The 72,089-nt window shown below is 44.3% G+C and overlaps 3 protein-coding genes across 3 annotated transcripts; 1 reads left to right on the top strand and 2 right to left on the bottom strand.

Moving 5' to 3' along the window:
* Positions 1 to 36,903: 36,903 nt before the first annotated feature.
* On the top strand, positions 36,904 to 38,790 carry LOC108153724 (potential E3 ubiquitin-protein ligase ariadne-1). Its single transcript, XM_017283852.2, has one exon. It carries the CDS (start codon positions 37,174 to 37,176, stop codon positions 38,758 to 38,760), a length of 1,587 nt encoding a protein of 528 aa, XP_017139341.1. The 5' UTR covers positions 36,904 to 37,173; the 3' UTR covers positions 38,761 to 38,790.
* Positions 38,791 to 54,873: 16,083 nt separating this feature from the next.
* On the bottom strand, positions 54,874 to 56,538 carry LOC108165319. The gene has a single exon (XM_017301353.1). It carries the CDS (start codon positions 56,536 to 56,538, stop codon positions 54,874 to 54,876), a length of 1,665 nt encoding a protein of 554 aa, XP_017156842.1.
* Positions 56,539 to 57,679: 1,141 nt separating this feature from the next.
* On the bottom strand, positions 57,680 to 59,371 carry LOC108165320. Its single transcript, XM_017301354.1, has one exon. The coding sequence runs from the start codon at positions 59,369 to 59,371 to the stop codon at positions 57,680 to 57,682; it is 1,692 nt and encodes a 563-aa protein (XP_017156843.1).
* Positions 59,372 to 72,089: the final 12,718 nt, after the last annotated feature.

Genomic DNA, 72,089 nt, shown 5'->3' with positions numbered 1-72,089 from the left:
CCAATAATTGATTGCCTAACCGATTGGCTCCACCGGCAGCCGCATCCAGGGGCAGCTTCAGAGCGAAATGCGCAAGTAACAGCAGGCAGCAGGCATCATGCAGCAGGTGGAAGCAGGCGACTCCCCCCCCCCCCACTGCCATCCTTATGGGTATCATCAATAGCACAGATGAGATTTTGCTGGCCCCGCACCGGTGCCCGCCCCGAAATGTTTGCGTATTAAATTTGCATGGAAATCTGTCTATATTGACCGAGAATGGGCCAATGCAAATGTTTGCCAGGCCAAATGAATGGACAGTGTACACTGTTCATGCAACATGCTGCAAGGGATACAGAGAGAGGGAGAGGGAGACAGATCTCGGGGGCATTGCACCCCAGCTGATGGGCCGTTGGGCCGATGGGCCGATGGGCAATGCTCTTTGGGCATTTTTAATACGCGTTTGCTGCCGTTCGACGTTCGACGTTCGACGTTTGCCATTCGACGTTTGCATTTGCCAAATGTTATCAGTGTGTGTGGAATGGCTTCGACAACATCATCGTCATCCAGCACCAGTCCAATGGCCTCTGGCTCTGCCTCTGCCTCCGCCTATGCCTCCTCCTGTGCCTCTGCCTCCGCCCATGCCTCCTCCTCTGCCTCCGCCTATGCCTCCTCCTCTGCCTCTGTCTCTCTCTCTGCTGTTATCGATGCGTTTTGCTATCAGCGGCACATACGGCCGTACAGTTGTGTGGCAGGCCCCAGGGCGTGTCTGTGCCTTTGCACTTAGAACGGGACCTGGCGCGGGCGCGGGCGCGTGGGTGGGGCAAAAGCAAACACTTTACTTGAGCAACATTTGTTGCAAGCTTACTTTTCGTTTCTTTTTCCCCCCCCTGCTGTCGGCAAACAGTAGTGACACACGAGAGAGCCGTTTGGCCAGTCGTCATCAAGCGTCAGACATTGCACAAACAGTTGCCAAATTGATTATTTGCCTGCTGCAAATTAAAATTAAGTCATTAAGTCTGTCAAATGGACAGCCGTCGAGGCATTATCGGAAAATATAAATTACGCCTGGCCTTGCATTTTGCAGCTGCCTCCCAAACAATAGAATCCGACGACAGATAGATGCAAGATGACTTCCTCATTGACCCCACAATTTGAACCCCCAACACGTGCTTATCAATTGCCTGACCGCCTCTCCCTCCCCCCCCCCCCCCCCCCCCCCCCCCCCCCCCCCCCCCCCCCTCTCTCTCTCTCTGTGTGTGTGTGTGTGGCAGTGACACATTTAAGAAAAACAAAATGCATTCAACATTTATTCATTTTTTGTTGTTGTTTTAATTTTCTATATATTTTAATTGATGACTTAATGGACTGCAAAGACTCGAAACAATTGCAATGCCAATCATTATAATAAAATCAACAATGAGGCAGCCAGCAGTCCCCCCCCCTCCCCCCCCCCCTCTGGCAATCAGCCACTGATAAGCGCACTCTTGATAGCCGAAGGAAAGGCGCTCAGAGATCCACAGAAATGCAACGCAAGGGAAGGATTTTATTCTGGTTTTGGGTTACAGGGAGGACCATGGAACTTAGACTTGAGCCTACGCCAAGGGAAACCCCCATTAGATCATCGATGGAGCGCTCCTTTTTCGTGGGTTTTCCGCCCCCTTTTCCCCTATTTATTCCCCGATTTTTACCTCTATTTTCATGGGGTTTGAATGACTTCCAGAGAGCCTCCTTTTTCGGATTGCCCCTCCATTATAATCCCCAATATATTCCTCTATTTTCATGGTTTTTGAATGCCTTCTAGAGACCCTCCTTTTCCCCCTTTATATCCCCGATTTATTCCTCCATTTCCATGCTTTTTAGAGAGCCTTCATTTCGGTTTGCTCCTCCATTAGAATCCCTTATTTATTCCACCATTTCCATGGTTTTTGTATGCCTTCTAGAGAACTTCCTTTTCCGATTTCTCCTCCCTTAGAATCCCCAATATATTCCTCTATTTTCATGGTTTTTGTATGCCTTCTAGAGAGCCTTCTTTTCCTCCATTATATACCCGATTTATTCCTCCAATTGCATTGTTTTTGAATGCTTTTTAGAGAGCCTTCTTTTCCCCAGTATATTCCTCTATTTTCATGGGTTTTAAATGCTTTCTAGAGACCCTCCTTTTCCCCCATTATATCCCCGATTTATTCCTCTATTTCCATGGTTTTTGTATGCCTTCTAGAGAGCCTTCTTTTCCTCCATTATATACCCGATTTATTCCTCCAATTGCATGGTTTTTAAATGCTTTCTAGAGAGCCTTCTTTTCCCCTATTTATGCCTCCATTTCCATGGTTTTTGGATGCATTCTAGAGAACTTCCTTTTCCGATTGCTCCTCCATTAGAATCCCCAATATTTTCCTCTATTTTCATGGTTTTTGTATACCTTCTAGAGAGCCTTCTTTTCCTCCATTATATACCCGATTTATTCCTCCAATTGCATGGTTTTTGAATGCTTTCTAGAGAGCCTTCTTTTCCCCAATATATTCCTCTATTTTCATGGGTTTCAAATGCTTTCTAGAGAGCCTCGTTTTCCCCTATTTATTCCTCCATTTCCATGGTTTTTGAATGCTTTTTGAGAGCCTTCTTTTCGGATTGCTCCTCCTTTAGAATCCCCAATATATTCCTCTATTTCCCTGGATTTTAAATGCCTTCTAGAGGACCTGCTTTTCCGCCCTTAGTGTCCCTAATATATTCCCCGATTTCCCTTCAATTTGTAGCATTTTTGGATGGCTTTTCCATTGAATGTTTGGCCTTTATTTGTTCCATGTTTTCTTTGATTTCTTTCTTTCCATCAAAACCGAAAGTAACCAGCACTCCACATGGTGTGGCATGCTGCCCACCATCTCCCCCCCCTCTCTCTGGCTGGGGTTTCCAAGGAAAATTTGTTCGAAATTTAGCGTGAAAAACCACAGGCAAATATGCATGCAATGAGCAATTAAATTGTGCGTATGCAGGAGCTTCATATTTATAAGGCCCCTCCCCCCTTCAGGGGCTGAACAAGGAAAACATGGAGCCCAGTCGTACGATGAGTGATGAACAGACGGACTGGACTCCGCACCGGAACTGTGGGGGGGGAGGGGGAGGGGGAGTGGACCCTGGACATCCGCCCCGACCCCTTTTCCAGGAAGAGGCAGAGGTGCAAGGGTGAAATTCAATTACATGTTTGTGGCATGCCGCAATGCTCAGTAATGCAGTTAATATTGACAGCAGCTCTGGGCGGAGAGAGCGATAGAGAGAGAGAGAGAGAGAATGTCTCCCTCGGTCTCCCTCGTTCCGACCAAACACACGGTCTGCTGCATCTAATTCAATTTTGCGAAAACCCCAAAATTCTGTTGACGCAACTGCGTTGATGCCCCGCCCCCCACCCCCGTCCGGTGAAAGGGTTGCCCCTGGGCCAGGATCAGTGGCTGCCACACACACAGCAGATTACAGGGGGGGGAGGGGGACTGGAAGGAGCAACAAAGTGTTTATAAGTTTTTGGTTGTTGTTTCTGTGTCTGTCAAGGGGAGAGGGGGGTGGAGGGGGGTGCTCCGTGTGTCCCGTGTCCATGCTGTGGTCCGAAATGGAATTTTGTTAGCTAATTGAATTTCGAGTTGCAACTCATTTGCCCATGCGGTCGGGGCGCGGGGTGCGCGGGGTGGGGGGTGGCACAGCACATTGATTGCCGTGCGGCTGTTGTTGTTGGTTTGGCTTTTGGCCATTTAATTGCTGTTTTAATTTTGGCCAAAACAACATCAGAAACAGCAGCCGTAGGCCATAAGAAATCGCCTTTTTTTTTTTTTTGGGGACAAAGAGTTTTTTGTGCGTTGTTTTTCCTATCGAGAAAATACAACAACAAAAACCAAAAAAAAAAAAAAACATTCGGATAATGTTGATTAATGCAACAAAAACGCCCACAGGGCAAAAAAAAAAAACAGAAACCAAAAAAAAGTTCAAGTCGAATTTTGGGAGAATCGAAGGAATAAACACCCCGTGACACAGGAAATTCCGATTAAAAGACATTCTGTTTGGCCGACGATTTGCGGCTTAAGGTTTAAAGGTTTAATTTTTAAAGAAGGTCGGCATGTTCTTTATGTTTTCGAAGGAAAAGGCGATCTATTATGCACATTATTCCACAACAACAGGGACCGCAAAATGTGCCTAAATAAATTATTCTGATGGAAGTACGAGGCATGCTACGGCACCAAAATATATATTTTAATTTATTTAATTTTTAGAAATATAAAAAAAAAACAAAAACATCTGTTTCCCAATTTTTATTGAAAAAATAAAAAACAACAATTATATCTGTTTTTTTTTTTTTTTTTTTTTTTTAATAAAGGGAAAATAACAGCTCTTTTTTTTATTATTTCCATTTTTTTTTAGTTAGTAAAGGCTTTGTACTTGATTATAAAATAAAACTATTTATATTGCTATTTAATTATTTCAATAAAAATTAAATTTAAGAATTATACATATATTATTTTTATTTTATTTTATTTAAAAAAAACATTTAAAATTAAAACAAAACTCAACATATTCAAAATATAAGAAATAATAAAAAAATACATATGTACATATGTATGTATATAGTATATTATAAGCTCACTGCCAACCAATGGATCACTCGCCTTGCGATTCAAAACCTTTTTGTTATAATATATATAAAATAATATAATAATAATAATTATAATATACATAATAAATATAATATACTATAGCAGGGACCGTAACAATTATAATTTGTATAGAAAAAAATAAGAAATAAGATTTATTTGTCGAATTTATTGTTTTAAATTTTTTTTAATTATTAAAATTAATTTAAATGATAAAAATTGAAACTATAGTGTATGTAAATAAATTAAATAAATATAAAATATATAATATAAGACATTTTTTCTGGATATATTTCTGTATTTCAGAACCTTTCAGTTTTCTGCTGTTTTAAATGCTTTTCCATCGCGATTTTCATAAAAAATTCTTTGCGACAAATTAATCAATTTTCTATAAGATTGGCTAATTTTTATAAGCCTGCATTATTTTTAACCATTTTTTTTAACGATTAATGGTCTTTGCAAGTAAATATTTATTTTTAAATCCAAAAATTGAGTAAAAAAATCTATAAAATATATGCATAAATCTTAGCCTATAATCTATAAATATACTCAAGTAAATTCTGTGGCCCAAGGACAGATAACCAAATAATTATATATATTGTATATATAAATATAAGTAAACGGAAACTTGATGGATTTCAGAGGAAGTTTCAGCCAGAGGCGATAGCTTTCTGATTGGTACGTGTTTTTTTCTGTATATATCCGCTCACAGGCCGGATTTCTTAGAAACTTGCAGATTTCCCTCTCAAGACTTACATATTCGTAATGCATCTACCATTCAGCCAAAGGGTATCGCGTATTGTATTTTGTGGTGGATCTTTTGGGGGTAGGGCCATGGTTTAGTCATTAGGTGGAAACGAATGGAAACGAAGAAACTACGCAGCAAAGTGGCGCCCCGTCCAGTGCGTCCCGTTCGTTCCTTTGCTAACTGAAAAAAGAGACAGAGAGAGGGAGAGAGTATTAATTGCTGAGTCGAGAGAGAGGCCAGAGCAGGCAATGCGTGAGATGAGAGAGAGAGAGAATGAAGATCAAGCGATAAGACTGCAGCGAAAAACAAATGCAAGAACCGGTCGCCCCGTTATCTCTCTCTAAACATCCATGGATTCCGATTCCGATTTCGATTCCCCCCAAAAGCAGGAAATCTTCGCCCAAAGAAAACTACCAAAACTTAATCCTAGGAAGCACAAAAGCTAAAACGAAAATAGGGATAAAAAAAAATGAAAGAAAAAAATATAAAAGCAGGGGGAAAAAAATGAGAAAAAAAAATTGATTTAAATACGCGTGACATGCGCCTGACTTTTGCACTCTGCGCGCACGCTGTCCGCGTTAAACAAAAAAAAAAAAAAAAACTTGAATAAAAAAAAATGAATAATAAAATAGGGAAAACCGCAAGCAACTGCCAGCGGGACCTCCCTCCCTCCCGCTGCTGCTGCTGCTGCTGCTGCCACGCCCCCTTTTGTGCCAGTACGCTCCTACACACTCCCCACACGCCCCTGAGCTTAGCAGAGCTTTGGTTTTTTTGGGCACAAACCACAACAACCCCACACACTGGTGCTGTGTGCCCCGCATCGTGTGATTATTGCGGAGTTTTTATTTTCTTATATTTTATATATATATTGTTTATTGTTTTTTTTTTTTTGCCTCGGCAACAGCCGCATGATTCATGCTGTGATTTCCTGCACAAAACAAAAATCGCGCTTGCCTTCAGACGCGGGATTCAGCCGCAGCCTCAGCCTCAGCCTCAGACTCGGAGGCAGCCACAGATTTAGCTTTGGCTTTGGCCAAACAGCAAACAACAAACAACAAACAACAAAATTGACGTGACTATGACATGACGCGTTGATATACCCTGCCGACGAGGGAGGGTATTCCGATCACGAAGAGATCTTGGAAAGTACAAAAAAAAAACTCCACATCGAAGGAGTTGGGGGACTTGTGGGACTCTGGTATATATTTTTGGTAGACTGTGAGGCATAGATCCATAGAAACCCACCAAACGATGCCTTGGGGATTGGATTTTCTTGTGAAATCGTTCTTAAAAGGCTTTAAGATCTTCAAAGGGGTATTACGACTCTTTTGGCGATCTTTAACTCCAGCAAAAACATCATAATTCACTCCAAAAAGTCCTCCCATTGTTTTTCCCACATCCATCAATGGTATATTTCATTAAATCCCAAATATAGCCACCAAAAATAAACGATTTCCATAGAGAAACCCACCAAACGATGCCTTGGGGATTGGTTTTTCATGTAAAGATCTTCAAAGGGTTATTACCACTCGACCTTAAAGTCCTCCTCCTGCTTCTCCCATATATCTCCCATCAGATTCTCCAGATCTAGTGAGTAGTGTATCACAGATGGTCGTTGTGCCCCCTAGTCTCTGATGTTTGCCCGCTTGGGCATTATTATTTGCAATTGCCATAGCCGTTTGGAGCTGTGGAGCTGAAGCCTGGCTGGCTTTGCCCCTCGTTCTAGTTGCTATTGCTGCTGCTGATTGCCATTGTCTGCCGAAAAAGCAGGCTCCAACAACAACAAAATAAGGAAAAATAAATGTATAAAAATGTCCAGCAATCGTTCGCTCCACGTCCACGTCTCCAGCTCCAGCTCTGCCTCTGCCTCTATCCCCAGCTCTGCCTCTGCCTCTATCCCCAGCTCTGCCTCTGCCTCGATCCCCAGCTCTGCCTCTGCCTCTGCCTCTGCCTCTATCCCCAGCTCTGCCTCCCTCTCCAGCTCTACCTCTGCCTCTGTCTCTGCCTCTGTCTCTGTTGATTGTGTTGCTGCTGCTCGCTTTGATTGAAGCCTTTCACTCCATGCAAGGCAATTGTCGTTGCTGTGATTGTGATTGTTGCCTGTTGCCCGTTGCCCGTTGCCTGTTTTCTTGCTTTTTGTTTTTGTAGTTTTATTATTGAAATTACTAGCAAAAGCAGCGGCAGAAAATGCCACCAGCATCAGTCACTTCTTTTCGGCCACTAAACATAACTTAATGTCTATGAAACAATTAACAAACAACAACAACAGACTTGAAATTGATGTCAATATAAATGGCATAGCCTTCCACTATAGTATTTCCACTCTTTCCCATTGATCCGATCCGATCCGATCCGATGCGATCCCATCCGATGCGATCCGTCCGTTGAAGAGCGGTATTGATGACGCTGATTGCTGACTTGGCCGACACGTTGCTGGTCTTTGACGTTGCTGTTGCTGTTGCAGAAATGATTGCAACAGCAGGAAAAACCTTTCATAAAAACAATGCCAAATGCTGACAACGAATCAATGTAAGTACCAGACTCCGAGAGTACCAACTCCAAGTCGAGTCTCCGGCAACGAAAACAGAAACAACAACAGCAAAAAAAAGCCAACCGACGGCACATTAAACATGCATCCTGTCTGTTGTTGGCCCAAGGTTGCCTCTTGCCTGTTGCCTGTTGCCTGTTCGAGTCGTATCTGAGGCACAGTCGCCTTGGCTCTATGGGATGTTGCTGCCACCAACGCCGACGCGAAGAAGCAGGTGTTACCAACAATTACTTTGCACACGGCTGTGGCTCTGTGGCTCTGTGGCTCTGTGGCTCTGCGGCTCTCTGGCTGCTCCCTCGCTGAAGATGAAGACAAAACACAGGAACAACAAAAACTAGTTGCCGCTGCTGCCGCCAGTTGTTGTTTACAACTAGACAATGTACTACCCCAAACCCTGCCCCAAACTCCAACAGCAGCAACCTCTCTGTCTCCCTCTCTGTCTCTCTCTGGCGGATGCTGGCGCATATTAAGCGCAAACTATTAAAAATAAATCATGACACAGTATCAAGATCAACGACGGACTCGAGTCTCGAGACTCTGGGGCTCTGGGGATGTTGCATGGCAGAAACAAGCGCCGTGCGGCGGCTTTTTGCATGCTGACCGACCATTGGATTGGCGACCAGGTTGGCCAATAATGTCATTGCTGCCGCTGCAAGACAGCAGTGGACTATGTGGAGCAGTTGTTAAAAGGACAAACAAAGGGACAAATGATGGCTGCTGCTCCCTGCCACTGCAACATGTGGCAGCCCACAGATAGTTCAACCGAGATTAAGGCCCGAAGGAAGCAAGGAAGCAAACCCCATCAGATCTGATAGATGCAACTGTTTGTGGCACGGATATTAGTGTCACATTGAACAGTTTTTGGCTGGTAGCAACATTCTGTTGCATATCCGGCTGCAGGAATCAACGTTTACTTATTGCCACAGCCGTTGCCGCCGCCGTTGCCCCTGCCACATGCAACAAGCAAGAACACAAAAAGAATTTATGGTTTCCCTATTACGGCTTTGACATGTATTGGTAGAATTATTTTTAGATTTATTGATTACGCGTCGCGTCGTTCGTCGGTCGTCGGTCGTCGCGAGGCCAGAGCCAGAGCCAGAGCCACTCCTGCCACTGCCACTGCCACTGCCTTTGTTGCTGCTGCTGCTGCCTGTAATCGCTTTGGCTCTATTAAAAACAACAAAACGTTTATGCCCCCACTCCCCCCACTCCCTGCCTGTGGTGCCTTGTGGCGCTCTCTCGGACGGATGTGTGGGCAAAAGACTGGACTTTGCTGCTGCTTCACGCAGATGCGTGGCTCGCTACTGTTGCTGCCACTTACATATGCCTCCCGACTGCCTCCCGACTGCCTGACAGGCGTTTAATATAAGGAAAATGCTGATCGGGGAGGCGCCCTAATGGGGTCTCCGTCTCCGTCCGTCTCCATCTCCGTCTCTGGGCAAAAACCGGCTACGCCAAAAGATACTCTCGCATTAGCGCTGGCGTTTCTGTCTCTCTGTCTGTCCTTTGCAAACATTTTACGATCTCAATTAAATGTCAAATGGAAATGCCAGCAAAAATTGCTATTTATGCGACGAACAGCAACATGCCCCCCCCCCCCCCCCCTCCGTGCCACCCCTCCTTGCCCCACTGCAAAACGAATCAACGATAATTTCTAGGGAAATAAAATCAAATAGAAATCCAAAACAGAAACAGAAACAGCAACAAGCAACAGATAGACCTGCTGCTTGGAGTGGTCTTCGGCTCTCTGCCTCTCTCTCTGTGGCAAGCCGCCGCCACGTTTAATATCACATTTTGATCATGACAATTTCTTTGCCATGTTTATGCAACGTTGCCTGCATTCAATTGACAATCTCAGAGAGAGGCGGCCAGAGATCAGGCGGCCAGGGGCTGCCCAGTGCAACCGACGACCGCCGACCGACGACCAACGACCGGCGGCTGTGAAATTCGATATTTATGCAGCAGGTTTTTTTTTGTTTTTGTTGTTTTTGTTGTTGTTTTGTGCAGCATTTTATGCTTATCAAAATTGTTCAAGAGTCCGTATTAAGTTTCACGCACAGCCCAAACGGGGGCTCTAGATGCGGGCTCCAAAAAAAAGAAAAAGAAATCGAAAAACCGAGGGGCAAAAAAAAAACAGTGCACCAAATGCAGGACAATTAAACGATTGGCGGGGGCCCCAGAAGGAGGGGCATGCACAAGCCTTGAAATGTTTGCCGGGGCACGATACGCGGTGCACATCTCTTTCTATGAAAACAAAGGCCAGGGCTGCCGCTGCCGCTGCCGTTGCTGCCGCTTCTGTTGCCGCTTCTGGGGTGTGTCCAGGCCGACACAATGTTTACTTTACAATTCAATTGAAAGTTATTCAACTCACGAACTACTTAAGACTCCACAGCGACTGCAAAAAGCAAGCGGGCAAATGCAGCAGCAAAAAGAAGCGACAATGCGACGCTGGGAAAGCGACTGCCACTGGCACTGCCACTGCCACTGCAGCATTAACGGGCATATTGCACACGTACAACACAAGCAACAGCAGCAACAGCAGCAACAGTTGCCGTTGCAGTAGCAACATTTGTTGGTTGTAAGGTTAAGGCAGTTCCCGACTCCAGGCAGTAGTTGTATCTGCATCTGTATCTGTATCTGTGTGTTTTGATCATTTGTACGACAAATATTGTGGGCCAATCGAAGATAAAACCGCTACGGGAATGCCCTTATTACCACCAGAAAGACGCTGAAAGAAAAAAGGCCGTAACAAGGTTTTTATTGATAAAAAATATGGAAAAACATTATAATAAAAATTTTAAATTCATTTTAGGTGTTAATTTGTATATACAAATTTATATTTAAAAATTATTTTTTAATTTATTATTATTTATTACTATTTTATTTTATTATTTTATTTTTTTATTATTTATTATTTTAATTTAAATTATTTTGTAATTTATTATTATTTATCATTATTTTATTTATTTATTTATTTTATTTATTATTTTATTTTTTATTATTTATTTTTGTATTTATTAATTTCATTTAAATTATTTTTTAATTAATTTATTTATTTGTTTTATTTATTATTTTCTTTTTTATTATTTTATTTATTATTTATTATTTTAATTTAAATTATTTTTTAATTATTATTATATGTTATTATTTTATTTATTTATATTTATATTATTTATTATTTCATTTATTTATATTTATTTATTATTTTATGTATTTATTTTTCTTTATTTTTTTATTTATTTATTTAGTTATTATTTTATTTATTTATATTTATTTATTTAATTTTGTATTATTTATTATTTTAATTTAAAAAAAACTATATTAATTTTTTCTTAATTATTGTCTAAAAAAATTATAATCCTTACGGTCCCTGGGCAAGATACAAGATAGTTTTGTATATTTTGGGGCACTTTAGAGCCCCTTCAAGCCCCAGCAGAGGCCAGTAAGGGTATTCGTGTAGGGAAAATCGATTCAAGGGTTCAAATAGGGTCTGCCACATGTCCATAGATACAGATACAGATACAGATACAGATACACTACTATATGGCCCGGTCTGATCTTTTGCCTGGCTTTTGCCCGTTTGTTGCCTGTCCATCAGATGCATACGAAATGTACTGTGAAAAGCCAGCAAGGAAATGCAGAGCCAAAAGGAATTTAGTTGCAACAGCGGCAGCAACAAATGGCCGACTCAAGTTTACAGTTTTCCAGAGACAGAGGAAAATGTCATTGTATGATAATGAGTCCAAGAGAGTCTGCAGAGATGGAGCTGCCGCTTGAATGAATGATAAAATATACTTTAAATGGTCGTCGCTTCTGTCTCCGTCTCCGTCTCTGACTCCAGCTAGCGGTTGTTTCTCTGGCTGTTTTGTTAACTGGTTCACATCATTTGCAGACTCCACTCTACCCCTGCCCCGTGCCCCGCTTGGCTGCTTTGGAGTTTGTCAAACGTTTCTTTCGGGGTCTCTCTGGGGTTCAACCAATGACGTGCCTCTCCTAGCCGCCAGACGCGTGTTGCGCATGGCCAAGAGGCTTTGAACTTTTGAACCCAGCACCCCTCCACCCCCCTCCTTGTAGATTGCAGTCTCTTGACAGGAAACGAGGCGAATGATTGGTCTCTCTTTCCCATAGATCATAAATTAAGTATTCCTGCCTTTTTTTTTTTTTTTTTGGAGGCATTTAATGGGATTTGTACATCAAAGACGCGGCGGCAGTACCTCCCTCCCCCCCTCCCTCTGGCCAAGGGATACATAAATTATAATGAAATATTCTAATTTGCGGGAACTTTTTCGGTTTTTCTTCCTGCACTTTTGCTTAATTTTTCATTATTTTTTTTTTATGGACGAAGAAAAGCCATGAAAAGTGGCAGAAAAGTAGTGAAAATTACTAGAGGGGTTGGGCAGGGGGCAGGGGGTAGTGGGGGGGATTAAGGCATAGGCTTAAAAGAGTGCCAGTCGGTGGCCCAGGGGCTGGTTTTGTATGAAAATTGAATTCTAAACAGGTCTCTCTCTCTCTCTCTCGCGCCGTCCGAACGCCAACGCCAACGCCCGACTGCCTTCCCTCTCTGCCTGCCCCCCTCCCTCCATCCATTGCCCCCTTGTGCGGTGAAGCACGCACAGGCACGGAGGCACAGAGGCACGGAGGCACTGGCACACAGTAGAGTACACTTTTTGGCGTCCGTCGGATAAAAGTAGCAGCGTGACCAAATCAGATAAGAAAGTTGACACATTTTCACCATATATTTTGACATTTGACATTCCGCATTAGACGCGGGCCGTTGGTCAGCAGCAAACAGCCCCTGCCTCAGCCACAGCCCCTGCCTCCTGCCCCTCGTACTCATGGCATGACTTTGTTTTGTGGGATTTCGCATGTTCTGCAGGGCCCTGGTTGAGGGTTGGGCTCTCCCTCTCCCTTTCCCCCTCTTGACTGGTGGTCGTTCGCACTGCATTGACCCTAGGTCGCCCTCGCCCCCCTCCCCCCCTGAAAGGTTACTGAACCTGCAATTAAAACAACAGCCAGCGAAAGGCTACAAACGCCTACAACAAGAAGCTGGTGGGTCTCTTGGGGTGAGCAGGGGGGCGGGGGAGGGGGGGGGGGCCTTTCAATTATTGTCTTGTCTGTGGAAGGCATGTTTTATTTTATGAAAGTGTTGAGAGCTGATAGATCATAAATTTTAGTCGAAAATTTCAGCTGGATTTTGGGTCATGTTTGGAAACGTTGGAGTACCCTGTTTTTGGGGGGTATACAGGGCAGGGGAGAGAGGTTTTTCCTAATTAGAAAAGTGCCCAAAACATAGACCATAATCATGGCCATTGTAGAAGGGAATTTCGTGGACTTTTGAGGGAGATAAAAGACATTTTAAGCAATGTTTTCGTTGGAAAACCGTGGTAGATTCAAAGGTGGATCGGCAGAGATCTAGGGGTAATCTAGAGCCTCGAGCTATCAGAGACTGGCTAATGGTTGGTCCCTCCGCCCACGAAGGGCTTCCTATGACAAATTCCGGGGGATATACGAGGGTGGACTGATCAGTTCTTGGCCCACAAAAGACCCAGCAATGCTGCAACTTCTTGAAGCCATCCGAAAACTACGTTTTCTCGGGGTCGTTGGTGGCGATGGCCTCCTCATTCGACTTCTCAGACCGCCCTCGTCTCGGAGTACATCCCATGTGCGGATATCTCTTTGAGGAGCAGTTCATTTCCTTCCCTCATTAATCATCGCCGCCCCACAAAGCAGTGGAGGAGGAGTGCTGGTGGCTCTCCCTCTCTAACGATAGGCCTCCCCCTTCGATCGGCACCCCCCCCTCCCCTCTCCCCAACAGATAAGGCACTCCAAAAAGGGGGTCAGATCATCAGGCGCGCCAGAGGGTGGGAAGGTCAAACATTTGAGTGGGTGCCTAATTGCTGCCACAGAAAGCCTACTTGCAGCAGCAACTACTGGTGCCTGCCCCATGTGGCACTAATTTGTAAATTGCCGACTGTAATCGCCCGGCATTCCGTTAGGGGGGGGGGGGGGGGGGGGGAGACTTCGGCTTCGGGGACCCATTAAGGCTTATTAATTTTCGTCTCTTTGAAAGATCTTCCAATTCTCGGGCATAAAATTGAAAGATTTATATGCTCAAGGGAGGGGGCGAGTGCGGAGGGGGGAGGAGGGTGTGTGTAGCCACGCATAACCAGACTGGGGGGGCGGGGGGTCTCCGAAATTATGGTATTGCAAAATACAGGGCGGGCCTGGAAAGGGGGGCACAACCCACGTTGCAACCGGAGGGGGCCGGGCCTTTCCCATCATTCATGTCTCGCGTGTGTGTGTGTGTGTGTGTGTGGCAAACGGAAGTGCGTATGTTGCATGTTTCATTAGAAATTCAAAAGCCAAAACGCACCTTTGCCACGGGCCCCCGTCCGTTCATTGACTTTGCTGGGTGCCAGAGGGTGGGGAGTATGGGGGGGGGGGGGGGGGGGGGGGGGGGGGGGGGGGGAAGCTAGTTCTTTCTGTTTGCAAGCCCCACAAATTACATGGCTAAATATTTGCCCGGCACCACTTTTGGGGCGGGGCAATGCCGCAATCAGAAATCGGAGACCGACTGCCCGAATACCGAAAAAAAATCAGTTAAGTGGCAAAGTGGCAAGTATCTGCTGTTGCTACTTTTCTATCATTTTCGTCGATACAGAAACAGAGAGAGAGAGAAAAAAACAAAACGGAGGAAAAACAGCAGAAACAAAGGCACACAAAGAGTTACTGCTAATTGCATATTTGTCTAGAGTCCAGAGCGGGAGAGAGGGCAGTGGGGTGGGGCAGGGGGGGGTGGCATGCAACAGTTGCACTGACACTAAGTAGCGAGCGAGCGGCAGGCTCGGCGGCGGCATGGAACGCGTGGAAATTGCAAAAACTAATTAGAGCCTTTTGCTGTTGAGGCTAGAAATTGCTGGTTTCGAGTACGCAGTGGCAGGGGCAGTGGCAGGGGCAGTGGCAGGGGCAGTGGCAGCAACAGCAGCAGTGGCAACAACTTACCAGTTGCCGCAAAATGTTGCACGTTGAATAATTGCACTTCCGCTTGATAATGCATTGTTGGATTTTATAAATATTTGCGGCATGAAGAGACGGAGAGACAGAGATACAGATACAGATACAGATGGAGCTGGAGATACAGATACACCTGAAAACAGGTGAAATTTTTGCCGGCTTAGGAGCCCCATTTATGTTCGCCGACAAACCAGAGTCCTTCAGACATTCACTCGAGAGCCACGAGGGAGGGAAAAGGGTTTTCCGTAGAAATGCCAACAAATTGAAACTCAATAAAAACACACATTTCCATAGACTTATGTGCCGATATTTGTTGCTCAATTTATTGGAACATACATAGCTATTTTGAACAATTTTTTTTAACTTTGAGCCCAAAATGTATTTTAAAACAAAAAAAAGATATATACATACATAATAAATATATAAAATAAATTCAAAATAAGCAAAAAAATAAATAAATAAATAAATATATAATAAAAGAAATAAAAATAAGCAAAACAAGAAATAAATATAAAAAATAAATAAAAATAAATTTAAAAAAATATATACAATCAATAAATAAAAAAATTAATACATTAAATAAATAAAATAAAAAAGCAAAATTTAAAAAAAAAATAAAAATATGTACAAATAAAAAATTTATATATTAAACATAATATAATATAAAAATAAATAGCAATAAGCAAAAATAAAAATAAAAAATATAAAAATATATATATAAAAATAAGCAAAAATAAATATAATAAATAAAAAAAAAAAAAAAAATTAGAACAATAAATAAATAAAATAAATAAATATAAGCAAAAATAGAAATAAATATAAATATAATACATGAAAAAAAATAATAAATGAAAATAAATAAAAATAAATAAAAATAAATATATAAAATATATCAAAAGTAAGCAAAAGTGCGCCTTTTTGGTATTTTTTTTGTATGTTTATAGTCATGTTTTCCTGAACTATTTTTTCATATAAGAAACACGATTCCTGCTAAAATTTGTTCCCCAAATTCCCTCTTAAAAGCCAAGGAAACAGAAAAGTAATTTTCGGGTAAAACAAAAAAGGACACCCTTGGAAAATCGTACGTTCACGTCGAATACTTAATTCAATTTAAAAAAAATACCAAAAAACACAACATTTACTGTGTAAATAATCGAAGGAAACCCACAGAAATCCTCTTTTGAAATAAATTAAGCTCTTTAAAATATTCTGTACCGTTTCGCAGAACTTTCCAATAGATTAAGCCAGAGTCTACTTCTAGAAGAAGTCCACGTTTTTGCTATCGAATCGCCTTAAAAAAAACCTAGGGAATATTTGTATTTTCTACTAATTTTTGTACCGTTGGGACACTCGGAAATCCGCATATTTAAACGGGCAAAATCAAACGAAATTAAATTAAAATTTCATCCTTAATCGTATTCGATGGTATATGATATAATGATCTATAAAGATGGAGGTTTGCTGTGGATAAACCCTTCCTGTTTCGTCTCCAAACCTCTCCAGACAACCCCAGTAATCCCCCCCTTCAGGACAGGGTCATAATCCATCTTCCATCGACCGTCTTCTAATCCCCTTTGGATGGCAACCTGAACTCTTAATTTCTCATTTGGCACACGACGGTCGCCCTGCCCCACCCGTTCCCTGCCGCTGCACGTACCATCTTCACACCGCTGTCCATAATTATAGGAGCCCCCCCCCGGGCACCCCCCCACCCACCACCCAGTCAAACTATAATTATAACGCCATTTGGCTTTCAGTTGCAGTTTGTTTGCAACAGGGTGCCCCCTGCCCCCTGCCCCCTGCACCGTGCTCCCTGCACCGTGCTCCCTGCACCGTGCCTCCGCGTCCATCAGTCATGCGTCTTTGATTGCCTTTGGATATCGCATTTGCCTTTGCCTTCGCCTTCGCCTTGCAACTCGTCGACAGCTAAGTACGCAGCCCCATTGGTGCCATGCCACGCCCACAAAACACAAAGAGGGAAACAGAGATACATATAGCTGCATAATTATAGCACGCGTCTAATTATTCAGAACGGAGCGGGGAGTAGGTAGAAAATGGTTGGAAAATCAAAGAAAAAGATACTGAAAATTACGAGTACGAAATCTGGGCAAAAAAAAACGTATTTTTTCTTGCAAGAATAGGCCGAATTTTGTATTCTACAGAGGGAAACCCCAATGGGCTCTTAGTCTGAAAAAAGAAGGGGCCAAAAGATCTCATAAATTTGTTAAAAAAGGATTTAAAAATAAAGACCTAGCCAGGAAACTCGTGGAAGGCCACAGAAAATAGGCAACAAAATAGACCACTACATTGTTTCTTTGAGGAAAAAAGACCCAAAGGATCGCCAAAGGCTTTTGCAGCAGAGATTGGACAGGAAGTGAGGCCCCCAACGATCCTTAGATGGCTACCAAAAGCCAACCTGATGTACAAAAAAGTCTGTTAAAGACCATTTCCATGATGTCGAATGGAACAAATGGCAAAATGGGTTCAAGCTCCATTCTAAAGTATCCCCTGATTAGCCCTATATTTGGTGCTATTCGTTTTCCAAATGGCAGAGGTTTTAGCGGCGTTCAATTCAGACTCCGATTCTAGCAAAAATTTAGGCATTATTCGCACTATATTGAGGCGACTACCCGATAAATATGGTGCACAGATGTCTCTTTTTGATTGGTTATCATTTTACGCAAAAATTATGGGTGGTTTTTTTTGTAATTTAATTTAATTTAATTATGGTTTAATTAAAGTTAAAAAATATATCGTTTAACAATAATTAGCAATTTTTTTTTGCTATTTTCTTTAGATAGTTCAAGATGTTAAAGAGACTTTGGGGAGCAATTTGTATCAAGAATTAAACTTTTTAAGGGAGACAATAGTACAGTAGAACTGCTCTATGACAAACTTCAGTACAACGAAGGTTTCTGTATAACGAATTTATTTCCAGAAGAGGGCAAGCTAGAGGAATATTTATTCAAGGGGAATAGAATATAATATTGAACTAATATTCCTCAAAAATTAATAGAATTAGAATAGAATATAAAATTAGTTTTTGCAGAATATTAATTCCATATTCTATTCCATTCCCTTTGAGATTCGTTATATAAAATTTCAAAACTACATAAATAAATTTAAAAAAAAAAACACATAAAAAATTAAATTTGTATCTATCAAATTTAACGAGTTTATATTAAATTAGTAAATTAATTATGTTAAGTTTCAGCAAAGTTAATAAATCGGTACAAAAATATATATGGAAATTTTTTTATATTATTATTGTATAAACATTATATTATTTTATATTAATTAATTATTATTATTATATATTTATCATTATTTTATATTTATTATTATTATTATTATATTATATATATGTATTATTATGGAAATGGCATTTTATTATTTAATTATTTTATTAATTATTTATTTATTATTATTATATATTTATTATTATTATTTTATATTATTATTATATATTTATTATTATTATTTTATATTATTATTATATATTATTATTAAATTATATTTATTATTATTTTTCTTGACAATTTCTTGTTTCTAATACCCACACTGAAAAAAACAAAAGCCAGTCTCGTTTTGCCTGCTGGAACACCTGGCCCTCGAGCACCTTTCGATCCAGGGAAAACTGTCTACTGGGTATCATGGTGTTGCGGTACGTGGAATGCAAATTCGTCCGCATGCCTTACTGACTGACTTGCCTTGACGGCTTTGTGCAGCCGGGCCGGGCCATGCCACGCCTTTTTGTGCCACTAAAGTGGTGATATTTTGTAGATGGTTTTCCGTGCGCGAGTCTTTCGTTTTGGGATCGTCAACGTCGAGTCTCTCCGCGGACGACAGAGTGTCTAATGGCAAACGACACGTACGTGCCAATAACCATTTGTATCTATTTGTCAGGCTCTGCGTTTTGGTCGCTCCGAGTCGCTCGGCGAGGTCTGGCAGGTCTGCAGGTCTGCAGGTCTGCGTCTTTGATTTAATTAACGTTACATTGACCAATTTTGGATGCAACATGGGGCAACCAAAACGGTTTTGCACCACTCAGAAGAGCCACAGCCACAGCCAGAGAGAGAGAAAGAGGAAGCACGAGACACCGATAGAGTCGCGGGAGAGTGGCAGTCATTACCATCATTAAGGCAATATCATTTTCAGGCTCTGGTCGGGCCCGTTCCGAGAAACGCATTAGAGCCCGCGCTCCAATATGGTCTAATAATTCATGCCACATAATATAATTATGGTGCGGTACGTAGCAGGCAGCCAGACCAGGCCAGGCCAGGCCAGACGGTATGGCACGGCCATGACCACAGTCCCACAGTCCCACAGTCCCGCAGTGCCTGCCTCATGTTGCTACTGTCCGAGCTGTGCTGCTTGTTGCATCCACAAATATGATTGATATCTGAAAAGAGCTGATGGCAACGTGGCTGTGGCTCCACGACTCAAAGATCTATCTGTAGCTGGGGCTGGGACTGTGCCTGTATCTGTATCTCTATCTGTGCTGCCTTGCCGCATTCATCTTCACTTAGTTATGTCAGTCAGTTAAGGCAAGCGACGTAAAATGGAGCACATGTCTCAAAACGATGATGAAATGCGCACATTTTCTAGGAATTTAAGCCAGCGAGCCCCCCCCGCTCCCCGCTCCACGGTCCGTTCGCGCAATTGGAGAGACTGCTGCTGGCGTATTGGGGGCCTCATTCCGTTTGCCCAAGTTGGTCATTCTGGCCATAATGAGTCCAGAGAGCCAAACAGCCATAGAGCCGCAGAGCCGTAGAGCCACAGAGCCGCAGAGCCACAGATGTGGCAGCACCATCGGTTGCTGCAACTGTCAGCTGTTGACAGCCGTGGCATGTCAACAAATGCTAAAATGCTAAACATGCAGCAAAGAGGAGGCATTGATTAAAATTTCTTGGGCTTTCCGCCACCGCCACCGCCACCGCCTCTGCCGCATAATTAGAGATCAATCGATAGATCTACCCATGTATATCTTTTGCTGCCTCATTTGTCAGCATTTGTATCTTCTTTTTTGTGCGCTGCAGTTTGATGAACTCCAAGCTGCCGCAGGGGGCAAGCGGGGGGAGGGCATATGCAACCACTGATTGAATGCCCCCCCCATTTTGGCATCCATCCGCTGCCCGTTCGATGGCCATTAATATCCGCTCTAAGTGATGCGAATTACAGTAATTTCTGGCCAGGCCTAGACCCCCCCCCTCACTCTCTCTCTCTCAACCTCTCTCTCTGTGGCTTTGGGGTCCGGCCGTGGCTTTTTGGGGCGTTTTGCAGTAGCCGTGTTCCGTAATTGAAACCTCTTTAGTGTGGCTAAATGCAACGGCAACGGCAACGGGCACGGCAACGGCTGCAACATCCTCTCTTGGCCCCATGCTTGCTGCCCCAATGGCTAATATTCAAAGTGCACTTTTTGCATAGTTCTTGGCACGTTTTCTTGCCTCTTGTTGCTGCGGTTCCGTGGTGTTGCCACGGCTGCTGCTGCTGCTGTTGCTGTTTGGCCCGAAGGCTGCTGCCACATATTTGTAAAGCATTTTGTGTGGCCTGCAAAAGCCTGCAACAGCTTGATCTGCCATGAATTATGCATAGCCAGATAGTAGCAGCTGGAGTTGCAGTTGCAGTTGCATGTGGCAGCATGTGATGGGCGGGGGAGGGGGGAGGAGGGAGTGTGGGTGCCACAGCACAGCAGGGAGTCACAGTCCAAGCAGATGGAGGAGTAGTAGTTTTCGATTTGTGGTGCGATTTATGGTGCGGCAGATCCAGGCGGCAGCAGAGGCAATGCCTACCCAATCACGATTATAATATATTTGCAAAAACCCATTGGAGGCGCCTCAAACACACAGATCCATCTGCATATGCATTCATCCATCCATAGATGGATCGAACGATCGTTTAGGGGGTGTTTTGCACCGTTATGTTTATGCAATTACTCCGTTATGCCGGTGTACAAGTCGGTAGGTGGGAAGGAAGGAAGGAAGTCGGATCAGGGGGCTTATCGCGGAACCAACAAAAGAAGAGCTACCCTTTGGGCCAAAGCTACCCTTTCTCCTCACTTTCGGAGTCGAGGCACACGTGCCGCAACCCAAAGACACCCCCAAAACCAAAAATATACAACTTTCCAAAAGAAATTCGAAATATTTTAGTGCAAAACCCAAAGCATAGTCCCAATACCCGCCGAAAAAGGGTACAAAAGAAGCTCTCGGGCTGGAGAAAAAAACTGTAGAATTAATAGAGCGTGTTAACCGTTGTGCAAATTATAAACATAATTAATATGGTATAGGCCAGGCGCACACACATGGCCCAGAGGCCTCGCCATGGCTCTCGCGCTGGGAGATTAGTTTTTAGCGATAAGTACGACTACGAGTGGTGTTTGCCTTTGGCTTGCGGTTGTTGTTGGTTGTTGGTTGTTGCCTCTGGTTTTTGGGCTTGTTGGCTGATTGATTTGCGTTTTGTTTGCACTTTGGACATGGCCCCAACGTTTGGACATCAATTAGAAATGCCTGCCAGATACAATTATGCAGATGAGTGCCGACAGCAGGAGAGCAGGGGAGCAGGAGAGCAGGGGAGCAGGAGAGCAGGAGAGCAGGAGAGCAGGGGAGCTGTGGCTGAAAGGATGATGAGCCAGCGATTGATTGGCTTTTGCCATTTGCCAGAATGTTAGATGGATATTCATTTGGTTTTATTGACGAAGATTGAGGGTCCGAATGGTCCCAAAAAACCAGTTGTTAGTGGAGGCCCCACCCCCCAAAGAGTTTTTCCCACAATCATCAGCATTGAAAGACGCCAACAGCCGGCAGCCATCAACGCCAACATATTGGCATTTGTCCATTTGAAATGTCCGAACAACAAACAAGCAACAACAAACAGAAGTAACGAAGGAAAAGCTGGCAAAAGAAATCTTTTACAAATTAATGCCAATGGCAACACAGAAGAGCCCCCCACCTGAATGGTGGAGCAGTGGAGCAGTGGGGCAGGGGCAGGGGCATGCAGCAGAAAATGATATTTACACCACTTACATATAAAATTAGTTTGTACAACGTCCCAGAGCAAACGACATGTGTCCAGTCCAGTCCGGTGGCAGTGCCACAGAGCCACAGAGGAGGAGGCCCCCAGTCCATGGACAGTGGCCAGTGGCCAGTGTCCTGTGTCCATTGCCATTGCCATTGCCATTGACTTATATAAATACATTAAGTCACAAATCACAATTTTCCGATGCTTGAAATGAGCAAACGGAAGGCATACATTTTAAATTGCGGTGTGTGTGCGCGCTTGCTCTCCTCCAGCGTCTCCTGCCGCCCCCCCCCCCCCCCCCCCAATCGGGTGGTATCTAGTAAATAGCCCCGCGGTGATGCCACAAAAACCCCAGACCCAGCAAACACGGGGCCCCCAATCAATGGCAATGTCGTCTGGTCCAGACGCGTTGTCGCATTCTACCAGCAGCCAGGCAGGCAGGCAGTCAGACAGCCATTCGGCCAGGAGGAGGCACCAGCATTCGCCCACCTGCCACTGGCACTGCCACACCGCAAGAGGCTTGCGTGAGATTGGATATCAATCTTTTTGCAATTTCGTATGCAATTTAAAATTCATGAAACACATTCCTCTTTGACTCAAAAGATGCAGGCAAATGCGCTGAGACTGAGACTGTGGCTGTGGCTGTAGCTGTGGCTGCGGCTGGGGCTGCATGCCACATGCCACACGGCCCAGCGCATTGGGGGGACTCTGTGGGGATTGTGATGTGATCTTCTCTGTGGCAGCCCAGGCTCAAATTGCCGTTTGCATTATTTATTTTTGCCTCTCTATTGATGAGGCAGGCGACTGTCAGGCAGGCAGGATGTTGAAGGCTGAAGGCTGACCACTGCCTCTGTGGCTGTTGCTGTGGTTGCCCCACATTCCCCCCAAAATCGTACCGTTACTTGTTTAAAATATTACAAAAACACAGCCCGAAGAAGAACACAATAATAATAGCACACTGTCTCTATCCATCCATCCATCCATCCATCCATCCATCCGTCTGTCCATCCGTCTGTCCCTCTGTCTGGTCCACTCTTCCGCTATTAGTTTAATGTTTTGTTTATTTGCTGGCCCACCCATGGGCACCGTCGAATGGTGCGTCTGAATGGGTACTCCATGGCCCATTATGTTGAGTAGTTTCGCTGTCGATTCGGATGCCACATCCGAATGTGTGTCCGCCCGATTGGTTGGGGGCTAATGGTCGCCGGCCATGGCCGTAGACACTGGTGTGAGGGCGGTTCTCTGCCGGTTCCGTGGTGTGCCACTGATTTCGACTCTCTTCTGGCCACAATTGAATGGACTGCCTCCTGCCCCCGCCCCTGGCCCCGCCCCTGCTGCCACTCGTTTTCGTACAATTGGTTTTCGACAAAAAAAAAAAAACAGAAATCCAAAATGCATTTAAACGAGGGTTTCATTCCCCAGAAAATTGATTTGCACGAAAAAAAAAAAGAAATAGAAATAATGGCAAAACAATGGAAAATGGTATGGAAAATGAGTGTCACGGGTGGGGGCCTCATATCATATGGTTGAAGAGGGCTTTTGGGCTTGATTTTGGTAAATGCTTCCTGGCAATCTCCTTCCAACAACCTTCCACTGCCAGTAGCCACTCCCTGGCCTGGACATGCGCTGGCTAATCGCTGTCTGGTTATCGTTTATGGGTTGCTACCAAGAGTAGAACAACAAATTTGCATTTAAAAAGTTTTTTTTTTTCCTTTATTTATTTGATTCTTAATCCAGCCTCCTCCTTGGTTTCTATTGTTGTTGTTTTTTTAGGCACCTTGAAAATTTCAATTTCAATAAGTAAAAAAAAACAACAAAAATCATTTACGCAGCAAGGCAAAAAGTCCCGTTGGTTATTTCTTGGTCTTCGTCGTCTCAGGCGATTGCAATGCATGGCTGTTGTTGTTGTGGTTGCTGCTGGCAGAGCGCAAAAAGAACGGGGGAGTTTGCTGTGAGAACGCAAAAGCTAGATCAATGCTGTGTTGTTGCTGTTGCTGGTGAGAGCGCAACAGAACGAGCAGCTTGCTGAGAGAGCGCGAAAGCTAGAGCAAAGCATTGCTGCTGTTGTTTCGAAGGCGCTTGCTGTGAGAGCTCAAAAGCTAGATCGATGCTTTGTTGTTTTTATTGCTATGAGAGCGCAAAAGCCAGTGCAAGGCATTCTTGCTGTTGTTTCGGTGAGAGAGCGAAATAACGCAGCCGCTTGCTGGGAGAGCGTAAAATAACGCAGCCGCTTGCTGTGAGAACGCAAAAGAATGAAGGATGGATAGAAAAAAGTAAAGTAAAGTGCGTGACACGACAAGCAGCGACACGATCGTGCAAGAGACTTGTACACCCCGCCGATTGCAGAGTATACAAAAAGCAGCTCTCTCTCTCTCTCTCTCTCTATCTCTCCTCTTAGATGAAATGAAACCCTTTTTCTCTACTCTCCCATTCACCTTTCATTAACTTCAGTCCCCCACAATCAAGATACTTTTGTTGATTTAACCCCTCACCCACACCCAATGGCATAGGATCCATGGCCCGTGGCCCATTCCCTATTTCCTTGGCATTATTCCCTGCCATTTACCTCGTTATTTATGCCGCCTTCTAATGCAACTTTAACGCTCTCGCTGTGGAAGGGCAGAAACACCCATTCCATTCGATCCATCAACCCCTTTCGGGCAGAGTTCACCTGCTTATTAGATTATACGAGTATGCATTACACCCTCCAGGCAGGCGCTGAGCATTAATCCAGGGACCTGGAACACGCCACCACCACCCACCACCCGCCAGCCGCACCCCCCATAATGATTACCTGTACTTTGGGTGGCACCTAACATGTTAACGTTGCATGTTGCACATACAAGAACTGCTTATCTGCTGGTTAGCCAACATCTTGGCAGTGGGTCGGGGGGTCGGCGGGTCGGCGGGTTGGGGGGGGTCTCGGACTGGGTCTGGTGGGGCAACTCCAAGTTCTCGACGGATTAAGCTGATTAATTTGTGGCGATAAGAGTGCGGCGGCAATGGCTGATGGTGGATCCCTCCAGGTGGCACAAGGGGCACCAGCGGCTAATCCCAGCCGGTTCGAAGGGTAAACAGAAATATGTTTTTGCAGTTAGCTGAGTTTACGGTTCTTCCCAGACATACTCCTACTCGTATCACAAGTCCGTCTTCAGGTAACCAGAATAAAAAAAAAAAAAAACAAACTTTAGTTTCCTGTCTGCCAAGTTTTTCGGGCACGACTCCCTCCTCCCTGCCGGGCATCGTCTAGCGGTAAACCAAAAACAAAGAAAAATATACAAAAAAAAAAGGAGAGAAGATTTTATACCCTTAAAGATCGATGAAATATATAAAATAAATGCAAGTTTATTTTCCAAAAAGGTGCTCCCTGGGCCATCATTTACTATGCCCCAATGGCCCCTAGAAAAAAGAAAAATATGAGCTGTCCTTCTCCATTCGAAACACCTAAAAGTACTAGGGGGACCCCACCTTTGAAAGGGTATCGAAAATAAAGAGAAATGTGAAACAAAAATGAACTGCTTTTACCATTTGGGGGCCAACATATTTTTGTATAAAATTTCAAATTCGTTTAAGCATCAAATTACGTGCATGTTCGGGGTTTATTTTTTTATTTTTTATTTTCAGTTTGCGGAAAGAGAGGGAGAGAAGTGGAGAGGGATCCAATGGTTAGAGTGGGCGGCTGGCTGGCTGGCTGGCTGGCTGGCTGGAGAGTAGGCGCCAATTAAAATCGTTTCAAATTTCGATGAAAATATCATAATTCCATGGAACTAACATGCATTTTGGCCAGCCAGCAGCAACATTGTTCCATTGAAATGCGATACTTTGGCCAGGCCAGAGGAGCGGCTCGGAGCAGGGCCGACCCGACCGCAAAAAATCTGCCTCTGGCCGCCTCAACCTCAATTTCCTGATCATCTCGAATGGTGGGAATCAATCTAGTGTGTAAGCATTGGGTATAAACAAAAAATTAAGCACAGAACGGCCAAAGACCGTTAATAAAATGCCTACCGAGGAAGGCCCATAATGCAGCAGTGAAACCATATTTTTTTTTACTTATATTTTGCCAAAAAAAAAACCCAGCTAAAACCAAAGAAAAATTGCAAAAAAAAAAAAATAATATTAATAATAATAATAAACCACCAATATTTAGATTAAATATTCGGCTTATAAATAAAAAAAAATTTGGAATATTAAAAAAAAAATCACTTTGATTGAAACACTTAAAAAAAAATAATAAAAAAGAAATACAAATTTATAAAATACATTTAATTTGCTGGAAATATAAGTAAAATCGAAATACATATGATAAAACTTAATTCTAACATGAAATTTATTTATTTTGGGCAAATGATATATATTTAGATCAATAATTTTTATATAAATGACAAAATTTAAGCGAAAACACTTTCTTTTTGCCATTTCCACTCTCGGAGCATATCTATTTAAACATGGCTATCCGATTGGTAATTAAATTTAATTTGGTTTAGTTTATTTCGTGCTCTATCCTAGCGCTACCTAATCTATGAATCTATTATTTACTGTTTACTTAAATCTAATAAATACCAATCTACATTTTGAGAAAAGTTTACATTATTTCTTTAATTGTAATTTAACATTTTTTTTTATGATTTTATTAATTTTTTTTTGCTATTTTATTATTTTATTTTTGTACTCTTTTTTAATTTATTATTTTATTGTTTTAATTTTTTTTTTTATCAATTTTTGCTAATTTATTTTATTTTTATTTTTCTTAACATTATTAATATGTATATATTTTTCTTATTTTATTTTTTTTTTATAACATTTTTTTTACTAAATTTTTAAATTTTTTTAAATCCAAAATTTGTAATTTTTTGAAATGGCTAAATGGATTTACTTGCTTATTAATTCCGATCTGTTTCCTAAGAGTTTTTTGTGAATTTCAGTGAAATTTAGTTTCGCTCCGAATGGATTTTTCCATATAAATATTGCTCTAAAATTTTGAAATCCAATTGTAAATATTATATTTTAAGTCTGTGCTCTTTTCCCTGGGTTTACTCTGCTTTATTGGCCCTGATTGCTCATTACATTGCATTCCTCTTGTGTTCTATGTCATCTGCCGCCATTCAGGCCCCCATTGAAATGGCTTTTCAATACTCAATAATCAGCTTAAAGACTCTCCTGGCAAATTGGCGATTGCCGGTCCGCGGTCGGATCTTGGACTATGGATCGTTAAAATGCCTACGCTTAAATGGACCCCTCAATCTCTGTAGGCCCCTGCCCACCCCCCCCGTGCCGGTGGATTGGATTGGATCTCGCGGACCACTTTACATGCGGTTAACATGTTTGAGGCTGGTGCCGGGCGTCATTTACATGTCCGTGTGTCTCCTCCCAGCTCCCCCCCCCCTCGCACCCTCCCTCCCCCTCTCTCCCTCTCTCTCTCTCCCATACAACCATGTTTACATTTTTGCACTAATTTAATTTTTTTCTTTTTTTTTTTGTGCTGTGGCAGGCTCTGTGGCTGGGCTGTCTAGTTGGTTGGTTGTCTGTTGTTGTTGTTGGCTTAAATTGCTGTTGAGTTAATTTAAATTGGTATTTGATTATATTTGGACGAGCGGAACGCTGCGGACCGCTGCGGACCGCCGTTTATGGCCAAACTCAATTAAGTCCCCAATCAATGGATTAGTGAGATTTTTGCATTCAACTGCATTTTGCGGTAAATATTTTAAAGCCAAAGCCAAAAGATATGCTCTCCACCCAAGATGGGCTGATGGGATGGCCCCAGCCCCAGCCCCAGCCCCAGCCCCCGACTTTGCCCCACGTTGTTGTCTGTGTGGCAAGCATAGAAAACATGTTTTTGCCTGTGGCCCATTGCATGTCAAATGAAAATTAATTTTGGCACTTAAACAAAAGGATTTGACTTTTAATCCCTGGCTATAAATGGCATGTGTGTGCATATATACGAGTACCTGCCACATAAATATGCCGACACAAAACGGGGCGGCGGGGGGGAGGGGGAGGGGAGTGCCATCCAGCTTAAGCCAAAATAATGAAAATTTTCTAACAAAAGCAACACCTTGGCAGGGTTTCTCATCGTCATCATCATCATCATCATGGCAGGGCATGGCATAGCATGGCATCGCATGGCCATCATCCTCACATGGTAATGCTATCCGTTGTAGTTGTAGTTGTAGTCATCGTCTGGCAGAGTGCAGCAATTTGTGGCAGCAACTTTGATGGGAGTTTCCTTGCAGGGGTGTGGACTTTTGATTGCCACCAAAAATTGAACTCTGACACCCCCCAGCAAACAAAAAAAACAACAACTAGGATTTCAAGCGATTGTCGAGAGAAAAGTAGCCGCGTTAGGGGTATTCAGAGGTTTGGAGATGGCAAATCTCAAAATCTGTTAATGCAGAATCATAAACAATAAACGTATCTATGAATTGTCCAAATTTGGTGGCCATCGGTTCATTTTTAGAGCCAGAATGGAGTCAACAAGCGTGGCTTGGCTGTTTGAACACCTGGCTTTCGAGTGCCAGAGCACTGAGCTTTCGAGACAAACCTCTCAATGGCTTCGAAAGACTCTGCGCTGCTTGTAGAGCATTCGAAAGCATATATTTAGTGGTTTGTTGCACTCCCCCCCCCATTCGAGGTCCGGTTGGGTGTGTTCCCCCCCCCTAGAGGAGTAAACTGCAATTAGTGAAATTATTTGAGTGGGCGCGTCACTACGATTACGAGCCATAAGAAGGACCATGTTTGTTTTTTTTCGGCGAAAAAGTGAAAAGTGTCAAAACAAAACAAAAAAGTCGAGGAATTGAAGGAGAACGCGTTGAGAGTTAGTCGGAGAGTAAGAGGCAATGAATGAATGAATGAATGAATGCTGAAGCAGAGTTTTAATGACTCACTAAATTATTCATACGCCATGGAGGCCATACGATGAGCGGGCAGTGAAAAGCGTTTTGTTTTGAGCACGCCAAGCGGCGCTAAGAGTAAACAAGGCGCGCAATGAATTTTCCAGGCAGCCAAACAAAATGAAAAGTCAACAAACTTGCCATCGTATCGTCGACGAGCATATGAATATGAATATGAATATGCAATGAGTGCACATGGCCAGAACGACGGCCCAAGATGGCCCTAGTACGGATTTTGTGTGGAGGAGATAGGGTTGACAGGATTGAGAGTCGGTGGGGGTGTCGGTGGGGGGGTGTCGGTGTCGGTGTAAGGGATGGTGGTGTGGCAGTAAAGTCACTTTCTACCCTCTCGCTTAAATAGAGGGATCACATGACTTGATTGCTTACACAGACGCCATAGAAGACCATGGGATATGCCGCATGCCCCATCATCCCATCGTCCCACATGTCCATGTCCTTCTCTGTCCTGGTTCTGTCTGACGTATTAATATGAAACGCTTTTGAGCACGTAGCAACACTTATGGGGCCCCTCTGCATCACATGCGGCCAAGTGCTTGCCAGCCAGGATGCCTCCTGCCTGGCTGGCTGCCTGCCTGCCTGCCTGGCTGCCTGCCTGGTATAGGATATATCACGACAATCACCAGCCGACGAGGACAACAGCAAACGACAATGACGAGCACAATGAGAGCTGAAGGGGGCAGGAGATGAGGCCAAAGATGGAGTCCTGGCTGAGGCTGAGGCTGCATCTGGAGCTGAAGTTGAAGTTGAAGTACGATTCCATTACCGAAATGCCAGTGGTACGAGTGTATGCCGATGCCGATGCCGATGATGTATCATGCATGAAGCATAAATTCTATTCCATTTTCAAGTGCATTCTCATCTCAGGAGCACACGGGTTATCCTTATCCTTTTTTTTTTGCCTTTTTTTATATTTTATTTTCATGTTACTTGGGGCTCCCCCCCCCCCCCCCCCCCCCCCCCCCCCCCCCCCCCCCCCCCCAGCACTTCATTTGATCCCCACGTTTGCCTTTCCTTGGGGGCTTTTTTTTGTCTGTTTTTCTGTAGACTTGGAGGGGAATTCCTACCAAACACCCCCCCCCCCCCTCCTATCTTTAAGTCCGTTTTCATTCAACAATTGAGTTGTTCTGCGACCCCCAATCTAAAGTATCTAAGTATCTGAGTATCTGAGCCATGTATTTCTTTGGTAAATATTTCTGAAACAAAAAGAATGCCAAAGTATTTGTAATAAATGCCATGGCATTTGAAAATGTTAGATAGAAAAAAAAAACAGAGAGAGAGAGAGAGAGAGAGAGATTGAGATGGAGAAGTGACGGCCGTGCATATAAATTGCATAGCTGCTGCATGGAGGCATAAATGATATTCCAATAAGTGCCCCCCTCACCCTCACCCCCCCTCCCTAGTGCGGCTATGACGTCAGTTGGCCAAAACCATAAACAAGAAACAACTTCTCGAAAAACAACTTTCATTTTGTACTCAAGAGCAGGGGGAAGGGGGTGGTGGGTCAGGGGGGGAAGTCAAGAACAGTTCGAAAAAGACTCTGAGAAACTTCAAATGATTATGGGGTTTAATTTCCCTCTCTGGAGGTGGGGGAGGGGCAGGGGGGGTGCAGGGCCAAGTCGCATAATTCAATTATCGTCTTAGTGGGTGGAAGGACGAAGGGGGTGGCACACGCAACGGCACTGTTGCACTGTTGCATTTTAGTATTTACTAAGTGGAACTGGTCACTGATCTGGATTAGCAACAATGGCAACAAACAAGCCAAGTAGACGTCAACACAATCACCGCATGGACTCCACGACGGCTAGAGATGGGCACGGGCCGAGGCACGAGCCTCTCGAGCTCCCTGGCACAAAGGACTCCTTCCCCTCCCCCCTGCCAGCCAAATATTTATTCTAATTATTAATTATTTGTATTTATTTGTTGGTTTTTGTTGTTGTTGTCGTGTCACGGCCACAACCACTAATCGACGCCGACTGCGACGGCGACGGCGACTGCAACGCAGAATGGAGCTGCGAGGAGGAAATATTGTGGGGACACCGCTGTACCAAAGCGTGACAGGCATGAATTAACAATTTGAATTAATGTCAGTTACTCATGGCATGGCTGCCGCTGCCGCTGCCGCTGCCGCCGAGTAAGAGCGAGAGGGGGGGGGAGCCAGAGGGAGAGGCAGTGAGCGAGCGGTGGCGCTGACGCTGGCGCTGTCGCTGGTGAGTGGGCGCCCTGGTTTCCAGCGGTTTTGGCTTAGTTGCACTTACTAATTTCTGACTCCGACTGGCATTGATCTTTGCTTTTGGCCGTCTGCCGCGTCTGTCCCGTCTGCGACGGCGGCCGCAAAATGAAAGGAAAAGTAAGTTACGATTACGTTAACGTTAACTGTTAACCAGAGGGAAAGGTAATTGCCAGTTGGCCGAAAAACAACAACAACAACAAAAAAAAGGGAAAGGAAATGTTTTTTTCCTTTTGCTGTGATTTTTGCTTGGCCAAGTGTCAAAAATGTGTGGCTACAGCCAGCACCACAGCACCACAGATTGTCACAAGCCCAGCCCCCGCTGGAGCACGAGGACTGGCGACTGGCGACTGGGGAATGGGGGGGGGGGGGGGGGAGGGACTGGGCCTTGGCTGAGCTGGCGCCAAATTAACCGGAAATGTCACAATGGCAATGGGCGACGTGCGGCCCGCTGCCCGTTTTGGAAATTATACAATTTTGTCACGTGACATGCATTAGAAGCACACACACACACACACACACACACACACACACACACACAGAGAGAGACCCCACCAAGACGTGCCAGACGACAAAAGCAGTCCAAACAAAACCCAGCGACAGCGACAGAGAGAGAAAACAACAAACAACAAACAATTAAAGGCCGTCAAGAAAGTCCAAGTAAATTGTAAAGAATCATTTGATAGAGCCACTAATCAAAGGTACCAAAGGTACCAAAGACCAGAAGAGTAACGGTTATACATTTGAGCGGTATCTAGGCTGGATTTAGGTTGGTTTTAGGCTGGTTTTAGGCTGGATTTAGGCTGGATTTAGGCTGGTTTTAGAGCTATTTCCATGGCCTGTGTCCACGAAACCCGACTTTGAAACAATTCTTCCATTGATTCTGTTTCAAACTAGAAATATTTACCATTTTTATAGGATTTAAACAATATACTAAAATATTTCCAAAGAAAACAAAACTTTTTGTAAAGAAAAACAAACTATAATCAACACTTTGCACCCTGTACTTAAACTAATCTACCCTCTAATGGCCAAAAAATACAAAAAATAAAAATAAAAACCCTAAAACGCCCCTTCGTTAGACGAGTGTGAACCCGTCAAGACAGGTAAATGTCAACAAAGCACGCGAAATTCCTCGGCAGGACTTTCACTGGTCAAAGTCCTCGGCTGAATCATACGCCCCAGGGGTCCCCCCGTCTCCGAATGTGACACCGCCCAAAGAGAAGCCACAAAAGCGCGAGAATGTCGCAGCGTGCCCCCAAAGAACCCGCTTTGAAGTCTGAACCAACTGATTTGCCTTCTTCCAAACTAAACGGAGGGGGGGGGCTCTTTGAAGTGGCATAGTTTGTCGCCTCTTAACGCACTTTCTTTCAAAACAGCTTTTGCCACCCAACCGCCTCGAAAAGATGGCGGAAATGCTTCAATTTCAAAGGCGCGAGGCCGCCAGGCGGCGAAAAGAGACAGCAACACATACGTGGAGGCCCACATGTGGGTTTGGGGGTTTTTTTCTGTTTTCTTTTTCGGGGGTTTTTTGGGGGTTGGCGCACACTTTCACTTTCCTTCAAACCGTTTGATTTCTTTGGGTGTCCCTTATTTTTTTTTTTTGATTGGGAAAGAGACCTCCCCCCGCTGTAAGGATAACACGCCTGGGGTTGCAATGCCAGGGAGAGATGGAAAGAGAGCGAGAGAGAGATGAAAGCGATATGCAATGACAATTGCTAAAGGCACGAATGATGTGTCTGTGCCACCCAATCCATCATCGCCATCGCATGAATAATAACAATAATTATGACACATGATAGCTCTGCTAACCCATTTTCTTGCCTCTAAGCTGTTCTGCCACTTGATAAATGACCACCTCAAACCGATTCCGAAGTCTAGACCGCCATACGAGACCTCACATAAATCTCTGACTGTAAATTAATTTCGACTTTTAATTATACCTTTTTTTTTGTCTGGCTACCGTTGTAGGAGCCAGTCCCCCGCTTCAAGGTCAATCAATGGGGCAGAGAGACAGAGAGAGGGAGGGAGAGAGAAATCCAAATCCGTTAATGCAATAACTCATGTGTCTGGAGTGTCTCGGAGTGTTACGGAATACATATAGTTTTGTGGGATCTCTGGCGGATCGCATCAAAATCAAATTAGTTCCAAGCGTTGATTTTTCTTCGACTGTGGCGCTTCATGCTCGTTGATTTCCAGCTAATTTTTTCGTTGCCTTTCGAAAACCCCTTACAAAAGTGTAATTATAATGCGAGTAGCAGCGGGCGAACGAACGCATTTATCGCCACGATCGGGGCATACACACACACACACACACACATCCGCTCTTTGATATAAAGCTTGTAATTACGTAGCTAATTTACATGAATTTTGCAAGCAACAACAACCGGTACATCCTTTATGGGGAGACCGAGAGATTCCCCCAAAAGTAGAAAAACATTTCCCAAGAATAAATATTTTCTCCAGCCAAAGTAGGCGCTGAAAAATGCGAATGTCGGCCTGAACCTGAACCTGGCTTTGGCTTTGGCTTTGGCCTATCAGCTATTTGGCATCATCATGGTCATGGCGTGGTCACGTCACACAGGGCCATCGCTGTTGACCATCATTGACGTTGGCTATTTCTCTCTCGCTCCTCTTCCTCCTCTGCTCTCCCTCTGCTGTGTGTGCGGCGATTGTCAATGATAGCCAGAAAGAAGGAAAAAAGATTGCCTCACAGAAGCCGACGGTTCAAATACACTGGCAGATCCCAACCCAATATACAGTGCCGGACGTAAGTGTTGGCACAGCAAACATTTTCAAGTTTACATCATTTTTTCCAATAAAATAATTAATTTTCTATAAGAAAGGCTAATTTTTAAAAGCCTTAATTTATTGCATAATTTTTGTAAAATTCTTTAAAAAAAAAATTGTCTAAAATTTGCATCGTCGTCGTCCGTTAAGTGCCCAGGCTAGTGCGCAGGGGTCTTGCCCCTTAGTATTTAATATTTTGATTAAATATTTTCTCAAAATTTTAATTTTTGTTATATTTTTTATAAGTGTTTTAATTTAATTTAACTTATTTATTTCATGCTCTATACTAGCGCTAAACGTTTGATTTATGTTTTTTTGCACTAACCAGATTTAATTTAGTATTTGTGCAGATTGTATTTATTTAAATTTAATATATATCAATTACAATTTTTTGCAAAAATTTACGTTATTCTTAAAATTTTAAATTAAAACAATGTTTTATCGTCCTATTACTTTTTTTTATACATTTATATCTTTGGTACTAAATTTATTTAACTTTTTTAATGAATTTATAAATTTATTTTGTATTTTATTTATTTATTTTTTTTATTTTTTTAAGGAATTTATAAATTTATTTTGTGTTTTATTTTATTTATTTTTTAATAAATTTATAAATTTTTTTTTTTAATGAATTTATAAATTTGTTTGTTAATTTATTCTTATCGATTTCCTGTGACTTTTTTGTTCATTTTTTGCGCTTTTAAAGGATTATATTTTTTTAAAAATATTTTTGTATTACTTTTATATTTAAAAATGGTCGCATTGTGTTTTGCGGGGCCACTTTTCCTTGAGTGCAAGTCGGGCCTTCCCCGTAAATAATTTACACAGAACCTTCGCAGATCGGAGTACCCTCCATCCTCCATCTGCGGAAAGGGTATACAGAGTCGTGGCCAACAAGTGGCGCATCGCTGGTGCCTGTCTGTCCTCATTTGCATTCGGGGCCGCCTCGGGCAGGAGACAGTCGGCGGAGAAATTCTTGAAATTTTCTACATATGACATGCCACGCCCCAGTCGCAGAGTCCCCTCCACCCCCCGCCATCCTCTATTCTGCCACTGCCGCTGCCACGACCACTGCAAATGGTCAAATTATTTCCTTTTCCGCATTTTCCAGCCAAAGCATTCACGCGCACGAAAGGATTTCTTGTAATTTGGCTGCGACTTGAAAAGATATGCCTCGAAGAACGGATCAAACAGGAGATGATGATGGGGAGGAAGGGCTGGAGGGATGATGAAAGGGATTCAGATTCAGATTCAGATTCGGATTCGGATTCAGATTCTGTGGCTCTGTGGCTGTGGCTGCCAGCCGCCTTTGCTTTTTGGCGACTTTGCATTTTTATTTGTGAATCATTTTTATCCCTCTCCCTCTCTCTCTCTCTCCTTCATTTATTCCTTTCTCGGTTGTGCCTTCTGCCTTTGCGGTGGTTTGTTGTGCGGCTTTTGTTTTATCAAAAAAAAAAAAAAAATGCAAAAAAAAAAGAAGAAAGAAAGAAGGAAATAAAAGCAGGGGCCATGATGTGTGTGTGTGTGTGCCTCCTCTCACGGGGCAGATTGAGTCCGTTTGTTCAATGATGGGCTGCCTGGATTGGGCTTCAGGGATTCAGGATACAGGGATCCTGCATCTGCATTTTGCATCCGTGCATTATGCACACTCATTACCCTTACCCCCCGTACCCCCCTACTACCCTTACCCCTTCTTCTACCCCCATTATCCTTGTGCGCTCGTTCACTTTCATTTCACATTTCACATTTTTTCGCGTTTCGCATTTGTTTTTTTTCCTTTTTTTTCCTTTACTTTTATTATTATTTGATGGGCCCGGCCCCTTACCCCCGTTTTTCTTGCCACTTGAGACATTGCTTTGTTCTGCTTTCATGCCATACGCTGCGAAGGGGTTAACATATCGTATCGTACCCCAAAAAAGGCTTTTAACGTGAGAGCAAAATGCATTCTGCATTCGAAATTTCGTTCAAATTTATTTCATCTTTTGTAGATTTTTTTTTTATAGATTTTGCACAGATTTTTCATACGTTTTTTATAGATTTTTTATAGATATTTCACAGATTTGTCAAAGTGTTTTCATAGAAATTTCAGAGTTTTCTCATATTTTTTTAGATTTTTCATGGATTTTGCACAGATTTTGTACAGATTTTGCACAGATTTTTCATAGGTTTTTTTCATAGGTTTTTTCATGGGATTTTTCATAGGTTTTTTCATAGGATTTTTCAGATGTTTTTTCATAGGTTTTTCAGAGAAGTTTTTTTTACAGATTCTTCATATATTTCTGATAGATTTTTTCTTAGATTTGTACAGATTTTTAATAGATTTTTTGCAGATTTTTCCTACATTTTTCATAGATTTTTTTATAGAGATTTCAAAGATTTTTCATCAATTTTTTGTAAATCTTTCATAGATTTCTCATAGAATTTCCCCGATGTTTCCTAAGTTTTCATATATTTTTTGCAGATTTTTCACAGATTCCACAGATTTTTCAAAGTTTTTCATATATTTTGCACAATTTTTTTAAACCATTTTTTGCAGATTTTTCACATATTTTTCATAGATTTTTCCTATTTTTTTCCTAGGTTTTTTGTAGATTTTTCACAGATTCTCCACAGATTTCTCATAGATTTTTTCTAGATTTTTTGCAGATTTTTCACATATTTTTAAAAGATTTTTCCTATTTTGTTCATAGATTTTTTTACAGATTTTTCATAGATTCTTCATATATTTGTCATAGATTTTTCCCAGATTTTTCATAGATTTTTTTATAGAGATTTTAAAGTTTTTTCATCAATTTTTCATATATTTCTCATAGAATTTTCCCCGATAATCCCTGAGTTTTCATATATTTTTTGCAGATTTTTACAGATTCTCCACAGATTTCTCATAGATTTTTCCTAGATTTTTTACAGATTTTTTCACATATTCTTTATAGATTGTTTATAGATTTTTCACAGATTGTTCAAATATTTCTCATATTTCATACTCGTAAACAATTTCGAAACGAAGTAATCGTTGCCCCAAACTTAATGCCCAGTTGTTTGTGTGCCTTTTCCGTCGGGGTCCCAGGTGTCAGTCTTCAGTAGAAATACGAAGATACAGTATCGTTTCGTCACTTTAAAAGTGTTCAAGTTTGAGAGTATAAATTCTAGTACGACTGCTGGAAGCAGTAATTGGAACGCGTGTCCCCTTCCCGGTCTCAAACTCGACGCGCAGGAAGGAGCGCCAATGTGGTAGCCGTTCGGCCCCATCAGCTTGTGGGCTTTCCAGTGATCTTTGTGTGACTCTAGCAAAGGACCTTCGGGGGTCGAATATGAATGCGGATCCCTCGGACTACTCGGACGAGGATCACGGCGACGCGGACCGCTCGATGCACAGCTGCAACAGTTCCCCGTCCTCGTACAGCATGCACACCGACAGCGATGAGGACACCTGCACCGAGATACTCCTCCCGGAGCGGGAGGCCAAGCCGAACAGCGCCGACCAGGACGACTTCAAGTACGAGGTGCTGTCCGTCACGCAGATCGTCCAGCACCAGTGGCAGATCATCGACGAGGTGAACAGCGTGCTGAGCCTGCCGCCGCAGATCACCCGCTGCATCCTCAATCAGTACAAGTGGAACAAGGAGCGGCTCTTCGAGGAGTACTTCGACAGCAGTCCGGAGGAGTTCTTCCAGCGGGCGCATCTCGTCAATCCGTTCACCAAGTCGCCGGCCCACGTCAGCTTCGGGGGCAACGGCGTGGGGGGCCAGGAGGAGGACATCTGTGGCATCTGCCTCTGTCCCAGCGACGACCTGAGGAGCCTGGGCTGCGGCCACAAGTTCTGCAGCGAGTGCTGGAAGCTGTATCTGGCCCAGAAGACCTTCGGCGAGGGTCTGGGCCACAGCATCGCCTGTCCGGCGGAGGGCTGTGAGATTGTCGTCGACTACGTGTCCTTCCTGATCCTGGCCGACGACAGGGAGGTGATTGGCCGCTACCAGCAGCTGATCACCAACACCTTCGTGGAGTGCAACGCCCTGTTGCGCTGGTGCCCGGCCCCGAGCTGCTGCCGAGCGATTCAGGTCAACAATCCGGAGGCACGCGCCGTGCGCTGCAAGTGCGGCCATCAGTTCTGCTTTGGGTGCGGCGAGAACTGGCACGAGCCGGCCAGCTGCTCCCTGCTGAGGCAGTGGCTCAAGAAGTGCCGCGAGGACTCGGAGACCTCCAACTGGATCGCCCAGAACACCAAGGAGTGCCCCAAGTGCAACGTGACCATCGAGAAGGACGGCGGCTGCAACCACATGGTCTGCAAGAACCCCAACTGCCGCTACGACTTCTGCTGGGTGTGCCTCGGCTCCTGGGAGCCGCACGGCTCCTCCTGGTACAGCTGCAACCGCTTCAACGAGGAGGAGGCCAAGAAGGCCCGCCTCGCCCAGCAGCAGTACCGCTCCACGATGGCCCGCTACCTGCACTACTACAACCGCTACATGAACCACATGCAGAGCCGCCGCCTCGAGCACAACATCTACGCCAAGGTCCAGGCCAAGATGAAGGCCATGCGCGAGACCATGACCTGGTTCGAGGTGCAGTTCCTCGAGGAGGCCGTCGAGGTGCTCTGCCAGTGCCGCGTCACGCTCATGTACAGCTATGTCTTTGCCTACTACTTGCGCAACAACAACCAGAAGATCATCTTCGAGGACAACCAGCGCGACCTGGAGAGCGCCACCGAGAAGATCTCCGAGTGTCTGGAGCGCGAGATAACGGCCCCCAATCTGCAGAGCATCCGCCTGAAGGTCCTCGATCTGTCGCACTACTGCGAGCGGCGGCGCTCCGTCCTGCTCTGCCACGTGCGCGAGGGCAACGAGAAGGACTGGTGGGAGTTCACCGATGACCCAGCCTGCACACAGCCTGCTGGCCTATAAACACCCATGCCCCCCCCCCCCCCCCCCCCCCCACCCCCAACCCCCCACCCACCCCTCACATTCGTCAACCCAAAAAAAAAAAAAAATAACAATCGGAACATTTCACTGAAGACTAATTGACAAACATTCTCTGTTCAAATCTTTCGGCCACTTGCTCGCTGGCCGGCCCGGCCAGGAGCCTTTAAAAATCCACAATAAACGGCAAGGATATATGAGAAAATGATACGGAAATGGCATTTACTCAAACGGGTTTCAGGGCGGATTAACTGGCCCAAAGACCAGCACATTCTGGCCAATCGCAAGCGGTTTTTACCTTATATTTTATTTATTTTTGTTTATTTTCTATAGATTTTTGAAGCATAAAATTCTGTAAATTCTTTGACCTTTTCCTTGGGTATTTTCTCTTTTATTCACCTTCCCCTCGCCGCCCCACATTTACGAGTATCTTTTATAATTATAACATAAATCAATCTGGTAAATTTTCTTGTTATACTTTTGCAGAGCCGCAGCGAGGCGATTAATGTCCGACAATGGACCACAAAATATGGCATGGCATAAGGAAAATCATAAATAAAGCCATATATTGCCATGGCTCCAATAACGGATTGGATTGGATTCGATTCGATTGGAACGGAACAGCCGTTCATCCGATGGAGTCCGAGTCGGAGTCGGAGTACCCGAGTATATGAAAGAAATATTTCCTTATCGCGATGGCTTCCACGGCGAAAACGAGCGCCGCCGCCAGGTGCAAAAAAAAACGTTGGCTTGGAAAAAGCCTTGGCCAATAGATTTACGGCAAACGGCAGCCAAGTCGTGCCTCTCTGTGGCTCTGTGGCTCTGTGGGTCTATGGCTTTGGCAGAGTGTGAATTTTCGCACCCGTGATGAAGTTTCCAATTAAATTTTATTGGATTTCAAATTGAGGCTGCCGCCGGTGGAGAGAAAGAGAGCGAACGAGGGAGCCTGATCGGGGATTGACTGGCTGGCTGCCCGGGCCCGGGCCTGGCCTGGCCTGGCCTGGTAAATATTTGCGCACCATTGTTGTGGCAAGTGTTGAAAGTGGGCGGTTGCAGTGCCACCACAGCTCCCCATAATCGTCTCCGGCTCCACCGGCAGAGTGATTTCTTATGGCAGTTCAATTGCGGGGTCAGCAACGTGTCAGAATTCGAATTGCCACGTTGCCACATTGCCACATTGCAGATGCCACATACCATGCCACTCGTTGACTAATTTATGGATGCACTGTGGGAACACGCCTCTCAGCGGCAGAGCGAATTATCAAATGCATTTTTATGGGTGAAAGGAGAAAGAGAAAAGAGAAAAGACAGAGAGAGAGAGATCCATTTTAAACATCTTTACTGGCTCTAACTTTAAGCCCTCTCCATCTACTTTATTTACCCACAATATCGGCTTGGCCATAAGGCAGGAAAGTGCCAGTCCTCCTGCCCCATCTGTGGGCTCTCCATTCAACAAGTCAACAAACAGGCAGAGCGAGAGGGAGGGGGAGAGGGGGCGTCCTGCCTCCTTGGTCAAGAGATGTGCGCCCTCAAGTGCGTTTCGTATTAATTTTATTTATTGGCCACAGAATCCACAGGCCACAGACCAGCCCTAGACACCGCACACCTCTCCCCCACCCTCTCCCCTCCCCCTCCCCCATGCACCCCCCCCAACAGCTTAACGGTCACAGTTCGTGTCCTGCTCCAGGGGCCAGGGGCCGGGGGCCGGGGGCCGGGGGCTGCCTCTCTTGGGCTCCCGGCTTATTGAATTTTTATCTACAGTTTGCCTTTGTACTTACGGCGTCTCTTCTCTCTCTCCCCCTCTCCCTCTCTCTCCTTCTCTGCCACTCGCCCGGGCGTTAGCTATTTGTATTATGGCAAATTCTTGAATTATGATACCCTGACAGTGCCGGGTCTAATGGTTTTTCCAGAGAACAGACCAGAAACAGTAGCCAAGCAGATTGAGGTGATTTTCCACTGGCCACTAGAGAACCCTTGGCAATGGCAGTCGGTGCGAGCGAGATGGATATACATATGTGCAGGCACGTATGTATGTGCGCAGCGGCAGAGTTTCTTCCCTCGAAAATATCCGCACATCGCACATACGAGTGTGTGTGCTGTCTCTGTCGCTCACTCAAGTGTGGACCTTGACCTCCCTCCTTCTAGCCATCATTCTCTTTGCGCTCTCCAAGAAATAGGAACAGAGAGCCGAAGAGAGAGCGCGTAGAGGGGCGTCATGATACAGACACTTTCGGGGAGTTGTTGTTGGTGTTCTTTTTGTTGTTGGTGTTGCGGTTGTTGTTGTTGGTGTTGTTGTCGGTGTTGTTGTTGGTGTTGTTGTTGGTTTTTCTGTTGTTGTTGCTTTTGTTGCTGTTTTTGGTGTTTTTGGTGATGTTTTTGATGTTGTTGTTGTTTCTGTTGTTTTTGGTGTTTTTGTTGTTGTTGGTGTTATTGTTTTTGTTGGTGTTCTTGTTGTTGTAGGTGCTGTTGTTGGTGTTGGTGTTGTGGTAGTTGTTGTTGTTAGTGTTGTTGTTGTTGGTGTTGCGGTTGTTGTTGTTGGTGTTGTTGTTGGTGTTGTTGTTTTTGTTGTTGCTGGTGTTTTTGCTGGTGTTGTTGTTGGCGCTCTTGTTGGTGTTATTGTTGATGTTGTTGCTGTTGCTGTTGTTGTTGGTGTTGTTGTTGTTTTAGGTGCTGTTGTTGGTGTTATTGTTGTTGTTGGTGTTGTTGTTGTTGGTGTTGTTGTTGTCGGTGTTGTTGTTGGCGTTGTTTTCGGTGTTTTTGGTGCTGTTGTTATTGGTGCTGTTGTTATTGGTGCTGTTGTTGTTGGTGTTTTTGTTGGTGTTCTTGTTGGTGTTGTTGTTCGGCATTCTCCTTTCCTTCCTCTCGTTCGTTTATTGACTACTGCGTAGTAAATACGACACTGGCCTACACAGGCCTCTGGGCTTTGATCGTCTCTTGTTTTTTTGTATTTATTTATTGTTGATCCACTTGGGTCTCCATGGCATGTCTAGACTTCGAAATGTATGTTTTTCTAGCACTTATTATTCGATCCCTCGCCACCAACAGACAGAGTATCAAATGCTTCGACTTTTGGCGTCTCTTCTGAGATTTTCTTGTATTTTTTTCGCCCCGTTGTCGGCGAGCACTTGATGTCCTTACATTTGCTTTACAACTTGGTCGCGTACTTTCAATTATGGTCTTTGGCCATTGTCCTTGACTCCTGGCTGGCTGGCCGCCGCTGAAGGTCGGACCGGGACACAATGGGTGTTGTAAGCCCCCAGAATTTCGATTAGCGGGGGAAAAAAACTGTGTCAATGTCTGGCGGACTGCGGATGAGTCGAATGCAGGTGCCGGTGCCCCCAGAAAAGAAGGACAAAGCCTGATGTAATTCCAACTGTTAACCAATTTGTTTTTTTTTTGTGTGTGGTACTTTCTAATGGACAGACCGACCCCGTGGCTCCTATCTGTGGCGCATTAGTTAAGCCATTGAGCAGAAATGTGGCTGGCATAAACAATCTGCGGAGGCTGCCGTGGCCGCTGCCGTGCTGCAACTCCTTGCCACACACTATCACTTCATCAGCGACGTGAATTTATGGGGCACTTTGCGCAGTCGCCGAGCATCGTTGGCCATAATTTGGCCGACTCTGTGGCTGCAGTCGAGAGTCGTCTTGGTCTTGGTCTTTGGTCAGACGAGTGCACAAATTGCGTTGATACGCTGACAGGCGGCGCACAGCGCACTACCCCCCCAGTCCCCGCTCCGTATACCCTTCTAATGCACCGACACTCATTTGACTATCGCTTGCCACAGCCACCGCCGCAGCCGCTTGCCGCAAAGTGCATCCAAACCCGACTCTCTCTCTCGCTGTCTGTGGCACTAAATTGAGGCACGCGCGCAGGCGTTGAGCAGCAAGACAGCGCGAAAACAAAAAGAATTCAATTGAATTTAATTGAAGGCAGGCAAAAGGAGAGTAGAACACTTTGAGGAGGCCGTGTGCCACACTGTGTTGCGCCACTAACTAGCTGTCACATTTCTGTGATCTGCGGGAATTTTACGAGAAGAAAAACCCCACAATCCCCTGGCGACCCAAGGAATACTCTATTCCCTGGCAAACGGGTAGCCGCCCAGCAAACCCGCTACCACCGTCTCTTGGAGGCCCCATACCCTTCTCTTTGGTTAGGGTATCGTCATAGCAGAAGTCATCTTTACAAATTAAACGCATTCCACAGACCGGAGAGAGCCGAGAGCCGAGAGCCTTTGCTGTTATCATCGCCATCTTTCAAAACAACAAAAAAAAAAGGTCGTGCCAATTTAATTAAGCGGCATTTCATTTAATTATTTCATATATTGATTGCAAAATGTGTAAAGCTTTTAATTGCATCAAATGTGGCCACATTTCGAGGAACGAATGCCACGCCCACTCCCCCCCCGCCCCCAGGATGAATCAATAATAATTTCAATAATTTTGTTTGTCCGAAATTGATTTGGCGCGTCCGTCCGGCAGATGCACATGAATTAAATTCCAACACGATTGATGAAGGACATTCAATGGCTATGGCAGGGGCTGTCCTGATGGCCGGCCGGCCGTCCTTGCCCCGCAAACGTATCAATTATGCGGCATATTGCTGCTGTTATAAATATTTACATTACAATTAATTATTTTATATTTAAATGACCGCAAAACATTTTACACACTCGACCGATGGCCTCCGCAACGCATCGATTTTCGACTTTTGCCTGGGGCCGGAGGGTCGCCGGCCAGATACCCTTTTAGGCAGGGTCCTTTACGGGTTCCTGTGAGGGTATTCAAAGAGTGGTCTATCCTTTTCTAGTCGTGGAGCCGTTCGTTCGTTTGGTCTGTCGGTCGTGATTGGCACTGTAAATGATATTCGCATTATGCACAGGATGTGCGGCTGTCCACACGATTTGTGGCTCTGTGTGCGTGTGTGTGTGTGTGTGTGTACAGGAAACGGAAATGGCAACAAGCATTGTTTGCAGTTTGCACAATTGGACAGATTGGAGGGGATATCCATTGGGACATTGGGCCATTGGGCCACCATCTGCATATTTTGTTGTTTTATTCAGCCACCGTGATTGTTGCGGGCACTTAAAGCCTCACGACGGGGCCGATTAATGCATTAAATGTGTACCCCCACCCAATCCCCCCCCTCCAGTTCGATGTGGCATAGTTTGCTCTCAATGTGGCAAACATTTGGTCAGCATTTGCATTGATTTGTTGGCAAGCATCATCCACCCGTTTGCAACATTTGCTGTTTCAGCAATCACATCCATCATCATCATCGTCATCGTCATCGTCATCGTCATTCTCATACTCATCCTGATGCTGCCACTGCCACAGCCACTGCTCCTCATCAGGCCCATTCAGAATGTAGCTACACTCTGAAGCCCCTGCCAGTGGCAGCAGAAGAAATGCTCTTTAAGGATCCACTTGTGTGCCCGGGCCCTCAAGTGTCCTTTGCATGTTAGCGAAACCACTCGAAAATATGACGCGTTTGCTGAAGTATGCAAAAATTGCACATGGAACGTGAATTGTGTGGGGACTCTGCTCAGTGTGGAAGGCGGCGGGCCGGGCACCGCACAAAAACCTGAAAAACTGAATCGCCACGAACAATAACGTAGAACAATTCAATGTTTTCTGTGCTTAAAGCGACAGATTTCTCTTTTTTTTTTATCATGGAAATTTTATCAATACAATAATAATTTTCGAGCTCGCGGGGGAGAGGGGGGAGAGGACAAGGTATCGATTTTGTATCTGGAATCCTGTGGGCAAAACTGAAAATCTCTCTTGTGTTGGGATCATTGAAAAAGTTGTAGAAATGCCTTGCCATACAGTAGACACTCGTTTGGGTGGAATCGGGGATTTTTTGGATGGCCTAATGGGTGTCTGGTTTTTATTTATTGGTTTCTACTGTTGCTGCCACACAATTCCGTAACCGTTCCCTGAGCGATCCCTTCCCAATCCCCTCCCAATCCCTGACCGTTCCCTAACCGATCTCTAACCGTTCCCTTTTCATTCCCTTCCTGATCCCAAACCGTTCCCTTCCTGATCCCAGACCGTTCTCTTACCGATCCATTACTGTTCCCATCGCATTCCCTTTCCGAGCCATGACCGTTCCCTAACCGTTCCCTTTTCATTCCCATCCCTTTCCCTACCCGTTCCCATCGCGATGCCTTACCGTTCCCTTCCCGTTCGCATTCTGTGCTTTAATTCAGAGAGCAAGAGCCTGGCATTGTTTTTCTTCTTGCCGAGAGAGAGTGCAATAAAATGAAGAATAGAAGTAATTGCAGTCGTGTGTGCATTTGTGAGAACAGCGAAGATGAGACGACGAGCTCTGCTGCGACGAGCTCTGCTACGACGAGGAGCGAGGCGCAGACGACGAGCTCTGCTGCGACGAACAGCGAAGCTCTAACGAGGAGCGAAGTCCGTACGAAGAGCGAAGCTGAGACGACAGCGAAGCGAAGCTCGTGCGTGAAACGACGTGCACTCACACGATCGAGAAAGCCAAGAGATAAGCCTATTGCTCCATCCCTGTCTAACATGCACACATAAAAGGCATGTGCCTGGGCAGAGAGGAGCTAAATGCAGCACCGCTCTACCGCTCCCCCCCGCACCCCGTACCGCGTACCAGTCCACCTCCCACACTATCCACCCAATCAATCAATGCACGGCAGCAGCAGCAGCAGCAGCAGAAAGCGTTTCGGCGTTGGCGGCGTCGGCGGCGGCGTCGGCGAACATGAAATATCACACAGCCAGCCAAACCCTTTTCACGATCCCAAAAAGCGCTCTTTCGATTGGGTTTTCGGACCGGGGGGCGGGGGGGGGGGTTTCCTTCTGCCTGCCGCGAACGTGAGCGTAACCAAATGTGGCTCTAGGGCTTGGCCAGACAGACACAAATGCACAAAACCGAATCAATTCAATTGCCAAATTATGCCAAAAGAAATAGAAATAGCCATAGCCATGGCCAATATTTGGCGCTGTCCCAATATTTGTGGCCGCAATTGTTTTGCATGACTCGACGCCCGTCGGACTCCCGGCTCTGGAGACGCCGACGGAGACTGAGCGACTGCATCGGCTAATCGATCATCGGGCCATGTTTTTGTTTTTTTTTTTGTGTGTGGCTCAAACGCTTGCTGCCGCTGCTGCCGCCGCTGCCGCTTGCAGCTTTTTGGGGTTTTGTCATTTGGCTTCGGTTCGTTTGTTGGCCATGCTGTCATTTTTAACTGTCTATCTTTTGGCCTGGTCTGGTCTCTGGTCTGGTCTCTGGTCCCTGGTCTGGGTGCCTGCAACTACGAGTGTTCGTATTTTCCGTGCAGCATTTTAACCGTAATTATGCCGAAAAAGTAACACGAGCAACGCTCGAGACGCGACGCGACGCGACGCGACGCGGCATTTGATTAATTGTCGAATCGTGCACACCACTGGGGCTATTTGTTATCTCAAGGCGTTGAAATTATAAATTGTTTTGAGTGCTCCAGCGGCAGAGAGAAAGAGAGACAGAAGTGTGAAAGGGTTCACCAAAGGGTTCACACGACACGGAAATATTGCTGCAAAATAAAAGAATCCTATGGCTCCGGCTTTGGCTTTGGCTTTGCCTTTGGCTTTTGGGCTGGCTGGCTGGCTGTCGGTTGGATGAGCAGACAGTCGGTCGATACAGCACTTTGACAAGAATAACTAAGGCTCTACATACATATCTCATAAATCACTCAAAGATACTTTATGCTAATGCTAGACACCGAATATTCAAGGGAATCCACCTCAAGAAACCAAAGACTGGCAACAGCAGATTATTTCGCAAAGAATTCATTGCTTTTTTTATGAGATGGTTTGGTGAATGGTTTGTTCAGTTCAATAAATAAATAAATAATATTAAATGATCAACAATTTAGTCGTCTTTAGAGGTTTTTCGCATGTGCAGCGAAGAGTCATGCAAGCGAAGGCTCCAGGGGCGATGGTGATTGAAAAAGATCTCCTCATTCCCAAAATCACAGCAGTCGATACAATGATAGATTGATGGGCTGTTCAATCATCCAAAACGAAGCAGCCAGAGGATTACAGCGCCCTCAAATCTCACGTAGACTAATCGAATATCAAATATATAAAAAAAATTCCAAATATTATCTCAGTAAAATTTATGCCCATATAAACCTAACCATTAAACTCTTAAAGTAACAAAAAAAAATTAAAAATACAACAAATAATAAATAAAAAATAAATATAATAAAAAATAAATACAACAAATAATAAATAAATAATAAATATAATAAAAAATAAATACAACAAATAATAATAAAAATTAAAAATTAATAAATAATAAATAATCATTAATATTAGATCATAGTTCACGCAAAAATTGATTTCTAAAAGTAAAAAAAAAATAAATTTAAGAAAAAAGCATTATATAGATTGAATTAAAGTTCTTCGGGGAAAACCCCTGGTCTACAAATTATAGCATAGGATATCATCTCTCATATAGGGTATGCCCTCTTCCAGTGGACATACATTTATATTTATGTTTTAATATATTTTGTATTTATTATACGATTATTCATTATCAGATTAAGTATTTTAAAATGTTTATTTCAAAAATAGTTCTTTCTGTATGAATAATCGATTTATAAAATGAATTTATTTTTATTTTAATTTTTTATTTAAATGCATAAATGGATAAACAAAATTTAATTACTTTTGATTAATTTTATTTTGTATATTTAATAAATAAACCAATTTATACAATTCCATTATTTATTATTCATTTTAATTTTATTTTTAGTTTTACTGAATTAACCAATTTATAAAATTCCATTATTTGTTATTATTTTTTAGTTTTACTGAATAAACGAATTTATAAAATTCCATTATTTGTTATTAATTTTATTTTTTATTTTTAGTTTTACTGAATAAACCAATTTATAAAACGTAGTTATTTTGCATTAATATTATTTTAATTTTAATGAATAAATCAATTTGGAAAAATTGCATTATTTTTTATTAATTTTATTTTATTTTTAATTTTTATTTTTAATGGATTTGACTGCTTTTCCCCATAAATTGTATTTCCCGTGGCTTAAAGTTCTACCAGACGTTGTTCTTGGCAGGAGCCCCCGTTCCCCACCTCCCCCCCTTCCCCCACCTCCTGCTACCCTTAGAATCCACCTCTGTGCGCGCTGAAGTGCATAAATGTCGAGTACTCAGAAAGAGCGAAATTTCCATGGCGCTCACATGAACCTGTCGCGGCGGCTCCCCTCCCCCTCCCCCCACTAAGGAGAGCAGCAGCAGCAGGAGCACAAATCAGCACGTGACATTGTGTGACATCATTGAGCTGGAAGATGATGCTGGAAAACTCCGAAAAACCCAACAACAACAACAACAACAACTTTCGCTTTATGCAGAAAGACAAAGCCACGTCACGGAGAGCGGGAGAAAGAGCGGGAGAGAGAGCGGGAGAGAGTGTGTTCCAAGTTTAGAAGGAATTTTTCCATGCTTTTTGTGCAAGTGCACACTTGAGACAGAAGGCAGAAGGCAGCCTCCGTCGTGGCTGCTGATGAGAAGAAACCTTCCCCTTGGGACGGCATGGGATGGGGCACGTAGAGCATAGATCAACGCGTTTGCATGTGGCAAAATAAAGGCGAAACGGTGGTAGGGGGTAGGCGGAAGGGGCAAGGAGGTGCGACTGCAATCACGTTAATTAAAAAGGTGCAAATTGTGGAGACGCGGGCTCGCGCTTTGGGGAAATGCAGCCACCAGCCACCAGCCGTGGTGGCATGAGGCAAACGCCGCCAAGTGCTGCCCCGCCAAATGTGCTGACAGCAGATGTTAATGAACACCACGTGCCACCACCACCAACCATCCAGAGGGTGGGGGTGGGGGCGGGGTGGGCCAGGGGGCTCCTCTCCACTTGGTAATTAAACGTATCATAATTTCTTATATTGCAAACAATCACCAACGACGGCTCAGGCACTGTCTCCTTCGGCTGGAGTCCTCGCTCCTCCTTCGAGTCCTGCATTTTTACATGCATTTTAATATTAACGCCTGGCGAAAATGAGAAGCGACGCGGCCCAGACAAAAAGGATTTCAGTACAGCCGCGAAAAGGATGCGCCCTCCCCCCCCCTCGTCAGACAGCCCGACATTTGCTTTTGGCCATGGTTTCGGTGCTCTCTCTCCCTCCCTCTCCCTCCCTCTCTCTTTCTGGTTTCTGCAATTGCTAAATGCGACTCTGTCTACGCCTCCAGGGGGTGGGGGTGGTGTGGGGGTGTGGGGGTGTGTACATTAAATGAAGTCTCAGTCCGAGAACCCATTCTCATTTCCCTGTCCCACAATCCCCGACAGAGTTGTAACGGAAAAAAAAATTATGAAAAAATATGAAATTTCATTTTGTCGACTACTGACGCCCCAGCCACCAGCCGCCAGCCACCAGCCGCGTTGCATGCAACAATGGCGTCAAAGCAGCGGCAAATATGCATGGACCCTGGGACAGATGGGAATTTAAATGTTTGCCCACATGGGACGGCTATTAGGCAGCGAGAAATAAAGCCATGCGAGTCGCGTTCCAGTCCCAGGCAAAGTGCATTCAAATGATGTTATTAAATTTGTTGGGCAAGTGCCGCCAACAGATGGCGGGCCAAAAACGATCGTAAAAGATATCCCCCTCTCCCTCTTTTTGGAAGGCAGAGAAATTAGATCAGTTCGGATCGGGGCATAAATATCTATAGAATCGTTTCTATCAGGCAGTCAGCGTTTATTGATCGTTAAATTGGGTAAAAGATACAGATCGTAAAATCTCGATCCATCAAAAGCAGATCTTTGAAAATTCCCTACAGACTGTAATCAAATTCCCATAGATCTGGAGGGTCTTATAACAGAGTTTTTTTTTTTGGTGATTTGATGGCAGCTTGGGTTAGACGGCACAACGGCACAACCTACCAAAAATCCATAAAAAAAGAGTCTCAAAAGCCTTCGAGTGGCCATCAAACTTGAAGGCCATCAAAACAGAGATACTCCTCGTAGGCCATAGGACGGTCCGGATTCCCTATCGAATGTGTGTGTGTTTCCAATTCGAAAACTAATTGCTACTCCCCCCCCCCGCTGTCTTTGACAGTTTTCGCAACGAAAATTGGACTTGAATTACGGTTAAAACATGTTGCGGTTCTGTGGCTCTGTATCTGTGTCGATTTGTAATTAACATTTTCATAAATTTGCAATCGTGATAAGGAAATATTTTCCATTAAGAATCAATTAAAATGGAAAGAGGCAAGTGGCAAGGGGGGGGGCTGGCGCTTTATCGCGATTGAGCCACTTTTCACACACTAGATACAGATAAAGTAAGGCCATAAGATACTTTTCTGTGGCTGTGCTCTTTTCTCGAGTGTGTGGCAATAAAAGAAAAATGATTTTCCCATTCAAATAACATAATTTACACAGCAAAATGCCAATAAATTGTCAGTGGTCCATTCAACTAAATATAATACCGATATTGATAAAAGATACGCCAGAGTGCCGCTTTTTGTGTGCCTTTTTGCGAGCGATCTAATCGCTGGGGCTGTGAGCGAACGATCGCTTAATGAATTGTATCTATCGCTGGAGCTGGCTGCCACCAGCCGGGGCAAGAGGGGCAGCAGATTGGCACTTCTGTAGCGCCACAGCCACATGGAAAATAATAATAATAATAATAATAATAAAAATTATGCACTTGCCGCCGCTGTGGCACACAAAATTTGCATATCCCCCCCCTCTCTCTCTGTTGAGGGGGCTAATCGCATGTGGGGCTGCTTGTAGAAAACTCAATCGAGCGTTTGGCCTGGAATTTTACAAATAATTGAAAATGTGTTTTCCGCGCTGGAAGTGACGCCATCTGCCGGCCAGGAACAGAAGCAGGGCAAGGATATTTATCGCAGGGCGCCAAACGGTTGTGGTCTTCGCTAAGCAGCAAGGACACCTAAAGGAGAAGCCTTTACGCAAAAGTTCATCCCAGAACAGGGACCTTGAAGCTTTGAGGAGCTTTCATGGCGATATGGAGAAGGGGAACGGCAGGATTCGCAGGGAGGAAAATGCAAGGAGTGCCAATGAAAAGCTAAAAGGAGGAGATGGAATCTTGGGTGAAAACCCATAAAAACTAAAGGAAACTGCCAAAAAATAAAACACATAAAACATAAATATTAAAAAATAAAATAATAATATATAAATAATATAATATAATAATAATATAAATAATATAATATAATAATAATATACAGGGGTGGTCAAAAGTATTTACACAACGAGTTTTTTTTTGCATGTTCAATTTCAGGAGCTTTTCCTGAGGTTGTTGAAAGCTAAATAAAAAAAAAACTTTTAGGCCAAAAAGATTGATCTACTAGCAATTGAATGAGAGAAGAATTGGAAAAGATAACTGTTTGTGCGAATAAGGAGAAGCAAATTAAGTGATGCTTATCAGTTGTCAAAATTATTTACACACATTTTTAATGCTGCAGAAGTATTTACACAAAACTTTAAGCTAATTTTTTATTATGATTTAATGATTTTTTTTTTTAAATTTGTTGGATGAATAATAATAATAATGATTAATATTTTGTAATTCCACCTTTGGCATCAATAACTGCTTGCAACCTGGCTGGTACTGATTCCACTAAGTGGCGAGCATATCCAAGTTCCAATTTCGACCAAATTTCCTTTACTTCCTCGATGGTAGCGTCGCGTTTTCGGTTTTTATCAATTGTTCTTTGTCCTTTAATAAGCGACCAAAAATTTTCTATGATATTGAGATCAGGGCTCTGCGCAGGCCAGGGAAGAACAGCCACATTGAGATCTCGTAAAAATTTTGAAGGTGCCGATCCCTTGTGGCATGGAGCATTGTCTTGCTGTAAAATCCAGTCGGAGATGGGAAATAGCCTGTCACCAGACACAAAAGCATGTTCATTCAGTATAACGAGATACCGGGTCTGATTCAGAGTGCCTTCTATTGGAACAAAGTCTCCAAATCCGTAGTAAGACATGCACCCCCAGAACATCACTGTGCCTCCACCAAATCTGTTTAATGGTTGCACTGCACTTTGTTGTTTTGCTTGTCGTAGATGCATAATTCTTTTACAAAATGAGCCTTGGAACTGGAAAGCTACTTCATCTGTCCATAAAACATTGTACCAAAACTCCTTTGGTTTTTTAACGTATTCCAATGCGAATGAGAGGCGTTTTGCTTTATTTGCCTCGGAAATTTCTATTATTTTTCGCACTGTATACGTTCGTATGTCGATCTTCTTCAATCTCCGACGTATTGTAGCATCACAGACTTTTTTGCCAATCAATTGTTGCGAATCTGCAGACAATTTAACTGGGCTTATCGACGGATTTTTATCGACTATGCCAATTAAACGTCTACATTCCCGTTCATCCATCGCTTGTTTCCTTCCACTTCTTTTTAAGTTCTGTAAGTTTCCATTCGTGTCCTTTTTCTTTTCCAGATTATAAACGGTTTTTCTACAAATTTTGTAAGTTTTGCCCAGTTCCGACGCTGAAACCCCGCTTTTAAATTTTGTAACGATCTCGGATCGAGTTTCAACAGACAACTCCTTTGTCTTCACCATTTTACTAAGCTAATTTTAAATTTTAAATTAAATTTACTTATTGCAACTGCAATAAACGAAAAAACAACTGCACTAAGTCAAACCAAGTCTAAGAATAAGCTCTAATTTGCATTGTGTAAATACTTCTGAAGCAATGCAAATTTGTGTAAATACTTTTGACAACAGTTCACATGCTTCTATTTTTTGCCCATTAACAGTTATTTTTCCAATTCTTCTTTCAACCAATTCCTAGTAGATCAAGCTTTTTGCCCGTAAAGCTTTTTTTGTACTTTGATTTCAACAACAACAAAAACAACTCCTAAACTTGAACTTGCAAAAAAAAGGTCTTTGTGTAAATACTTTTGACCACCTCTGTAAATAGCATAATATAAAAAATATAAAAAAATATAAAAACTTATAAAATATATAAATATATATACAAATATAATATAAGTGTAAAATGTTCGAAATATTTAATATAATATTAAATAGAATATAAAAACCAAATAAAATATGAATATCATGTAATATAAATATAATAAAATAATTATTAAATTTAATAAATATTTAATATAATAAAATATAATATAGTAATATAAAAAATCAAGAAATATTTAAAATAATATTAAATATAATACAAAAAGTCAGAATATAAAATTGAGGCAAATTCGAAATACAGTGCCGTCCGTATGTGTTGGCACAGCAACAATTCGCGATTTTCAGGAAAAAAAATCAATTTTTTTCGATAAATTAATTAATTTTCTAGAAGGTTGGCTAATTTTTTGAAGCATGACTTTTTTGCACTATTTTGTACAATTTTGTAAACGAAATTTAAAATTTATTTATTTATATATAAGGAACCAAATCCATCAAAATTGCATGCCAATAAAAGTTTTTAATTTTAAATTTTAAAATAAAATTTAGCTTTAAGGAAAATGTATTTTCAAATACCAAAAATGGAGGGGGGGGGGAAATATCAAAAGAATTTTAGGAGCTTAAAATAAATGGAAAACTCCATTAAAAAATACACTCTAAATATTTTTCTGTTTTAAACTGATTTTATATCGAAGAAACGAATGGAGTGTTTTCCCCCCGCCCCACACTGCAAGAAATGGGAAAGTTTACAACATACTTAAGAGCTTCCTTGTTTTATCGTGGGCTTTGGCCCTGGGAAAATGCAAGGAATGCGCCCCCAGAGAGAGAGAGAGAGAGAAAGATTCCCCATTGATTTATTGGGGAAGAAAACTATGAACAAAAAGCCATTTTCCATATCTGTGGCAGAGAGAGAGAGACAAAGCCCCAATGCGGAGAAAGAAGAAAGCGGATGGACCCAAAAACCAAGGAGGAGAATCAACAAACATAGCAACGCCCGCATTCCAATGAAAGCGCCAGCAGCTGCACGAACAAGAAACAGCAACAAAAAGGCCCCCGAAAAAAGGCCCCCCCCACCCCCCTGGTGGCGGGCAGGCGGGCATGCAGTCGCACACAAGTCAAAGAAATTTGCTGTTAATTCACGTATTAACCTTTTGACATTTGGCAGCATCGCCAGCGCGGCAAACAAGTCGACAAAATTCCAATACACAGAGGGGGTGGGCTGGAGGGGGGGAGGGCACATCTGCCAAACGGAAAACTGTGTCAATGTGCCAGCGGCAGAGGCAAACTTTAGCTGGGGCGTCGGTTCTTGCCCCATGTGTGCCTGTGTGTGGTGTGGCATGTGGGAGGGCACAAGCTGCCACGCCATGACAACAGCAACGGCAGGAAACGAAGCAACAAATACACTTTCCGAAGACAAAAAGCAGGCTCTACCCCCACCCACGCGACACAAGGGGCAGACTCCAGTTGCCACAGATAGAGTATAGAGAGGCAGCGCCTCGTGTCTATGAAGTACGTGCGCGCCTCTCAATGACTTTCAATTAAATCAATATTCATCGTTTTGGCTGGGGCAGGCAGGCAGGCAGGCAGCCGCCGCTTCGGGCTAAATGGCAACCAAGGGGCGACTCTTAACTCCGCTCCTTGATTAGACGCGACAACGGCAGCAACAACAACAACGAGAGGCAACAGGCAACAGCAGCATGGGAAAATGTGCAATTTTGGCCAAAAATAAATAAGCCAGGCTCGAAGAGAGAGAGAGAGAGAGAGAGAGACTACGACCTGACCGTACCTCGTCTCACATTCATTGCGCAAAAATTGCAGTCTGGCTGCAGCCAGCAATCAAAGATACACCACAGCAGCGGCAGCGGCAGCGGTAGAAAAATAAACATTTGAACTACTAGCCCAGGCCTTTCACAAAACCAATGGAAAACCCAAGGAAAAACCAGTGGAAAAACCAAGGAGAAGGAGGCGTACAAACGGCGCGCAAATAATTAATGTTTGGCAATAATCGAAGACACCTTCAGAGGCAGGCGGCCAGCGGCCATGCAAATGAGGCTGCTAGGGGGGCGTAACCATAGCCCCCCCCCCCCCCCCCCCCCCCCAGCCGAAACTCCAGCAGGTGACAGGGAAATATTTCATTTGTAATTGCAGTTTTCTGTGGGGATGCCATTCACACTTTATTGAGGAGATAGAATTCGCAGAGAAACGAGACGGTGGCGAGGAGCAGGCCGCCCAGCCAGAGCCCCCCAATCACATAGTAATACTCGACGTCGTTCGATCGCACTTCCATGTAGCGATCCCTGAAACCGAACTGTATCTGGCCGCTCTGGACGCCGTGGCGGTACGAGTCCCACTTCATCTTCTGCTGGATGCCGCTCTCGAATATCCGGAGCGTAAAGTCGTTGAAGAGCCGCAGATAGGGACGCCCGAAGGACGAGGGTATCTGGTGGGGCTGCTGGTACAGGATCTCGGGCAGTTTGCGGAATATGGGAAAGCGCAAGAGCTTCTGCTGGTAGAGAATGAAGTCGATGCGATCCTCGTAGCCGGAATGGACGCAGCAGGTGTTCAGCTCGCGCCGGAGATCGTCCGTCTTCTCATTGGATCCGACCAGAATGCGCCTGATCACAGCCGGACGATTGGCGAACTGGCGGCGCACGAGGGCGGCATCGTAGGCGATCATGTACCACTTGAGATCGGTGCCGGGCAGGTCGTCCACCGTGTCGATCTCCCGCTCGTAGAGACGGGCCGCCAGGCTCGTCGACAGCTGGGCCAGGTACAGATTGGTCAGCACGAAGCCGCCGGCTGTCAGCAGGACAAAGATCAGTATGTCGCGGGGCGAGCCTGGGCCCCGGGCGCCGCCCAGGAACAGGGCCAGACAGAGGGCCTCCAGGAAGGCGGCGCTCGCGTTGAGGCGCCCCCGGGACAGCGCCAGCAGGGCCCCCGAGCAGTAGACGAGCACCAGCAGCCACGCGAGCCACGTGCCCCACGTGAAGGGCCGCACCAAATAGAGGAACGTGGCCAGCGGCCTGGAGGAGGGCACCATCATGACACAGTTCTCGAGATACAGCACCTTCGTGGGGACGTAGTACTCGTCCGCCGGCACCATCAGATACGGAATGAGGTCGATCGTGCGATTGGCCAGCAGTCCGATGGCCTGGTCCACGGACGTGATGTAGATCAGCTGCTTGGTGCCGTTGAAGTGCTTGACGAACTCGAGGACCATGTTCAGCATGTAGCCGGCCAGGATCAAGCGATTGTGGCTGTCCCGAAAGCCAAAGCAGCGCGGTCCACCGTTGTAGGCTAGGCCCGTGGTAATGTTGTAGCCGTGAAAGTCCCACAGCATGCCCCGCGTCCGCCGATAGTACTCCCCAACAGAGCCCAGGGACAGCAGTCGCAGTTTCGGATACGGCATGAAGCTGTACAGCCTTCCCGATGCCGCCTCCATCACCAGTATGTGCACCATGCCCTGCTTCCACACGTAGCTAAAGATTTCCAGCAGTTTTTCAGCCCCCGGGTAGACGATGAGCACCTGCAGATGCTGGTAGCGCCACAGCCAGGCCGTCAGGTACTCCAGGGTCGCTCGCATCTGGCCATCCTCCAGTCGAACGATGGTCAGAGTGCGACTGCTGTAGTTCCCCTCGAGCACCAATTGCACTGCCGCATCGCGTATCCAAAGACTCGGCACCGAAGGCTGCGGCCCAGTGGCGGCCAGAAGGTCCGATCTGTTGCCAAAGTCGAGGAAAACATTCAGCTCCATGCCGTACAGGCCATTGAGCTCCTGGATGGTCGAGAGCAGCGCGAGGTTCTGCAGCGCGTTGAGGCTCAGCAAGTCCATTGAGGCGACTCGGGACTCAGCCGCACGGCGTCGCCGCTTTTTATAGGCCCCCCATGTGCCATCATTAATCCATCAATCCATGGCCGACACTGCCTCCTAGCACGTTGCACAATGCAAATGATTGCCTCTTATCAGGCCACAAAAAGCGCATGTCATCGGGCGTCCTCAATTGCTGCCCGGCCAAGTGCTAATATTACGAATTAGGGCCCTCTAAAGGGGGCTCTTCAGCCGAATCCCTGCGTACCCCAATCGAAATCCCCCACTCCAGCTCTGGTTTAATTCATTTAAGTGCAGTTTTTCGACTCGTGCCGCCTTGTGGGGCAACAATTTTGGCTGCATTATAGGGTACCTGGTATTATTCCAGATAAAAATCAGCTAAACGGAGGAAGAGTGTCCACGGTCATCGGAAAGTGCTGATTCGTGCTATGGAGAAGGGATTTTCACGCTCATCGGAAAGTGCTGATTCGTGACATGGAGGAAAAATGTCCACGCTCATTCGAAAGTGCTGATTCTTGCTTTGAAGAAAGAATGTCCACGCTCATCGGAAAGTGCTGATTCTTGCTTTGAGGAAAGAATGTCCACGCTCATTCGAAAGTGCTGATTCCTTCTATGGAGAAGGAATGTCCACGCTCATTCGAAAGTGCTGATTCATAATATGGAGAAAGAATGCCCACGCTCATTCGAAACTGCTGATTCCTTCTATTGAGAATGAGTGCTCACGCTCATTCGAAAGGGCTAATTCGCTCTATGGAGGAAAAATGTCCACGCTCATTCGAAAGGGCTGATTCGTGCTATGGAGGAAGTATGCCCACGCTCATTCGAAAGTGCTGATTCGTGCTTTGGAGAAAGAATGTCCACACTCATCCGAATGTGCTGATTCTTGCTTTGAAGAAAGAATGTAAACGCTCATTCGAAAGTGCTGATTCTTGCCATGGAGTAATAAAATTATAAAAATAAAATAAAACCATAGAAAAACACCAACAAAAAAGTCGTTCAAAGTGCAAAAAGGACTCCCAAATCTTCTTCCAGCCAAAAACAAAATACCTCCACTGAAAATAAACGATTATCCCAGTAAGAAATCTGCTTATAGACGAGTAATACACATTTAGAATCATTATTCGATACGAAATTCAACTGAAATCTAAGCATTTCTAGCATGAGGCAGGCATTTCTCAACCAGAAACACAATGGCGCTGGTGAGCCATCCGAGGGCGAGCAAGATATATGTGCAATAGTAGAACTCCATGTCAAAGACCTGGATGCGCAGGCCCGTGGATGTGTGGAAGCGTATCTCGCCACTGTATATCCCCTCCAGGTAGGCGTCCCCCTGCCATTTCAGCAATATGCCCGACTCAAAGATGCCCCGAAGGTAGTCGTTGAAGAGGGCCGCAAAGGGGAGGCCGTGCCGCAGGCCCACAAAGAAGGGCACCTGGTAGAAGACCTCCGGCAGCGTCTTGAACAGCGGCACACGCAGATACTTCTGCTGAAAGAGCTCGAAGTGCATACGATCCTCCATGGCCTGATAGACGTACGTGGTGTTCAGATGCTTGCGATGGTAGAAGACGTCGTCGAGCGGCGCCTTGAGGGCGATGTTGATGAGTGCCGGCTGGATGACCTTCGATCTGGTGAGGTTCATCAGGAACTCGATGTCGAACTCGTCCATCAGCATTTTGCGATCGGCGGCGGCGAGATCGTCGAAGCTGTTGATCTGCCGCATGTACAGGCCCGTCGTCAGGGAGCTCGAGAGCTGCGCCTGGTACAGGGTGTTCAGTATGAAGCCGACGGTGAAGAGGGCCAGGAAGACGAGGACATGCCGCAGTCCCAGCGTGAAGTGCCGCATGCTGCTCATCGACTGCTGCAGCATCAGCTGCATCATCTGCAGGAAGGTGGCGCTGAGGCTGCTGGTCTCGTCGCGCATCCAGCGGATGACGACGGTGGCCAGGAGCAGGCAGCCGATGAGCGCCGCCCACACGGAGCCCTCGAACGGCCGCACAATGTACAGGCTCTTGGGCAGGGGCCGGGCCCACGGCACCATAATGAAGCCGTTCACGTTGAAGAGCACGTGGCTGCGATAGAAGTAGACCCAGCCCAGCGTGTGCAGGATCCTGGGCGCCATGTCGATGCCCCCCCGCTGGTAGAGCAGCAGGCCCTCGGCCAGGGGTATGGGATCCCCGGCCGACAGGACGGCCACCTCCGTGCCGTTGTGGGCCGCGATGAACTCGTGCAGCAGCTCGTACATGTAGCCCGCGTAGACGGTCCGGCCCCAGCGGTTCGTGTAGTGGAAGCAGCGCGGCGGCATGGTCTCCACGCTGATGTGCACCGCCTGCCCCTGCAGGTCGCGGAGGCGCGTCAGGCGGTGGTACTCCGCGACGCTCGCCACTCGGCGTATCCGCACGCTGGGATACGGCTGGTACGTGTACAGTTGCCCGTCGCTTCGATTCAGAGCCATGGCGCGCAGGAGCCCCCGGCCCAGGGCCCACTCGAAGGGAAACTCCTTCGGCGAGGACAGCACAAAGAGCACCGGCAGGTGTTGCAGTCCCCACAGCAGCTGCCCAATCCCCGACAGCGTTCGATTGTCGCCCCCACAGGCGATCGTCAGGGATCGCTCACTGAAGCGTCCCAATATCCTGGGCAGCGGCTCGGCCGAGTCTGTGCTGAGTAGGAGGTTGGGCAGCCCCTGGCGGGGCAGCAGCTCGTCGAGGTGCCCCCCACAATCCAGATAGATGTTCAGCTCCAGTCTGAGATCCCCATTCAGCTGCTGGATCACATCCGAGGCTCTAAAGGCGCCCAGGCCGCCAGCCGGCAGCAGCAGAAGCCAACAAATCAAAGACATGTTGCACCCCAGAAGCCCGCCAAAAGGACACTGTATCCCTAGAGCCGGAGTTCTTACGGTTTTAAGAACAATCCATCGCCTGCGGCAAATAGTTGGAAGGCGGTTCCAAGTGCAAGTCGTGCCCCAGAGTCATAGACGATTTGGTCTTATCGCAAAATCTACCAAATTGCCGCCTTGACCACGACCACGACCACGACCACGTAATTGTTTATGGTCTACGTTTCCTATGGGGCAGGGGCGCTGAGATATTGTTAATAGAATTACAATAATTGCATGAAATGGCCGCTAAACTGGGCGATGATCTAAGAAAATTATGTCAGTGTTTCGTGGCATTCGATGAGAGATACAACAAGTGAAGGGCCACAGACCAGAGAAGATCTACACGTATCCGAGGTGTCAAATGGGAAGGGCATTTCTACAAGGAATGGCTGGCTTTTCTGGGGCTTTTCTCGGCAGAAAAGGCAGAGATTGAAGCCAAGAAGGTTCTGGAATTGAGGATGGTGAGGGAAATACCTATAACCTTAGGGTTCGGAGCCCTTAACAGAGAAATAAATGCTCTTAGGACCTCGTTTAAGGCTGTGTATTCCCCTTTCTGTTCTGTGTGTGGTCTTTCTTGGCTAATACTGGCCCCAAACACACTGGGGGCCAACCCTTTTGCTCCCATTGCTGCCGTTCTCTAACTCGTTAGCCCACAGCCAAGAGACAGCAGCAATCGGCAACAAACAAATCGCATTGAGATTGAAATTGAAATTGAAATCGCTCATAAATTCAGTTGCTAATTGCAAAGAATGGCACAGACCTTGGCTTGGCTTGGCCTGGACCGGCCTGGCTTGGCCTGGCTTGGGCAATGGCTACTGCAGAAAAAACAGAGAAAAAATTATGAAGCTGCTGCTTCATCGGTACGAAAATAACAATAAATAAATATAAATTTCAAACGCGCAAACATAAAGAGCTATTGACTGTTGACTTTTATGAACAATTAGGCGACGGCGGTGGCGGTGGCGGCGGTGGTGGCGGGCCACTTAAAATGGCGTATATATATATATGTAGATTCTCCTCTCCAACGATTGCAGATACGCGCCAAACAAAAGATACTCTGGGCTGGCGTACGTATAAGGCCGTTTGGCTAATCGGAATGGTAATGGCTTCTCTATGGGCCTGGCCCAATAATAAACAACAATTGATTGGATCCGAACAACTGTTCGCTCAATGGTGCTGGAGGAGGAGGAGGTGGAGGAGGAGGAGGAGGCTGTCTGTCTATTTGGGGGCGTGCCATGGAGGGAGTCTGAGAGGCATTCGGACTTTAATTAATGCATTCAAAGCATTTATGTAAATGCCGGGGAAATAATTTATCACCCCATTCAAAGAGAACAACAGAGCAAATGTCGAATGCCGAATGCCGAATGCCGAATGCCACTACTACTCGTATACCAATCAAATGTTCCATCCAAGCATTGCAATACAATGGACACTGGCTGGAGGGGGCTGGAGGGGTCTTGGGTTTACCCTAGCAAAGAGGCGTCCCATGACTACGACGAGCGGTTCGCGGGGCGGCGAACAGAGAGAACAGGTCATCGTTTAATTGCAGTATTTGCTGCGCTCTCTCTTCGGGTCTTATTTTGCTTCGTACAACAGCAAAACTTTGTTCTTCTCGCTCTCTCGCATCGGTCAAGGCGCTCTCCAGTGGTGCGGAGCTTTAAAGCGCCTACAGTAGAGCGGAGCTTCAAGGCGCTCTCACTGGTGCGAAGCTCTCTCAGCAGTGCGTAGCTTAAAATAAGACCCGAAAGACAGTAAGCGTATAATTTCATCACGTCATGGCCTTCGTATTTGCTGAGAGCGCTAGTTGTCGTCTCAGACGAGAGCAAAAGGAATGAAGGATAGAAGGAGAGAGCGAAAGAGCGGCAGAGTGAGTGCATCATGAGAATAGCTGTCGCTGAGAGTGCGAAAGGATGCGAATACATCATTGCCTTCCCCTTCACTTCGTGGAGCAACATGTATCTAAAAAACCCAGCAACAAGTGTCTTCGCAAGTGTATCTAAGGCTTCGGCTTTGGCTTCGGCTTCCGTTTTTTTTTTTCTTTTCTTTTTTTTTTGTAAGTTTTAATAATTTGTGTGTGTGTTTTTTTTTGTTGTTGCTGTTCTGTCGATCATTAGTGTAACCGCCCACGCATTGGGCATTAGGTGGGCGTGTCCGCGCAACGTTGCACGCCGCACATTGCAGGGCGGCATTTCGTTTGATTTTCCTACAGATTTTCTAGATGATTGTTTTGGCTGTACGAGCGAATACGAGTATTTCCATGTAATTAGTACTTAATTTATAATTTTTGTGGCGCATAAAAATTGCAATATCTCTCCGTCCTTTTCCCTCAACGAATTTGAATCTCTCTCTTTCGCTAGCTGTCTCTCTCTCTCTCACTCGCGTTGTTCTGTGTGTTTGTTTGAGAAATCGGCGCAAGGTTACGAGATTTAAGATACTAGATACGAGCCATGAGAACGCGTGCAGTGGGCTGGCCCCCAGAGGCGCTGCCGTGTGGGTGTACGAACTTTTTTCCTTGGGCGGAATTTTTGTGGGATGCATTCTGATTGATGATTGCCAGGCGGAAATAATAAATAAATACGAATAAATAATAATTCATAAATATAAGTAGTAAAAAGCAAAGAAAAATATAAATAATAAATAAAAATAAATAATAAATGAAAATAAATAAAGATAAAAAATAAATAAATATAAACAATACATAAAAATACCAAATAATAATAATAATAAGTAAAAATATAAATAATAAATAAAAATACAAAAAATTAATAAAAATATAGATAATAAGTCAAAATATAAATAATAAATAAAAATAGATAATAAATAAACATAAATACTAACTAAATATAAATAATAAATAAATATAAATAATAACTAAAATAACTAAATAACTATAAATGATAAATAAAAATATAAATAATAAATAAAAGTATAAATAATAAATAAAAATATAAATAAAAAATAAAAATATAAATAATAAATAAATAAATAAAAATAAAGAATAAATAGGGATAAAAAATAAATAAATATAAATAATACATAATAATAAAAAAAAAATAAGAAAAATAAATAATAAATAAATAAATAATAAATAAATAAATACAAATATATAATAAAATTAATATAAATAAATAATTACAAATAAACATAAAAAATAGATAAATATAAAAAATAAACAACTATACAAAATAAATCAATATAAACAGTACATAATAATAATAATATTAAATAATAAATACAATAAAACACTTAAATAAGCAATTAATATAAATAAATAAATACCGAAATAAATAGTAAATAAATATAAATAAAGTTTGTATAAGCTAAATATGGAACTATATGGGTTTTTTTTTAATTTTTGTTACTTTAAATTCATATAAACTACGAGTAAAAGCAATCAAACCCCATAGATTGAATCCTGAATCAAAGATACCCTCTGTGGTAGGAAAAACAATCAGGGAACTGCCTGCAATCTGCCTTCACTTTTTCTTTTGTGCCCCGGCCAACACTTTGGCAAACAATTTCCGCAAATTAAACAACAATTTCTATCTTGTATCTGCGCCACGATACGTATCGCATCGCATTGCATCGCATTGCATCGCATCCCATCCGAGGCGAGCGCTTAGCTCGCTCTTTTCTTTCCATTATTCAATCATTAAGTACTGCAATTACGGGAGGGATCCAAGGATCCCTGTCCAAGGAATTTCCACTGCGAGAGAGCGAGAGAGGGAGAAGGGGGGATGAGACGAGGGCAGGAGATGCTCATCCAATCGCTGGGGCATACAATTATATAACAGTCGAGCGAGTTAATGCGACTAACTAGAAATAAATAAACAAGGCAGCCAAACAGTGGGGGGGGGGAGGGGGACTGTGGCAGGCGCCCAACAGAAGCACCAGCCACTGCCACATCACTCAATCTTCATTGTGGTCGTCAATCAAGGCTACTGCCTGCCCGACTACTGTGCGTACAATGCGGTGGGGAGGTGTGGGGGTGGGGGGAGGGGGGGATCGGATCGGTTCTCGACTCTCGGGAGTTTGGGGGCACCGCATAATGATAGAGCAGGCCCGCGCGCTTCGTGGCGTTAGCCAGAGCGACGTGGTGGCTTACTCAATTACCTTTGACTAAATTATGGCCAATTGTTGCATTGAACATGTGTTGCATAATTATGGGCTGTGGCAGGCCACGTACGCTGCCGCTGCTGCTGCAAGTTGGTAGCGTGGCGCTGCAAGCATGAAATTTGATTACTGCTTATAGATTAGGGGCCCCAGCGATAGCCGAATACCGTGCCGCCGGCTCTTCAGACTCTTGAACTTCGTGTTGCCACTAAATGGTGTTGCAAACTGCGGCCACGTTGACAGGTTAATGGTTAACGGTATACCTTTGGCTATGCCGATACTTTGGGACAGGGCGTTAACTACTTTGCTCCACAAAGCAAATCAATTTTTTCTGTTTTTTTTTCTCTCTTTTTTTTTCTCTCTTTTTCTAGTTCGACTGCAACATTGTTGTTTTCTTCTGCGGCAATTAGCGTCGCAACATTTACGAGTGCCAGACAAATTACCGGGCAACATGTTGCAATTAAAATAACGGCACGCCAACTTTCTCGCCCGCAAAACCAAAACAACAACAAATCTATGTGTGTGTGTGTATATGCATGTGTATATACATATGTATATGTTGCTAGTGCGCGAGCGCGCGCGCGCGTGCGACAACAAAACCTACAGCCATGGGATACCCTAGGAAAGAGTGAGGGTATTTAGGTTTTTCGCCCCAAAACGGGGAGGGGGATATCTGCACTACCCTTCGACTGAAACTTCTCTCTCCCAGTGGGGAATAGCAGCAATGCCCTAGGAAAGAGAGTGGGTAATATGGTTCTTCCTCATCTTGGACCTGCGGGGAGTATATCTCCAGCTTCGACCCGCGAAACCGCAGCATTTCTTTCAAGTTGTTGCTGTTGCATGCCCACTATTGTGGTTGTTGTTTGTTGTTTGTTGCGAGTTTATGGCACAAAACACTTAAAAGCCAAGAGAGCCAAACCTTTCGCACACACAAATTCAATTTGTTTGCATTTTAATTGTCGCCAAAGCCCAAAAAAAAATTGCCAACAACTCGTCGCATTGCCACACGAGAGTTGGCTGGCTGTTGCACGGCACACAGCACACACACACACACACACACACACATCGATTTTATGACCATATCCTACGCATTTCCAATGCGCGCTGCGCCTGTTAACAGCTTTGTCCGAGGGTGTGTTAAATATTTTTTATGGCTTACTTTTGTGTGGCATTTTTGGCTTAAAGCCTGCATTGCGACCGACTGCCTTGTTTTTTTTATGGATATTAAAGCCTCGAGAGCATACGTTTTTTGGCCCTCATGTGTTGTTTGTGGGCGCAAAAACTTCAAGATAAATATGTGCTAAAAGTCAAGAAAAACACAAAGCGCTTGGCGATAACACACCGAATTCCAAAAAATACAAAAAAAAAATACAAAAAAAAAACTATAGAAAATGGGGAAAAATGTGTGCATGGAAGATTATACTTTCTAGGAACCAAAGGACTTACCTTACGTGATCTGTAACGATAGAGAGATAAAATCAAGTTTTAATAAACATTTTACTGGTTATATTTTAGATTTAAATCATAAGCCCCCCCCCTCCAAACCCCCATGAAATTGTATACCAAATAAATAAAAAAAAAAGCTAGATCCCAGATTATAATTTCACAGAAACCAATTTCCAATTGAGTAGGAAAAGAGTATCAAATAACTGGGGAAAAATACCCGATTGTTTGTGTGGTCCCTTAGCCGTTGTAAGCAGTGATTTAAGCCCTGGTCCGTGGAGGCTGTTAAGCCTCAGACAGAGACGGAGACGAAGACGGAGACAGAGACAGAGACACAGACTATGAAGCCGCAGTGTCGTGAGACACACGAAAAAGTGTGATATAGAGGAAACAGTGGATGGTGGGGGGTAAAACAGCAAATCAATAACCAAGCAACACCTGCAACAGCACAAACAACAAACAACAAACAGCGAGAGCTGTCAAAAGAGCTCTCGGGTCTGCCAATTGTCGACAATCAATCAACTATTGTTGTTAAGTGCCCCGTTTATGTGGCTGATTTTTTATTGCAAACGCATTTCCCCCCCACCGCCCCGCCCCTAAAACAACAAGAAAAACAAAAACCAGACGGGGAGAGTGGCTGTTGAAAGAGGGTTTTGCTTGGCCATCGATGAATTTGGAATACACTCTTTGGGGAGGAAATCATCGCAAAACCCATAAAAACATGGGTTTATTTTCGAATAAAAAAAAAATAAATAAATATTAATAAAAAAATACAAAAATACAAAAATTAAAAAAAAAATATGTGTGTATATATATGTATATATAAAAATAAATATTTAAAAAAAAAAAATAATACCAAAAAATAATAATAAAAAAAAAATAAAATAATAGTAGTAAAAAAAACAAATAATAATAATAAAAAATAAAATAATAATAATAAAAAATAAAATAATAATAATAAAAAATAAAATAATAATAATAATTAAAAAATAAAAGAAATTAAATTAAATACACAAAAATACAAAAAAAAAATTAAATAAAATACACAAAAATTCAAAAAAACACAAACAAAAATAAAATATAATGCAAAAAAATAAAAAATGTCCTCTTTTCTATTAATTGTTCAAAAATCCCTTTTATTTTATGGAAGGATGTATTTTGTTCAAGGGAAATCCTCTACCTTTTCTATAGAAACATGCAGAATCTGTGGCCAAGACACATAGATCACTCCTCACTTTCTCATTTTTTGCTTGAAGGAGATGCTTAAAGGAGTTATATCATTCTACGTTGACAGGTGACTGGCAAAACAGCTGATTTTCGGGTTCAAGGCGTTAGAATGATGATAATCGGTAATATCAATCTTTAAACATCTCTAACACAAAGAATTCAGTTTATTTAAGAGAAAATTAATTTTAATTAATTTTTTAATTAATTAATTTAATTAATTATTAAATATATTCATAACTATTTTGGAATTTCAAAATTCCAAGCCCATTTTGGGTCTCATTTCATTCGAATGATGGACTTTCTTGTTTCCTCATTCCCCCGAACGCTTTCCGTCGGCAGGGCCCCTCTCGAAGCGAATGGCATCTGCTTTGGCAGGGTGTGGTGGACACTCAGACACTGGGCAACATGTTGCCGCTTCATGTTACCGGCGACATTTGCATTCCTCGTTGTTGCAAAACTCGTTGTGTTGTTCCGTTGGTTCCCCCTCCGCCGCCGCCACCACCACCACCTCCACCTCCAACTGCATCGATTGGTGCGGTGCAACAAGTGCAATCAGTTGATGTACTGCATTTGATTTGCCTGTTGTTGCCTGTTGGCTGTTGCCAGTTGCATCTGTGGCAGTTGCACTTGTTGTTGTGTTGTGCTGTGGCATGGCTGTGTTATGCAAACGCAAAATGTCAGGCACTTTGGCAACATGCTTTGGCCGCGGACTGATCGCCAAATGAATGTCAAACATATTGGAGCGACCGTTGCAAATGTCAGCATTTGACAGTAAACAACACACAGATACACACACACACACACAGTGTTGCACTTGCCCCATGATGCTGTCTGATTGCCTGATGCTTGGATGCCTGGATGCCTGGCCAGCGACAAATTAGCCAAGCAATCGCTTGAATCGACTCCCCCCCCCCCCCCCCCCCCCCCCCCCCCCCCCCCCCCCCCCCAGCCATGTTTATGGGCCATTAACGTGCGATCGGGCCTGACCAACGCCTTGATTAAGCCATTTTCTCCCTCTCCCCCTCCCACTCTCTCTTAGCCAAGTCTTTTATATGCTGGCCAATTAAAGCTGTAAGAGAGAGAGAGCGGTAGAGATCTCTGTCGAAGGTTCAGCTATTTTTGATTAACCCCCAGAGCCCCCACTGACCCACAAAAAACGTAATCTTTTTTTGGTTTTTTTTTGTCGGGTTTTTTGTCCATGTTGCACATACTGCTCGTATAACAAGTGCAACAGCTGCAACTATATCAATTGCCTGCCATTTCCTGGTAGTTTTCCCTCCAGTTTTCCCCCCCTCCACCCATTTGTCATAATCTCTGACATTAGTTGAAAGCGTTTGATGCGAAAATTGTAGTCCTCTGATTCACAAAAAAAAAAAAACTTTTAAATTATTATATTTGGCACTTTTTTGGGGAGGGTGGGGGAAGACAGGGAACACTGTAATTTATGTTTTTTGGGCCATGAAAAGTCAATTGATATGGCCCCAACGATAGCCCCGAAAATTTCCTTCTTGGAGCTGAGGCTGGAGCTGCCTTCAAGCTATGATTGATCCCAGGCAGATGGATGGATGGATGGATGGATGGATGGATGGAGTTGTCTATGGCATTTGATGCGGGTTCAAATGGTGGGTGGATCGGACGGGGGGGGGGGGGGATTGCCTCTTCTCTGATAAAGTTGTAGACGTTTTGGCAAATTGATTTTACGGATTTTCAGCTCGAGTTCGAGTCGGAGTCGAAGGGGGGGTGCCCGAAATAACTCAAGTGTCGCCATGGGGCATACTTAGACTTTAAACAGATCGTTCGCTGGAGATTGAAGAGTAGGCGTTGCCATGGCTGGGGGGGAGACCCCCATTGATGGTCTGGCGATAAGTAAGTGGTAGACGATTGTTATTTTAATGCTATGGTCATGCTTTTGCGGCTCGAATTGGGTGACGAATTGTGTGTGTGGGGGGGCGTTGGTAACGGATTGACAAGAAAATCCCTACCCATACCCATACCCCTTTGCCCTCCTCCCCGAGCTGGTGGGGGGCTTCTCCTTTGGGGCATTTCCCATGGCTGGCCACCTCTTGACCCACAGTCACAGCGCACAATCGAGAGCCACCGATCTCCGGGCCCGACTCTCCATATTTGTTGCACACTTCACTTCATTTGTGCCACATTGTACACCTACAAATGTCACTCAAGGCAAAAAACATGTTAATTTAACTCACAAAACAACACAAAACACAAGACCACCAGCCACCCCCCCCCCCACCCCCCTCCCCCCTCGAGACAACAGCAACAACAACAATAGAAACTGCCAAAAAAAAAACAAAAACAAAAAAAGGTTTGGAATCAGGCTCAAACGGAGATCACAAGTCACGATAATGATAAATCGCAGGCAAACATTTAGCCAGGTTTTTTGTTTTTGGCCAGGGAGCTGCTACTGCCACTGCCACAAAAGGTCGAGTGAGGGTGGGGTACAGTACGGCGGCAGTAACAACGGTAGCAGCGAATTTATTTACTCATTGTACAATAAAGAAATAAATAATACCAGAAAACAAAACAAAAAACAAACGAAGGAATAATAACAACTAAGAGGCATGCAAGAAATAATAGTTTATGGGGCCGACGTCTGGGATACCCTAGAAATGTAAATTATTTCTAGACAAATTTCTCAATTTTCCTCAATATTTTTGCAGAGATTTCTATTTCTTTGCCATTTTGTTGAGAGTGCAAAAAAATATTCTTCGCACGAATCACACGATTTTATGGCATTCGTCTCCTTTCGCACACCCACCCCCGTCCTCTGCTCTAAAACTCCTCGCTCGCTTCCACTACGAAACCCACTGCTCACTCTCTCTTCCACTCCACACTCTCTCTCCCACGCCTACTCCCACTCCACACTCTCTCTCCCACGCCTACTCCCACACCACACTCTCTCACCCACTCCCACTCCTACTCCTTATTGAGAGCGCTTTGACGCTCCGCACTTCTGAGAGCGCTTTGACGCTCCAGACTTCTGAGAGCGCTTTGACGCTCCGCACTTCTGAAAGCGCTTTGACGCTCTTCACTACTGAGAGCGCTTTGACGCCTTGCTTGTTGAGAGAGAGGGAGAGAAGAAGACCCGAAGATCGAGTGCGTTGCCCGAGCCGCAGCAAAACGATGACTGCTCGGAAGCCTCATCAAAGCAAAAACAATTAATTTTTTTTTTGTCATCTCAGATTTATATTGCGCTTCCTCTCTCCCTGCATTGCGTATTCCGCAAGTGATTATTGCATTTATTTGACACAATATTCCTCCTGTTTACTTTTTTTTGGCTCCGTAGCTCCTTCTACAATTATTTTGTTTATTAATAATGCTTTTCTTTGGCACCGCAAAAACTCATTCCGCTTTTCTTTAAGGACTGTTCGTATTCTGCTTTCTTCTCAGTCGTATACCCCCCTTTTCCTACAGGGTACACAAACTTATAGCAAACATCGAAAAAAAACAACAACAACAACAACAAAATCCAACGTGTCACAGTTCGTGAAATAACAATAGTTCACTATCGGGGGCCCCCGGCGGCTGGATGATCTGACTCTTGGCCAAAAAAAAAAACCAAAAGCTGGCTGAAAGGGGGGTGAGGGGGGTTGAGCGGGGATAGCCAGATCAATATCTCAATGAGTTGACGATTGAGTCGAGGCTGCTTCAGAGGAGAGCGCTGCCTGCCACTTAGGGCTCTGTCATTCGTTCGGCTTCTGTGGCAGGCGCTGGCCAGGGGAGGGGAGAGGAGAGGAGAGGAGAGGAGAGGAGAGGAGAGGAGAGGAGAGGAGAGGAGAGGAGAGGAGAGGGGGGAGGTGGTAAATGTAGTTTATTTTCATGGCTTATGACAACAGTCGGAGATACAGATACAGCCCCCAGGCAGCCAACTGGTAGCTCCATCCAAATACTTGGATTTTTTGTTCGATTTTTTGTTTTTTTTTTTTTTGTTTTTAATGTTATGCATAAATTATGGCATATTTATTTTAAATGCATTTATAACCAAAAAGGTCAACCACAAAATGCAACATTTTTGGAAACCATTTTTTTGGTTTTTGTATTTTTTTTTTTTTTTGTTAAATTTGGAGCGTTGCTGTTGCTGTTGCTGTTGCTGTCACGAAATGTGTGGCTGGCTACGACCCAAATTGAACTGCAGAAAACTTATTTTTTATGGTCATAAGGCATGAGGCAGAGATTGATGAAGATTTTTCGAAGGTGATATTTGTATTAGAATTTGGTTATTGAGTTATTTACGGGGCTCAAATTGGCAAAGAGATTGGATTTCAGATCTAATATTGGTGGTATTATGTATTATGTATCTGGAATAGCTGCTGGGTATACATTTTCTATTATTTTTTATGGACTAAAAGCAATATATAACCTAAGCAACATCTGCCAATAGAGTGGGCAACATTTAAGCTTGAAAACATGTTCACATATAGTGCGCAGCATGTTGGCCATAGCAACATCTTGTTTTCCCTGCTTTTCCCTGCTTTCCATGCGATTTATTGTCAACCCAACATTCCTGCACCTTTCTTTCGACGCTTTGTATCTTTCTCTGGCTGGTAATTGCCGATAATCTGATATTTTAATGCATTGTAATAAACGCTTATGTTGTCGTCATCGCAGCCGTTGCTGGTTGCTGTTGCTGGTTGCTGGTTGCTTGTGGCATAAATAAACTGCACTCGACTTGACTCGTACTCAAATGAATGATGTTTATCTGAGGCACAACTCAGCAGAAATATCCGCAAGGGGTGGAGCGGGACGGAGGGTGGGATGGAGGGGGTAATGTGGCCAATAAACTTTAACTACGACAAAAGACGCATTTTGCTGCTACTTAAGACCAATAAATCTAACCAGCTGCTGCTGCGGCACCAAGTTGCTGCTGCACTTTTCAACTCATCGAAGCGGCCAACAACAACAACAACAACAACAAAAAAAAGAGCCAAGTCTCTGGCGAGAGCCAGTGGTGGAGCCATTGCTTGAGTCCCAGGCCATGTCCATGTCCAGGTCTAGGCGATTGTCATCAGCAACGGCTTTATCATTGTTGTTGCTGTTGCAGCAGCAGAGGCTGTGGCATGGCTGGGGCATGTAATAAGTTTCAAGATGATGCTGCAATTACCGCAAACCAGCAACAGCAACAACAACAACACACTGATAAAATAGCCTTGAGTGTTGTTGCAGCTACGAGATTGGGGCATGGACTGGGCTGGGCTGGGCCTGGATGGATCGCTTCTGCCTCTCATCGCCTCATGGCCCCGCGCGGCTGCGTGTGGGGCAACTCATTAGTGGCATTTGACCTGGCTTGCCCCCTTCGCTGATTGAATTTGCCATAACAAACAGGCAAGCCAGGCCAACCAGGCACCAGGCAAACAGGCAACAATTTCCGCCTGTCAAAAACGTTTTTTCCAACACTTGAAACGATGCGTGTTCCACCGTCGGTGTTTTACAGATGGTACACTTTGCCATTCACATTATTCGCAGGTGATAGCCCCCCCCAAAATGCCGTCGGTGTTAAGCGCATCGTGTACCAAGGCACATGTTGTCAAGCCAGAAGAGGCGGCGACATGTTGCCAGTAAGCAACAGCCACCAATATGTTGCCACTCCATGCAAAGGGGTGGGGAGGAGGGCCGAGCAGATTGGCATTTTGTAATCAACGCTCTATGCAAATGCGCCTTGGCTTGGCCTGCGATAGTCGTAGCATAAATTAACCATCGAAAATCTTAAATCTCTGATGTTGCGAGGTGCCAACCGATGGTCGATGGTCATGTTGCTCGCTTTGCATGAATTTGAATGAGAAAAAAAAGGCAAAAACAACGATCGAATCGACAAAATACTGTGTTGATTTGACACCGATTCGATCTTTGTGTCTATGAAGTGTTGGATCTCCTCTCCATC

The sequence above is a fragment of the Drosophila miranda genome, chromosome XR, assembly GCF_003369915.1.
Source record: "Drosophila miranda strain MSH22 chromosome XR, D.miranda_PacBio2.1, whole genome shotgun sequence".
In the NCBI taxonomy this organism is placed as follows: Eukaryota; Metazoa; Arthropoda; class Insecta; order Diptera; family Drosophilidae; genus Drosophila; species Drosophila miranda.
Note: the sequence above shows the minus strand (reverse complement) of the source record. Positions and strands in the feature narration are given on the sequence as shown.

Coding starts and splice junctions, on each gene's coding strand:
- LOC108165320 (XM_017301354.1), bottom strand. CDS start 59,371: ATGTCTTTGATTTGTTGGCTTCTGCTGCTGCCGGCTGGCGGCCTGGGC.
- LOC108153724 (XM_017283852.2), top strand. CDS start 37,174: ATGAATGCGGATCCCTCGGACTACTCGGACGAGGATCACGGCGACGCG.
- LOC108165319 (XM_017301353.1), bottom strand. CDS start 56,538: ATGGACTTGCTGAGCCTCAACGCGCTGCAGAACCTCGCGCTGCTCTCG.